The sequence below is a fragment of the Phaethon aethereus genome (assembly GCF_964289735.1).
Source record: "Phaethon aethereus genome assembly, chromosome: 1".
Taxonomy (NCBI): Eukaryota; Metazoa; Chordata; class Aves; order Phaethontiformes; family Phaethontidae; genus Phaethon; species Phaethon aethereus.
Window position 1 is genome coordinate 136,931,773 of NC_138575.1, and position 72,089 is coordinate 137,003,861.

Sequence of the window (72,089 nt, forward strand, 5' to 3'; positions counted from 1 at the left end):
CACCTATGTGTGGCAACCGAATCCAGTGCTGAGAGGTAACGTTGAACACTTTGCATGGGATCTGGCTTACAGTGTAGAGTTTCTAAATATAAGCTGGGCGTCCAAGCTCCTGTTTTGATCCATGGAGGCAAATCAAGGCAAGGGGAGCCTCAAGAGTAGTTCAACTCACCTTAGAGCAGACACCTATATCTGGATAGCTGAGTATCTCCCAGACTCCACAGACTGTATTGACCATATATATAAATTGATAGTGTGAAAAAAAGAGACTGCTTGCAAGACTTTTAAACTCTCTACTGCACCATTTTTTGTTACTTGATGTTATTGTCAAGTTTGTTTGGGAAAGGAAGATGTGGGGAACTGTGTCTTTAGAAAGCCTTGACCTAGCCCAGCTGGAAACACGTGCAGTATCCAGAGGCTCATTAGCTCTCACCTGAACAACACATCATGCTACAAAAGGACATAAACGTCCAGCTGAATCACACCCCAAAGCTTTCTCTGGAGAAATGCGATTGATGCTAGTGTGGAGCCAAGACAACTGATTCAAAGCCCACGAAAGTACATCTATGTTAGTAATCCAAAAGAGGAGAAAGAGGAATAAATCCCTAAATACTATACTTAAAATACCAGGCAAAGTTATGGCTCCCCATAAATATTAAATAAAAGGCATCAATAATAAATGCATCTTCACTTCTACTCACATCTGAATCTGTTAGGTTTTATTTTAGAAAATTAATTCTATGTACTCCGTGAAGGTGGATTGCTCCCTGGTGACCAGCGAATGAACCGGGCAGGCAGTGGTCACTGAGGCACACCGGGGCTGGGAATGCTCTTTGATGTGTGAATCCTCTTAATCCTACAGGAAAGAGGATCCTAAAATGTCAGAAGGCATACTAAATAGCAACTCCAAGTCTTTCCTGCGGAAAAAGCATGAAATTCCCACTGAAGTCAGAGTTGTGTGTATATTTGACTATCCAGGGGCTGAATGTGGCCCAAGACTCTTCCTAAGGTTTAACCAATGGTTGTAAAAGACCTTATGCTGCAGAGTATAAAATCTAGGATAAAAGCTCCTTGGACTTCTTCAAACTAGAGGCAGCTGCTGCATTTAACCTGAAGGCTGGTCGTCACAAATGCAGCCATTTGTTTCCATACAGCATGTCCTCCCCAGATGCAATTTTGAAACTCCATCTCACTTGTCTACCACTTTCAGTGATATCCTGGACATGCAAGTGTTTCAACATCTTTCTCAGGCTCCAAGGTGCAGGTTTAGGCAATTCTAGGATATGAATTCTGAATATGTGAGGCTAATGTGAAGCTCTTTATCCAGAAACATTCTCTGGTTTCAAAATGGCTCAGATTGCATCAAGCAGTTGCATTTCAGACTCCCAATTTTAAATACAAATAAGTATTTAGACTACAATGTTGCCTATTATTTGTATTAGCAATTAATATTTATTTAGGGAAGCCATAGAAAACAAAACAAGGTAAAAGACCTTTAATTCCAACACAAGGCATTCATCTTTTCATTCTTCAAAATGGATTTTTGTTTCCTTTTGTTTTGCTATTTAAGGAATAGTGGAAAACTAATTTCTCAGTCTATGCCAACAGGAAATTATCACATTATATATTCCATTTTATGACGTAAGCTTGTTTCTTGTGTATGATAGTGACAGGCACTGTGAGAAGTCTATGAAAACTCTGGAAACGATAATGAGAGCTCTGTGACTGCCTTTGTGCTGGAAGATCATTACCTGCTCCCTTCCCCAAGAACACTTGTGTAACAACCTGTAATGAACCATTCTCTACTTCTTCCTTTCAACATGTAGTTACTTTAAGATCTCTCTGACATGTAACATCATTAAAGATATTTTCCGAAAGCATGACCCTCATTAATCACCAATAGTTCTGATATGCCCAAAGAAAAAATATACATCCAAAGACCTTTTTCACAGCTAGACAGAAGAACTGCCGCCTTCTCTGATGGGCCCAAGTATCCTTAACCTACCTAGGGAAACAGCAAAAAACTAGTAATTGCTTCTGAATCATTCCTTTTCACATGAGCAACTAATTTGGTTTTAACATACAGATGGTAAAAGACAAAGTTTGTATTCAATGGTATGAAAAAGAAACTGTTCATATTTCAGCCTGCTGCAATATTGATCTTGCAGGTATTGGGCATGAAGATGCTAACATGAGTTACTGAACATACATTTTCTGTTCCTTCATATCAGCATGTGTTGTGCTGCAGAGCTGCAGAATCCTTTCATTTGTCATTTCAGTTAGATATATCATCTCTTAGATGTGCTCATTCATTTTCCATTCTTACCAGTAACTTATGCTTTTAGTGTCTGCAAAAGGTCCAGAGTGGTAGAACTGGACAGTCTACCCATAATATGAACATACATTAAATAAGATGTCCCATGCACTGTGAATACAGCCCATCATGACTCTACTGTGGATATGTAAAGACTGATGCATATTTTAACCTTAAATGTATGTTTCAGTCACTGCAGAATCAGGGCAAAGCCTGATTCTGATATAGGGCTAGAGTTAGGTGGTGTAGATAAGCACCCATTTCAGAATAAATTGAAGCTGCCAACTTCATTACAATCCAAGCAAAATGATAAGATGGAAAACAGTTCATGATGTCATTAAATGTAAGGTTGCTTACATCAACCAAAGCACCTCAACCTTTGCTAGAGAGATTACTGGAAACTCTTCACAGTCTGGATCCGGAAAATAGTAGAAGACATTCCCAGGCAAACTGACTCTCAGGAACCAGGTTTGGCACAGCTGCCATGGCAAAACAAACAGTAAAGCAAAACACATCTGACTGGTTTTCGGTTTTGTCTCAAGCTGTGCCTTCAAACACCTGGTAGGATTTCTGGATCTGCCACCCCCAGTAAAAAACTGTTAAAACAAGGGCAGCAGAGACTGGTAGGTTCCAGCACTGTTTCTCCTTGTTTCCACACTAGTTGCTGCAGCAGATTGGGACACTGTCTCACAGTCTCACCACCTCCTCCTGGTCTCACAAAATGGTCCATGCCCACCAGAGACCCAGCTTTCCCAGTTCTTCCTGAGAGCCGGGATACAGGCAGTGCCCCAATACTTGGTCATTCGTATACAGGCAGGCATCATTGAACCCTTGCTGTCTTCAGGTTTAGGTGCATGCACATGAAGTTGGTTTTCAACATTTGTTTCAGAGATTCATCATCAGTTCATCAGCTAAGTGAATAGCACTTGCAGTCTCAGACTGTAATAAAAGCAAGTGGTTTTATATACAGACAGCCTGAGCCTATAGACCTTTAGAGTCCTGGCACCACCGGCACTGGTGATTTTCTTAATAGGAGAGCAGAGCCTAGAGGGATAAAAATAAGTAGTGTTTGATTCTGAGAGCTTTAATAGAAACAGACATGTCTGCTGTGAAAAATTCAAAGGGCGAAAATCTGTTTTGAAATCCCAGCCCCACATTTTCCATTACCTTGAATAAAGTCTCAATTTTGTTGCTGGAACTCAGCTCAGCTGTTTCTCTCCTTGGCTCACCCAGAGATACTTCCTCATCAGAGATGGCCACGCTTCCTACGACACAACTAGCAGTTTTACCCCTGGGGCAAGCCCAGGATCCCTCTTTACCCTTGTCCTACGTAACCACTGCTGGTTGCTGTGAAAGACAGAGTACAGGACTAGACAGCCCTTTTGTCTGAACGAAATGTTCCTATGTTCTTGAAAGAAGAAAATGCTGCATGTTCTTTAACACACCATTAACTCACAGGAATAGTTATTTTGCATCAGCACAGATGGATTACCCTTGTCCAACTGATTTTAATCACACTACAAAGTCACAATCAGTTTAATGGGGCTTCACTGGTACTCTGCTTATTCATGTTTTCTTTTTAGATCTGGGGACATCTCCTGTGGTTCCTGATGCTACATTATGCTGAGCTAATCTGATCTCTTCACTGAGGACAGTTTGGGAACTTGTTTGTCTCTCTGGACTCACAGAGGGAATTGTAGGACAGCATTAGTGAACCATGAGCTCTTGAGAGACGACATAACCAATGTAACTGGAAGTGGGCAGATTAATCTAAATATAAAACATCAGTACAATTAGGTGAGAGCTAAGGATGGGAGGAGGTTAACATCTGTGGTAGGCTGACACTGGCTGGATGCCAGGTGCCCACAAAAGCTGCTCTATCACTCCCCTCCTCAGCTGGACAGGGGAGAGAAAATATAACAAAAGGCTTGTGGGTCAAGATAAGGACAGGGAGAGATCACTCACCAATTACCATCATGGGCAAAATAGACTCAACTTGGGTAAATTAGTTTAATTTATTGCCAGTCAAATCAGAGTAGGATAATGAGAAATAAAAACTAAATTTTAAAACACCTTCCCCCCACCCCTCCCTTCTTCCCAGGCTCAGCTTTGCCCCCAATTTCTTCTACCTCCTCCCTCCCAGTGACGCAGGGTGACAGGGAATGGGGTTGTGGTCAGTTCATCACACATGATCTCTGCTGCTCCTTCCTCCTCACGGGGAGGACTCCTCACCCTCTGCCCTGCTCCAGCATGGGGTCCCTCCCACAGGAGACAGTCTTCCATGAATTTCTCCAACACGAGTCCTTCCCACAGGCTGCAGTTCTTTACAAACTGCTCCAGCCTGGGTCCCCCACAGGGTGCCATCCTGCAGGAACAGGCTTCTCCAGCCTGGGTCCTCCACGGGGTCACAAGTCCTGCCAGCAAACCTGCTCCAGCCTGGGCTCCTCTCTCCACAGGGCCACAGCTCCTGCCAGAAGCCTGTTCCAGCATGGGCTTCCCACGGGTCATCCCCCTGCTCCAGCCTGGGGTCCTCCTCGGGCTGCAGGTGGAGATCTGCTCCAGCGTGGAGCTCCATGGGCTGCAGGGGCACAGCCGGCCTCACCATGGGCTTCCCCAGGGGCTGCCGGGGAACCTCTGCTCCGGCGCCTGGAGCCCCTCCTGCCCCTCCTTCTTCTGCACTGACCTGGGGGTCTGCAGGGCTGTTGCTCTCATATGTTCTCACTCCTCTCTCCGGCTGCAGTTGCTCAGGTTATTTTTTTCCCCTTCTTAAGTGTGTTACCCCAGAGGTGCTGCCATTGTCACTAACGGGCTCAGCCTTGGCCAGCAGCGCAGCCGTCTTAGAGCCGGCTGGTGTTGGCTCTGTTGGACATGGGGGAATCTTCTAGCAGCTTCCCACAGAAGCCACCCCTGCAGCCCCCCACCACTACCAAAACCTTGCCACGCAAACCCAATACGGCATCCGACAACTTAAACTTGCACCGAGCACTCGCATGGCACTGATAGTTTGAAACCATGGGAAGAGAAGGGAATCTGTTTTCTCTTAACAGAAAACACGGCACTGGAGGGAAACACATGGGTCACAGTGACGAAACCCTCAGCCACCACAGGCACCCACACCATCCAATCCACTTCCTGCTCCGCTCCACCTAAAAAGTAATTAGCTTGCTCCCACCATTCTTACAGGAAGACTGTTACAGGCCCTCGTTGCTTCTGATTTCCAGCCTTCGTTTATTCATAGTCCCTGAATACAGGGGAATGAAAATGTCACCGCTGAGAGTTGTGACTGCTAGCAACTTGGAAACAAAAGGTCTTTTGCTTGTATCTGGGGAGCCACTGGCAGATCCACATCATTGTCTGCAGGCAAAGTATCTGACACACGGCATGGATGATAAAGTCAGTGACATACCTTGTGCCTGATCTCCAGAGACCTACGTGGAAACATATGCTGAAAAGTGCATGAGTTGAGGAGTCTTGCTAGAAGCATTTAACTGCAGCTGAAACCCAGAGCATGTTTTATCAGAGAATTAATAAACCACTTGCTCAGGGGCCGTCTCTCTTCCAGCTGTTTTGCAGGAACAGAAACTCATCAGCCGGGACAACAGGTCTCACTTCAGCCAGGTCTGACACGCCAGGGCTGCAGGAGGGGAAAAAGGCAGGAGGCTGCACGGCTGAGTTCACCACGAACAGTTAAGAAGCAGCGATGCCAGCCCTGGTGCATCATTTCTCAGATTGCTGCTTTGGTCTTTGGTAAACACCAAGGGAGTTGGTGGATCAGCTGCACTCCACCAAGTGGAGCCTTCCCAAAGGCTTGCTGCAGTCTAAAAAAAGGTAAGACCTCTGGGCAAAAAGGAAGGAGCAGAGGGATTGCAGGAATATTCCAGTTTTCTCTCTCAGCTAGGACTGGAAGTTTAGTTGTTACTCATTTGGTCTGAATATCATTTCTCAGGAGGAGGCAGCTGTGCAGACAGGAATGCAAAAGTCAGGGAGAACAAAGTATTCAGGCAAGAGGGAGCCTGACGTTTGAAGGGGCAGAAGTGGAGTCACGAATTTACTTTCCACTCTGTGCCTGTAATAGTCGTTACGTCATCTCTGGACACAATCAGGGATAATACCCTGATATCAGGGAGCATAAGCCCAAGTTCACCCCTTTGCAGTTCCCTAACCAGGATCTGGGTGGGAAGGTGGCTGCCTGTCTCCTTGTGCCCCAGGCTTCTGAGCAAGCCCAAGCCCCCAGACGTGAGTGCCAAAAACCACTGAACCGATCCAAATGAATTGTAGTGCCCAGCAGTGGGGCAGAAAAAGGGACTGTGTTGAGTTTTCAGCCTCCAAAGCTCAAAATACAACTTGGTTTTTCTTCTCCAAACCAAGAGGGCTCTCCAGGAAAGGAAACCAGGCTTGAGCCTGGAGAGCACCAGTGACACTCGTACTGGGACAAGGCCAAGGGTTCCACGGGGACACGGTGAGAGCGCTGGGCTGTGGCAAGGATTCCCTGGGGGTCATCCAGCCCTCAAAGGCTGTTGAGTTTTCTACCCTTTCAGTAGGCAGGTGTTTTGTTCTTTTCTTACTCTCTTCGCTTCATTCACCTGAATGGCCCTAACTGTTCAATTTACTGAAAAAAGCAAAAAGCTCAAACCAAGCATTTGCTTTATGCTGCCACATGATGTGATATAACATGACATATGGCGCCAGTCGCAGTCACAGCCTATATCCTAAAATAACTTAATAGAATGTCATGACATGAAATAATAGGAAATGATGCATGACAAATTACTACCCAAAAAAGCAGTAGCAACTGGGTGTACAATCCCTTCAATAGTTCTTATGGCAAGCTTGGAAGAGTTTCCCGTGTTCAACATTAAAAGACACTGCACACTGACTCCCTTTGTAGCACACCAGACCATGGCAAGTCCCTTAGATTTGCACCACAAATCCGTGGCTTCTTTTACTTTTTAATTGGTAGGATACAGTGTGAGCCTCTTACTGAGCACTTTCACAGTGACCACATGTGGTAGACAGAACCAACATGCCACCTTTGATTTTGGTTCAGACATTTCAAAGGCTTCAGGTTCAGAGGTTGTTCTTGATTTCAGGGAGTTAATGTGAAGAGTTGCCCCTGCATTTCTTAGTCCAAGGCATGTTTCAGGGGCACTTGAAGTGTCTGCACAATAAGGCTGAGTTTTGCTTTTTTTTTTTTCAGTCTGTGTAGACTTGGTGTACAAAGGCTACTTTTTAGACGTTTAATGCTTTAAAGAGTGTATAATACAAGTAAAGGATCTTTCATGACACTGACATTTTCCCATTTCACCTGAGTCAGCTGGACAGGACAGAAAGGTGCAAGGAGCATAGAATTATGCTTATCCCACAATGAAATGAGCTGCTATAAGATTTTGGAGGGAAAATGCTTTATGTGTGCACCAAAGCCAATAACCAATTCCATAACCAATTGCTTTTTCAGGCAAAAAAAGTCTTTGAACAGTTGCAGAAGTGAATCCACTGTTTCAAACTTTAATGGATCAACTGCACTCAATCAGCAGTTACTGCAGCAATGATACGACATATGCTGCAGCAAGCAGTCTGCGGTCTTAGGTCATTTACTTTGGTTTAGATCAGATGACGTACATGTATTTTTTCTAGCTGTACCGCCCTATGTTGGTTGTTTAAACTTAAGAGGACAAAACTGCGTTATTCATTCCGAGCTCTTTTAATAAGGAAGCATCTTTAGATTAGTTTCTTTATATAAATATGTATAAAGATACACATATTTCATTGAATAAATATGAAAAATAAATATTTCTACAGATGCAAATAGCATCATTGTGGAAATTTATTCTTCAGTCGCACACTCTTTTTTTCCATTGTGAGTTTCGGATGATCTGGAGTGCAGTCATACACCTCTGTCATCAGAGGGCTTTGAAACTTTGCTATCAATAATCACATTGGTTGCCAAGAAGGAATGCATCCAGGATTTAGAGCCATGTTTATTTCCCACAAGGCCTTTAACCTCCTTAATATGAATTTGAATCCCTCTGATATTTAGAGAAGTCAGTTAACTTGGATTGCATTCACTTTTATAGGCTACCTTAGTTTTTTCATATACTGATATATGATGGCATATTTGTATGAGGACCTTACATCCAGAAGTGCCATCTGTTCAAATTATGTTGAGCACTCGGCCTCTGGAGTTCAGACCAACATAGATTCCCATGTGCTCTGAAACACCAGTCTCCAAGTCAGTCCTGCTAAGACACACTGTGACTGACTTTAAACCACATATGCAAACACATACACATATATACTTAGCAAGTTAGCCTTGAAGGGGAAGGAAGCAAAGGAACTGTTATTTCACTCCACAGAACGTACAAGGTTTATGGCAAACAGATCACTCATCGTAAACCTTCACACTCCAAGCATTTTTCTATATAAAAGCCTTGCTGAAAAGAGGAAAACTATGGAACCTGCCTAATCCTTTTATGGAATTTTGCTTTCAATTTCAGGAACAGGTCCACAGATTCTGGCCCTTTTCCTACAGTACTTGAGAGCTACTGTGTCTGTAAGAGTGAGAACAAAACAAAACAAAATTTACTGACAATCAAACATCATAAAGGAGTTGCATAATACAGGTTTTCTATGAAAATGCTCTATCCACTGTTCATTACCTGACACTTGGAACAGGCTTCATCCACCAAAGGTCAGGCCAAAGTACCAAGAAATAAAATGCTATCTAAGTCAGCTGCAGAATTATAAAGACAAATGGGGAATTGGTGGCTTTTCTAGTACTCCAGAAAAATGCTATCAGCTGACGTATTGAACTTCCTACTTCATACCTTCAGGGATAACAAATAGCCTGTCACATTAGCTCCTGCAATGTAATTAGCATTAATAGCTACATAAAATAAGCAATTACTTTCAAAGTGTGATGGATGCAAGTATAGTTTCTTAACAACAACAACCAAGAGTTCCTATCTAAAACCATGGCAATTCATCTTGAATGACTCAATGTAATACTACTTCTACTCTTCAACCAGTATAGGATGCTGATTCAACCCCAACAATGCCTTTGCTTTCAGAAAAATAAAGTCCTCAGAGGCAATTTTCCAAAACAAATATTCTTAATCCTCCTCACAACGTGAAACAGAATGTCAATACAATCACACAAAAAGTTTGAAATGTATAGATTTAATTCTTACTCTGTGGAAAACTTTGGTCTTTGCACATTTCCCTTCATAAATAAAAATGTTTGTGACAACCTTGGGAAATCAACTTTCCTTTGGGAATTACATTTGAATTCTAGTATACATGTCTTGGCAGAGATGCTAAGTAAAGGTTTAAGATCATACAACAATTTAGCAAAAGTATAACCTTTTTTTTTGTTACAAATTTAGAAATATTTGCATTGCATTTTCCAGTGGTTTCAAGCTTAGCTCTTAAAGCAAAAAAAATTAACTATACTTTATGCAAAAGTAATCAGTTTTTAACAGCATGAAAGAGATTCTGATAATAAAACTTAAAGACATAAAAGAATTTTTTTTTTCAATATTCAGAAATGCTTTCTTTTCTGAAGTAACAAGATCTGTAATGTACATGGGTATACCTGGCCTAAAGCATCCAAACCCATTGGAACAAATAATTTCATGCTAAGAAAATAGCAAAAACTCTATCCGTAGTATGTACACACAGGGTGGGAATGTCCTGCTTGCAGTTTCATTTCAGAAGGATCACTTAGAAGAAAAGAACTACCCATGGAAAAGAATAGTGAAATACCAATAGCATCAAACATTAATCTGTTGTGAAGTTAAAGCAAGCAGTAGATGGAAACTATGCTGGAAGATAGGAGTGATTAACTAGAACAAGAAATTTATCCTTCTAATAGGGTAGAGAATCTCCATGGGCATTCAGTCACTTAATATGTTCTATAGATATGTATTCTGTGGATTCCTTGAGTTCAAATACTCAGAACCTCAGAAAACCTCAAGTTGTACGGTTTTCTCATTGAATTACAAACTGAAGAAAGCATTAAAACTCTTGCAAAGAATCTGCAATACAAATAAAATGCAGGAATGTCTATTTTTCCATGAGGTGAATACCTCGTGTCTTAACGACACTGGAAGAGCAGCGATACCTTAAGGCAGTGCCCTTATTCTGTTTACTTTGCTGTTTTCTCTACCTGATTGATAAAGAACCTGTATGGACCAGCGGTTGCTGAGAGGTTAACAGTTTAATGTTTTCCGTGCTTTTTGCTTAGTGGTTTACATGTCTTTCCTCTTCTTTTCAATTATTTTTTGTAATATTTTAAGTAATTTATTTATATAACTAGTATATAATTAATCTAAAAATTCCATACATTCTTATAAAGATAAGTTCAAAGTGCTTTGGAATAAATTTATGAAATGTGCTTATAAAAGTATGTCTAACATTCAGGAAAAAAAAAAGAAGGTAAGCATGGTGTAATATTTCTGATAATAATCCTCTTATTCCCCAGATTCCTTGTGTTTGAGTAACCAAAGACAAGATTTTGAACAGCCTGTCACACATAAAATATTACAACATACTAGAGAATCAAAAGAGAGAGAATATAATATTTTTATTACCATGGAAAAACCAGCTGATGCTCCCAAAGAGGCTCTGCAAGGAAAGAGTAAACAAGTGGCAGAGGGTCCCTTCCCCAGTGAAGTACCCTGTGTACGCCCACCCTTTCCTCTGTGCCAGAACACACCAGACTGAACCTTGAAGCCAATAGGGTAACATCAAGAATAAATTGTGCTCCTTGAATTCAAATATTTGCTGTTGTTGCATGCACGTAGTTTGAGTTTCTCTCAAAGCATGCTGTCCAACTTGCTCCAAGTACCGCAACCTCCGAAGCCTCAGTGTCACATTTTGATAAAGCTGTACAGCATCTGGGCAGGTCACATTTGCTGTCATCTGCTACATCTGCCATTGGTACAAACACACCTGGTGTTTGCTGTAATGTTCGTTGTGCTGAGTTAGTCCTATGCACAAAGTGAGGTTTGATTCTCTCGCATGGGCACTTGACTGCAAGACTAAAAGCTATGCAGCTATAAAGTCACTACAGTTCTCCATCCTGCAAAAGCTTACGTCCATGGGTGACTACACTGGCATGACAGGTTTCATGGTAACTCCTGAATGTGCTGAGCTAATGTGATCTGAAAATGAGATGGTTTTTATTATGTTGGAAGCTGTATAAAAACTTTATAAAAATTTCAATTTCTAATTCCTAAATATCCTGAACTCTGTGATTTCTGTAATTCTGAGTGTCTCAGACCATTTTTGGTCTTTTTTGTTATGTATCTCGCTATAATGTGCATCTTATTCACAATTGCAGAGCATTTGCTGACACACGTTCAGTACATAAGCCACTAGTCATCTTCTACATCATTTTTCCCTATCTTGCCTTTATTCAGTTCAACATCTTGCTCCACCTTGCATTTAATCAAATGAATATTCCTACCAAAATATCAAACAATTTCTTTAAGTTTTAGAAGTATTGCAATTTTTATATTCAGTGTCATCATATATTTTCTGGGACTTTTCCCTAGTTTGTCAAGGTAGTTTGGATTTCTAATCCTATCTTTCAGAGTGATTTCTGTACCTGCAAAGTATACTCTTATGCTTTCATTCAAGTCATTAATGAAAATACTGAACAGTATCAAACCACTGAAGAACTTTACTCTGCACAGTCCCCTGGTATAACAATGAATGACAGATAAGCTTTCTCTTGATATGGCACGCTCTGCAGTTCTGCTTTCACTTTACAGTACTTTCAGCTAATTCAGATTTCCTTAGTTTCTTTATGATACTATTAAAAGAATATGATATGACAGTGTCAGAGATCTTCCTAAAGTCATGATAACGTTCTGTTTACTGCTTATTGCCAACAACAAAGTTAAACTGGCTGACCTGCTCTTACATTTTTTGAAGATAGACATCATGTTTGTTCATCTGTCAGAGCTTCCTCAACCTCCAGGAGTTCTCAGAAATAGTTACTACGGATCTCAGGTTGCCTCAGCCAAATTTGCTGCTGCTGCAGTTCTCTCACCATGAGGTGTCGAGTGCTCTCAGTGAAACAAAAGATGTTTCACATTTCCTGGCTCTAGACAAGCTGTCCATAGTCAGACAAGAAGCAGTCAGCAGAGCTACAGACTGCATTGGGCAACCCATCCTCAAACCCAGAGTGTTAAATGAGTTCAGAGGACCTGTTTAGGTGTGAGGGTGTGCAAAATCCATAAGCTGAGAGCACATACAGTAGGAGTATTTCACAGATGCCTCTACTGGCATAACAAAAACATCTGCCATTCAGCAGAGGTCTCTTCTGTAACTTTCTACATTAATGAACTACACAGTTCACCACCTCGCCTGCCCGTTGATAGATGCCTTGCAACTTGGAACAGCCTAAAGGAAGCAACAGAAAGTGCCGGAGACTTTAGGTGTGGCAACATTATAACTCAGTTCCCAGCAACAGCCAAATTCTCAAGTTATTTACTAGAACAAAACTTGGAAATTTTGAAATTTCTGGCTGAATGGCAATCTTGGGGAAAAAAAATTTTAAAAATCAATTTTTTTTTCCTCTTTCAAATGAGACAAATCATTCATCCAAGAAGCTGTTCCTGTGGAGATACAGGCAGTCCAGGAACCTTCCACCATTGACTGGGGAGCCTGGAAGTCCAAAGACCTCTACAAATTTCCAAAGATGCTGAACTCAGAAACTCTGAACCTAGAGCTTCCATGGTACTACAAGGGTGGAAGTTTTTCAAATGGAATCTGTAAGTACTGAAACATCCACTTAAAATCCAAATCATTAATGCTTCTTCACCTGCTGGATAACCTACCATAGAGCCTCTAACAGTACTTAGTGAGCAGCTGGGAAACCAAGTAGAAATGGCAAGCACTACCCATTCTTCAGTGGGATTTTACTGAAACCACTCCAGCTCTGCAAAAGAAGTCACTTTCTACAACTTACTGCCAGTAGCACTCCCATAATAAGTAAAAGATATATGCAGTCCATCTGCCCATCACCAAAGCAGCCAGCAATCCAGACAAAGAATGGCTCCAGAGCAGTACTTCCTCCAGTGCACTCTGCTGCAATCCCAGAACTAAAATGAAGAGGCAAGATGAGATCTATTGTCTCAATGACAGCCAAGCTGTAAATTACAATGAATTTAATATTTGTGAATTTTTGGTTCCCAAATTTCCAAAACTAAATTTCAGTTTGATATAGCCATTCATGCCAGGAATTAATTTGGATCCAAAGCTCTGACAAACAACATGACAAATCCCTGCCTTGTAGCCTTTTAATCTCCACTTCCCAATTTCTACAGATGACATCTAAGGGTAGGGTAGGGTAGGGTAGAGTAGGGTAGGGTAGGGTAGGGAACAAAAAGGCTACAACACCTTGAAGCAGCTTTGGCAGCTGAAAAGGTCTCATCATGGCTCTTCTAGCAAACTTTATGTTTAGCAGGTAATGATGCTTTAAAACTTTCTCTTTTGGCAATCTTTAGGTATATCCTTTTGAATTTTGGACTTCTACAGCATTCCTTCTACCCATGAACCTGCCAAGCTCTATGAAATCTTTAGCTACTTGCTTTTTTTATATTATTTCTGGCTAAAAACATTTAGAGAGTGATCCAAATGCATAATAATGTACATGGATATTTTCTGACAATGTATGATGGCACCTTTATACCACTGTATTTTAGCAGACAGTGAAGGTATTAACTCAAAATAATGGTGTGAGCACAGAATCTCAACACTGAAAAAAAATGACAGCACTATCAGATTTTTCTCAGTTGCTCGCTTATGTTACTATTATTATATTATAATTGTATTATGTATTATATAATACAATTATTTATTATATAATATGAGCTCAGTAAGCTCGCTTACCACAGACTTTATCTGTTACTGTCTTGATTTGGTACTGAACTCTTCCAATAACAAATTTCTGTGAGACTTTAGTGCCTTTCATGGTAAGCCATTCTAATGCCAATTTCCTCAGACACTTAGTGGCAGCAGATTTGGGTAATATCCTACATTACTCACTGGTTGAGAGAGTCCCTTGGGAGACAGCCATGAAGGACAAAGGAGTCCAGGAAGGCTGGACAGTCTTCAAGAAGGAAATCTTACAGGCGCAGGAGCAGGCGGTCCCCATGTACCCTAAGAAGAGCTGGCGGGAAAGGCGACCGGCCTGGCTGAACAGGGAGATTTTGCTGGGACTCAGGGAAAAAAGGAGAGTTTATCACCTCTGGAAGAAGGGGCAGGCAACTCGCGAAGAGTACAAGGATCTCGTTAGGTCAAGCAGGGACAAAATTAGAAAGGCAAAAGCCCAGCTAGATCTCAGTCTGGCTACAGTCGTAAAGGATAACAAAAAATGCTTCTACAAACATATTAACAACAAAAAGAGAGGCAGGGAGAATCTCCATCCCTTACTGGATATGGCGGGGAACATTGTCTCCAAGGACAAGGACAAGGTTGAGGTACTTAATGCCTTCTTTACCTCAGTCTTTAATAGCCAGTCCAGGTATCCGCAGGGTATTCAGCCCCCTGAGCTGCAAGATGGGGATGGAGAGCACAATGTACTCCTCATAATCCAGGAGGAAGCAGTCAAGGACATGCTAAACCACCTGGACACCCACAAGTCTATGGGGCCTGATGAGATCCACCCGAGAGTACTGAGAGAGCTGGCGGAGGAGCTTGCCAAGCCACTGTCCATCATTTATCAGCAGTCCTGGTTAACAGGGGAGGTCCCAGAAGACTGGAGGCTTGCCAATGTGACGCCCGTCTACAAGAAAGGCCGGAAGGAAGATCCTGGGAACTACAGGCCTGTCAGCCTGACCTCTGTACCGGGGAAGATTATGGAGCGGTTGGTCTTGAGAGTGCTCACAGGGCATCTGCAGGACAACCAAGGGCTCAGGCCCAGCCAGCCTGGGTTCATGAAAGGCAGGTCCTGCTTGACCAACCTGATCTCCTTCTATGACCAGGTGACCCGCCTAGTGGATGAGGGAAAGGCTGTGGACGTTGTCTACCTGGACTTTAGTAAAGCCTTTGACAGCGTCTCCCACAGCATTCTCCTGGAGAAACTGGCAGCTCGTGACTTAGACAGGTTTACTCTTCGCTGGGTGAGGAACTGGCTGGATGGCCGAGCCCAGAGAGTTGTGGTGAACGATGTTAAATCCGGCTGGTGGCCGGTCACAAGCGGTGTTCCCCAGGGCTCGGTTCTGGGACCGGTCTTGTTCAATATCTTTATTGATGATCTGGATGAGGGAATTGAGTGCTCCCTCAGTAAGTTTGCAGATGACACCAAGTTGGGTGGGAGTGTTGATCTGCTGGAGGGTAGGAGGGCTCTGCAGAGGGATCTGGACAGGCTGGATCGATGAGCAGAGGCCAACTGTATGAGGTTTAATAAGGCCAAATGCCAGGTCCTGCACTTGGGTCACAACAACCCCATGCAACGCTACAGGCTTGGGGAGGAGTGGCTGGAGAGCTGCCCGACGGAAAGGGACCTGGGGGTGCTGGTTGACAGCCAGCTGAACATGAGCCAGCAGTGTGCCCAGGTGGCCAAGAAGGCCAACAGCGTCCTGGCCTGTATCAGAAATTGTGTGGCCAGCAGGAGTAGGGAAGTGATTGTGCCCCTGTACTCGGCACTGGTGAGGCCGCACCTTGAATCCTGTGTTCAGTTTTGGGCCCCTCACTACAAGAAGGATGTTGAGGTGCTGGAGCGTGTCCAGAGAAGGGCAACGAAGATGGGGAGGGGTCTGGAGCACAAGTCTTATGAGGATCGGCTGAGGGAACTGGGGTTATTTAGTCTGGAGAAGAGGAGGCTGAGAGGAGACCTTATCGCTCTCTACAACTACCTGAAAGGGGGTTGTGGCGATGAGGGTGTTGGTCTCTTCTCCCAAGTAACTAGTGATAGGACAAGAGGAAATGGCCTCAAGTTGCGCCAGGAGAGGTTTAGATTGGATATTAGGAAAAATTTCTAAAGAGTGGTCAAGCATTGGAACAGGCTGCCCAGGGAGGTGGTGGAGTTGCCATCTCTGGAAGTGTTCAAAAAACATGTGGATGTGGCGCTTCAAGACATGGTTTAGGGGACATGGTGGCGCTGGATTAATAGTTGGACTTGATGATCTTGAAGGTCCTTTCCAACCTAGTGATTCTGTGAGGAGAGGAGAGGAGAGGAGAGGAGAGGAGAGGAGAGGAGAGGAGAGGAGAGGAGAGGAGAGGAGAGGAGAGGAGAGGAGAGGAGAGGAGAGGAGAGGAGAGGAGAGGAGAGGAGAGGAGAGGAGAGGAGAGGAGAGGAGAGGAGAGGAGAGGAGAGGAGAGGAGAGGAGAGGAGAGGAGAGGAGAGGAGAGGAGAGGAGAGGAGAGGAGAGGAGAGGAGAGGAGAGGAGAGGAGAGGAGAGGAGAAGAGAGGAAGGAGGAGAGGAGAGGAGAGGAGAGGAGAGGAGAGGAGAGGAGAGGAGAGGAGAGGAGAGGAAGGAGGAGAGGAGAGGAAGGAGGAGAAGAGAGGAGAGGAGAGGAGAGGAGAGGAAGGAGGAGAGGAGAGGAGAGGAGAGGAGAGGAGAGGAGAGGAGAGGAGAGGAGAGGAGAGGAGAGGAGAGGAGAGGAGAGGAGAGGAAGGAGGAGAGGAGAGGAGAGGAGAGGAGAGGAGAGGAGAGGAGAGGAGAGGAGAGGAGAGGAGAGGAGAGGAGAGGAGAGGAGAGGAGAGGAGAGGAGAGGAGAGGAGAGGAGAGGAGAGGAGAGGAGAGGAGAGGAGAGGAGAGGAGAGGAGAGGAGAGGAGAGGAGAGGAGAGGAGAGGAGAGGAGAGGAGAGGAGAGGAGAGGAGAGGAGAGGAGAGGAGAGGAGAGGAGAGGAGAGGAGAGGAGAGGAGAGGAGAGGAAGGAGGAGAGGAGAGGAGAGGAGAGGAGAGGAGAGGAGAGGAGAGGAGAGGAGAGGAGAGGAGAGGAGAGGAGAGGAGAGGAGAGGAGAGGAGAGGAGAGGAAGGAGGAGAGGAGAGGAGAGGAGAGGAGAGGAGAGGAGAGGAGAGGAAGGAGGAGAGGAGAGGAGAGGAGAGGAGAGGAGAGGAGAGGAGAGGAGAGGAGAGGAGAGGAGAGGAGAGGAGGAGAGGAGAGGAGAGGAGAGGAGAGGAGAGGAGAGGAGAGGAGAGGAGAGGAGAGGAGAGGAGAGGAGAGGAGAGGAGAGGAGAGGAGAGGAGAGGAGAGGAGAGGAGAGGAGAGGAGAGGAGAGGAGAGGAGAGGAGAGGAGAGGAGAGGAGAGGAGAGGAGAGGAGAGGAGAGGAGAGGAGAGGAGAGGAGAGGAGAGGAGAGGAGAGGAGAGGAGAGGAGAGGAGAGGAGAGGAGAGGAGAGGAGAGGAGAGGAGAGGAGAGGAGAGGAGAGGAGAGGAGAGGAGAGGAGAGGAGAGGAGAGGAGAGGAGAGGAGAGGAGAGGAGAGGAGAGGAAGGAGGAGAAGAGAGGAAGGAGGAGAGGAGAGGAAGGAGGAGAGGAGAGGAAGGAGGAGAGGAGAGGAAGGAGGAGAGGAGAGGAAGGAGGAGAGGAGAGGAAGGAGGAGAGGAGAGGAAGGAGGAGAGGAGAGGAGAGGAAGGAGGAGAGGAGAGGAAGGAGGAGAGGAGAGGAGAGGAAGGAGAGGAGAGGAGAGGAAGGAGAGGAGAGACTAGTTCTTCAACTATATTCTGACAAGTAACTGTGAAACTCTGGGCACAGAGTAAGTATGAATTATGGTATTTCCATCCATCTGAAATGCTTATTCATGCAACACAGGTGAGCCAAAACTATGACTGAAATATCACTTCTATTCTTGTTTACATTCTTTCAATAACTATTTAAGTGGCCGGAGAGTAGCTGCTTACATGTGTATACACATTTTCTATTTATCTTTGTTTCTGTAATTGTTTGTAAGGTTTGAAAATCCTTTATTATAAATCCCTTTCTACAAGCTTTGTTCCTCATTTCATGCAAGTATATGACATTTGCAAACCTACAGAAGCTTCCAAGTAAAAGCAACTGACTTGGTTTTAGACTTCTTTTATCCTTAGGCATTCTGAGCCTCTCTCTCCTATCAAAAAAAAACAGCAGCATAGATCTGTGGAGAGACTAACAACATCATTCTGTTAATTTTAGAAGACTCTGAGGATCTTAACTTCCATGGCTTATGCAAAATACTAGCTGGGATAAACTCAGTGTTGTTCTTACATGGAGAATTAGACTGAAAACCATTAAATAATCAACTTGGCTTTAATAATATTTCAATTTTTCAAAATAAACACAATCACCACACTAGAATAAAATATATCATGCTAATACATAATTACAAGCACTGTTAGTCAATACTGATATTCATTCCTTGGCTGTAGAAGATTAGGGCCTTCTCCAGTTCTATTTAATATCTTTATCAACAATCCGGATGAGGGGGTAGTGTGCACCCTCAGGAAGTCTGCAGATGACACCAAGTTGGGTGGGAGTGTTGATCTGCTGGAGGGTAGGAGGGCTCTACAGAGGAATCTGGACAGGCTGGATTGATGGGCTGAGGCCAGTTGTATGAGGTTCAACAAGGTCAAATGCCAGGTCCTGCACTTGGGTCACAACAACCCCATGCAACGCTACAGGCTTGGGAAGGAGTGGCTGGAGAGCTGCCTGGCGGAAAAGGACCTGGGGGTGCTGGTTGACAGCCAGCTGAACATGAGCCAGCAGTGTACCCAGGTGGCCAAGAAGGCCAACAGCATCCGGGCCTGTATCAGAAATAGTGTGGCCAGCAGGAGTAGGGAAGTGATTGTGCCCCTGTACTGGGCACTGGTGAGGCCACACCTTGAATACTGTGTTCAGTTTTGGGCCCGTCACTACAAGAAGGACACTGAGGTGCTGGAGCGTGTCCAGAGAAGGGCAACAAAGCTGGTGAGGGGTCTGGAGCACAAGTCTTCTGAGGAGCGGATGAGGGAACTAGGGTTGTTTAGTCTGGAGAAAAGGACTCTCTCTGTCTCTACAGCTACCTGAAAGGACGTAGTAGCAAGGTGGATGTCGGTCTCTTTTCCAGAGTAGCAAGCAATAGGACAAGAAGAAACATCCTCAATTTGCACGAGGGGAGGTTTAGATTGGATGTTAGGAAAACTTTCTTCACCAAAAGGGTTGTTGAGCAATGGAACAGACTGGCCAGGGAAGTGGTAGAGTCACCATCCCTGGAGGTATTTAAAAGATGTGTAAATGTGGTGCCTAGGGACATTGTTTTGTAGTGGACTTGACAGTGCTAAGTTAACAGTTGGCCTTGGTGATCATAAAGGTCGAATCTAAATGATTCTATGATTCTCAAAAGCCACTGTGAGGGTAATTTCCTTTGTACAGACACAGAAAAGGCCTTCTCTTGCAAAATAATCTTAAGAGGAGAAGAAGGAAGGGATATATTTGAGTATCATCCCAAAGTGAAGCCAGGATATCACCCACATATGTATCCATACATAAATGGAGAAGCGCTCTCAGTTCTCACCATTTCAATGCAGCCTCAATGCTCAAAAGATACATAAATAAATATAATCTCTAAGCTACCATGGGAAGTCAGTTGCTCAGATGTGCTAAAAATAGCGTCCTGACTTCTCTCTTGTCAAAGCAGATTTGTTTATAAGGACATGAGACACAAGTATGCAATGAAACACAGTCTAGGCAATCCATTTATTTGCTTAGGCAATTATTTAAACAGCCTAAATGAATGATCCTAATATAAGGAATTTCCTAAAAGGACTGTTTCCAAGTGATCAGTGGGTAAAAGGACACCTACCGTTACAGCACCCTTTAAAGAAGGTTAGAAAGACTTTAACCCTGGCAGGAAAATCAGGTACCAGTGGCACCCCTGAAAGTAAAGGTGACCCATGTAAAAAGAAATGATACTTTATTAATTCTTTCCTTACCTCTTCTTCATGAAACAAGGTGCACCATGTGATATGACATCTCTAAATGACAGGAGCAGAGAATAAAAGCTCATAATAAAATTAACATACATGAATTCTGGCTCCCCTTTCATATATACCACTTAACTTACCAATTAATTAGTGATGAAAATTAGCTACATGCCCAGTTTCCATGAGATGATAGGCAATGTGTTTGCTGGCTGTCTCTGTACAGTTAGAGGCATTAGAGGACCATGTGACTGAGTGTCAGTGAACTTGAGTCTAAAATTCTCTATATAAAATTTTTAATAAGGATTTCTATTCAGCTGAGATCTCAACAGTAAAACCATCAGCTGAATACTTTAAAGTCTGATTTCAAACTGAAATGCACAGCAGCACTGTCAGTATATTCATTCAGCATTAATAACAGCTTTGCTGATTTATGGTTGTGCTAATAAAGTAGACCAAATACACAGTACCTTTCTCCTCCTGGTAAGAATACAGAAATATCAAGATGTGATTTTGTAAACAGATTATTTTTAAAAATAGTTTGTACCTAAAGCTGGTAAACAACACCTGATACCAAAAGCACTAAAAAGAAATATAAAGAAACACTTTTAAAAAGGAGAAGTCAGAAGAGTTTAGACACTTAAGTGACATCAGTCCTCTATAAACTTGTGATGAGCATGAGCTAAAACAGAAAGTCACATGTCTAATTAGTTACTGTCACACTCCTTCAGCGAAATATTGGTTTTGGGCAAATATCTGAAGTTTTTTTACTGGAATCTGCATCCTAATGCAAGAGTACCTGTGTTCTGGATAATATACACTATTGTTCCCAATGTTAAATGCCATCCAGTAGTTTTTAGAAATAAGTATGCTTAATTTATGAGTGTGAAGGTATTGAAAAGATAAACATCTGTGCCCTCAGTCCTCCTATGCAATATAGGTATTTCATTCTCACAAAAGTAAAGGCAGCCTTCTCTTCCGTCTTCCCACCCAGGATATTCTGAACCCCTGCATTCAAAAAACATTTCAGCATATGTTTCAATGCACCCTTATCTGAGGACAAAACCTTAAGAACAGTAGCTCAGGCTAAATCTGCAGCTGTGCTCCAGTTAAAGCTTCTTAAGACAAGAACCCACCACACACACATAACTGAGGTTCCAGCTGCCAACTGCTTCTTTGTAAATACCTAATTAACAGAACAGTTGCTGTCAGCAACTGTATCTACAGCAATTGATTCTATTGCAGACCTCAAGAAGGACTCATGCCCCAGAGACCTTGTTCAGCTCTGACAGCTAATCTGGTACAGCGTGCTATCTCTACCTACAATCTTTGTCCTGCCTGTATCCCTAGACCACCACAGCTACAGCTAAATACCACAAACATTTGCTAGGAAATCAAGAATATGCCCTTTGCAAGGCACATGCAACAAATCCAAAGCTTTGGGAATGTGTCTGCACTACCATATAGATGGTCTGTGCGTGCAGTGAGCCTATGCTTTCAGGACATGGGGCTTTAAGCTCCAACAGCTCACACATAATGCCCAGTGATTGACGTTTTCTCCAAGTGTTAGCTTTGCTGCCCTTGCAGCACACAGTCATCCAGCACGTGTGCTAAGGATGTGTCTGGATCTACCAAATATATGCCAGTCTGGACAAATATACAAATTCCTCCAAACTTCTGCCTGAAAAAAGGAGGATAGTCCTTCAGTGTTCAAAAGTTAAGTGTCAACCCTGAGGCTTCCCGTTAGAAATGAGTTTTCCATGGGTGTTTGAGAAACAAAGACAAGTATCTCCGGTTCACCCAGCTTGCCCTAGAGAGCCAAGGGGATGACCACCTCATCCAGGATGGACAGGATCATACTCAAGGAAGACACAAGGACAGGGTAAAATAAAACAGATCTCAGCATTTGGCAGTCCATATCTGGGTTCATACTACAGTGAGCAGGATCTGAAATGTGACTTCCCAGTCTCATCCCTCTAAACTACAGTAACCCTTCTAGAAAACAGAGATGTCCTACTATGTTTACGGCCACTTACAGACAGAGCCAGCAGTAATGCAGACCCTTGCAGACCCTGAGGAGCCTGTTACCTCTGGTCAGCTTTCGGTTAAAATAACTGCCCTGGCTCCTCTAGAGAAGAAGATTGCCGTACTGGGCCAGTAAAGTAATGCACACCATGGGCTACTGGCAGGAGGTGAGTTCTGCTGTCCAAAAGGCATAGAAGTTTTAAACTTTTCTAGTCACAACACTCAAGGCAGAAAAAACATCCGGAGGCAAGAGGCTATTCAGCCAGTCCCTGAGCAGAGAGAAGATGCCCACTCACAGGGCAGTGGCAGGCTGAAAGCAGGAGGCAGCTATCTAAGCCACAAGGCATGCAGCAACCTACAATTAGCATTTACACAGCTCTCAAATGCCTCACAAATGTATTTTATCCCTACTTAACCCCTCTTCAGCTCCATTTCCCCCTGGGTACTCAAAAAGTCAGTGGCTGAGCTGGTAAATTTATTTCTTGCTGGCTGCAGTCTTTTCCAGGAACATAGGTGCTACTTTAGTATCTCTCTGTAGACGCTCTTCATACTAGAGCAACAACAAACTGAATTTTTCTCACAGCAGATTAATTACAGGGGACTCCAAGTAACAGAAAAGGCAAGAGCAAAGTGCCCTGCTTCAAATTTTAAGGCAAAAGTATAATCCATGTTTATCTGCATTTTCTTTCCCCTGCCATCAGTACCAGTTTATTCCTACTGTCTTTTCAGCTAAAGAAGGAGAGTTCAACCTGATTTTACTCAGCCAACCTGGGGAACGTGTTCCTGCCAGCAGCATTCAGCTAAACCCTGTTAAAAACATATAATACCAGTGGGGTTTCTTGATATTCCACCAGGAAAGAATTTGGTTCAGCTTCTTCCTTTCCACTAGTGACTGATGCCCATTTTCAGCAAGCAGCATTACGCAGGAGAAGAACTTGTCTGAAAGGCTCAGATATAAGATGGGCATTTAGGCACTGTCCTGCAGGCAAGAGGTCCATACTGGTTTCACAATTTCCATAAGAATTTCGAAGGGTTACATTTTGAGTGAACTTTGCCTCAAAATACTATTGTTGTAGGAACCGTGGATGGTGAATCCAAAGCAGACGGCACTCTGATTTGGTCTGCACAAAATTCAGAGTGAGGGCGAAGGAAATGAACTTTATGGGCAGTGAGGAAAAGCAACAACATCTTCTGGGTGGTAGCATTACAGCGCAGTGCTAGCATGTGCTGGAGCCACACAGCGAGATTTACTGCAGGCAAAATGAAACTGCTTGTCTAGCCTGAGAGAAATCCAAACAATGAGCAAAAGGGTAAACAGTGAGAATGAATTTATACCTGGTGAAGCGCTGCTGTAGTTACTATTTAAAATGCTTTGCTCTAAAATACAAGCTCTCTATAAGAGTTAAAGACAGATGAGGTGACATTATCTCACCTAACTCCAGACATCAACACTAGCTATACTAGGGGCCCTTCATCACCTGTTGTAGGTATTTCCTTTAGAATTAGGAGAATTGACCACTTTTCTCCCTTGAACACAGAGGGACATCAGAAAACAAGCACCAGTGTAGAGGACTGTGGTCAGCTGAATACCCCTCAGGCTGTTGAGGGTTGATTTTTAACCAGCCATTACCTTTTCAAACAAAAGAAACACTGTTTTCACCGCTGTAAGAAAGAGGAATCAAACTCCAACCAACTAGGCTAATTGATTCTCTTTCCCCTTCTTGCTACGTATGAAGCAAAAGGTAACAGGTTTCTAAGTCAGGAGTAGAGATGATCTGTGAAACAATGCAAGGAAGGAAAGGGAAGAGCAGAAAGCATCTGAACTAGGGCAGAGAGGGATTTTTCCCAGTGTTGATGCTGCAGGTACCACACTGGTTCAGCTCCAGTAGATGAGAGAGATGTGTATTGTGTAAATACACACCTGGGGAAAATGATAACTAAAATGGAGTGATCCCAGGAAAGGTGAAGCATGGAAATTGTAAACAGATTTATTAATTGTATTAACTTTTTGTATCTAAAAGATATGATCGAGCTAAATATTTGGGTGACTTTGATGGTCAATGGAGGAAACGGGCAAAACTAGATCAGATTAAAAGTGTACGCTGCAAATGTCCAAGACCTGTTGGATGAATCCCACATGCTGTAACGTTCACCTGTAGAGAGTCCACCTTTGGTCAGAAAATAAAGAGCCCATCCTAAGCTGTCCCCACTTTGGAAACTTGAATCTGATGTGATAACAAACAGCAACAAAAATGGACAGGTTAATTTGGAACTGTGTCTCAGCAGCTTGGCAGGGGCAGGGCAGCTGTTTTCTGTGTGATGCTGGAAAACAGCCCTGTGGCCCATGGATTTCAGTGGTACCCATTTCATTACCCATAAAAGTTCAGGAAACCAGAGGGAATTCAGAGAAACAGAACAGAAAGGGCTAGAGCTCTGGAGGAAAGGAACAGTAATGAAAGTACAGAAGCATCAACTATATGTTATACATGGAGATATGATTTTGAGGGTATCTTGAAGAGTGTCAGAAAAAAATTTTAAGATGGGTGTTTACTGAGATGAGATCAAACTAGATTTTTTACATTAAAGGGTGAGAAAGACCAGGAGGACTATGAAAAAGACAGAATTGTTTAAAGAGGAGGTATAGAGAAAGTAGCTAAAAATCCAAAATAAATATGAGAAGAAATTCGCCTGAAGCTGACATCCAGTAGGCTAAGTCTCCCAAAATGGAAAGAAGTCCTTTCACTTGATTTTATTAAATACCAGTAAAACGCCAGATAATTTCTCAAAACAAAAAATCCCATGGTGGGAAAAGTATTCATATTTTGATACTATGGTTCTGATTTCTGCATGGTTTTTATATGTAGCTTTGTCTTTTGCAAATAGTCTTTTCAAAAAAAGTCAACTAGAACATTTTCATTGAATACAAAGGGCTTTAAAGTAAGTCAGAATGTAAAGGCATATCATCCAGCCTGTGTGTCTATAGGCTAAAATAAAGTTGCCTGGTTTTAAAATGTGCAGAATGCCTGCAGTTTCCACCAGTTTCAGTGAGGGCAATACAAAATACTGAAGAAAGATGAAATGAAAAATCATCCTATGGGTTTGTCTCCCATGACATTTAAGGCAGTTGTTGGTGGTTTCTCCTCATCTGCTGAATTTTGGCAGCTATATCAATGGTGTCCACAGTGAGACAACCTCGAATGGAGGTGCCTGAGAAATCACTCCTGTGATGACTGCCAGGCCTGGGTCCAGCAGTGGGTACTGCAGAAGGGTGAGACATACAGAACCAGGATCCCACAGTTACCCTATGCAAGCTACCTGTGCCGGGGAGCCAGCAGCTCACAGGGAGGTATCCAACCTATTGCAAGGTTTGGGTAGGCGCAGGGTGGTGTAGGCAGGTGCCTGCCTGAACTTCAATGGAAACCTAGCTTTGGTGGGTTGATCTAATGTCAGCTTGCATGTTGCTTGAGGATTCTTATTGAACACATGTTTTTAAACCACAGAAGAACTGAACAGAACAGAGAAGCTGAGACGATTTCCATCTGTTCAGCACCACCGTGATCATTCTGTACCAGGGAAAGGAAACAGTGAACCTGGGAATGAGAAGGACAGGGAAGCAAAGTGGGGGTGAGAAATGGCAGAAGGTGAAGTGTTGAGAAACTAAGAAAAGTTGCAGCCTGATTTAAGTTTGACAAACTGGTGAAAAGAGGGCTGAAGTGGTTCTGTCTCCTGTACATGTACCAGTAACAACCTTGTTACTGTGTACCAGACTCTTGGTTTTGACACCTCACTGCACCTTGCATTAGGTTTGGCTACTAATCCTGAGCCACAGCTCTCCTGACCCCAAGTTTAACAACCCCCTGGGGTCAAGTGGGGTTGGCACAGTTTGGTGAGGCTGAGCTGTGCTGCTTGTTCAGTTCATGTCAGCTTTCTGGTCTAACGGTATTTTTCATCAGAGCATCTCATTTTCCATAACCTCTTCTTTTAAATGCTTGAGTAATCACTCAAAGTTGGTCAGATGACTGTTCATGAAAAACAGCTACACCAAAAGTCTAGGGAACAGAACATTCATTCTCTGGCATCTTTACAGAGATAAAGGGACATGGGCTATTTCACAGCTAGGCTGGGCTTTTTATCTTCAAATCAAAGGTGAACTTTCTACTGCTGACAGTTACAGAAAGTAGGATTCATCCAGCAGGTCTTGGATATTTTGCGCTTTTAATCTGATGTAGTTTTGCCTGTTCCCTCCATCGATCAACAAAGGCACCTAAACATTTAGCTCAAGTATACATTTTAGACACCAAAGGTTAATACAGTCTCAAAAGGTCACCGCCCAAAATTTCACAACTGATCAGGCTGCATAAACAGCATTACCAGATAACTGCCGTCAATGGCCACAGCCCTGCTTCCTGCTTTCCAAACCCATTTTTTTACGTTCTGGAAACCCAAAGGAGACTGTCCCACATCAGCTCTGCCCCCATGGCAGCGATTCTCAGTAAATTACCAAAAACAGCATTTACTCTTCAACAGCCACTCAGTGCAAACTAGGCTCAAGGTGCACTGTTTGGTTGCTGAGACACAGGATTAAAAGTTAAATTGTGGGAATAAATTAGTTTGTTCCCTAATTTGGAGGATTAGAGCCTTGGGGTCTGATTACAGAATTTGTGCATCAGGAAACAGATACCCTGATGAGGTGAGGAAGGACTTCTAGGTTGCTTATGGCTGTTCTCTCCTCTTGCAGCAGAAACTCAGGCAGATCTCTTCAGCCTCCTACTGTTTTTTTGATGATCATAAATACTTTCTAGCAGTAACATTATCATTTTCTTCTCCCTGAGACTTCATCTGGCAAGTGGAAGTGCAGCCTGTTTTTTCTTATTCATTTGGAGACTGCTTTACTGATTTTTCTGGAGTATTTTGAGCACCAGTGGAGCCTATATGGATTTGGCTGGGTATATTTTTGCAGTTCTTCCTTCTGAGAAATTCCTTTGTCTGGCACTTGATGCAAACCTGGGTTCTTCACTGGGTGCACACCCTGAGTGAGAAGGATGAGTACCTACTAGAGGAAGTTCTCAAGGAATTAAAATACACATACACACACGTTACCAAGACAACTGAAAATTAACATTCCCCAAGATACGGTATTGGGAAGACTGTCGGAGTGAATACAGCTCTGAGGAGCAGCAAAGATGCTCCCCAAGGAAGAATCAGATAAAACAGTTCAGCATGAAAAGTATTCACAAAGGCATCCCTGATCACGACAGCCATTGCACAGGAGAGGGATCAAATCCATGTTATAACTGAAGTAAAACCTGCAGTGGGAGCTCAGACATTTCTCAGCATCAGGGGATCTTACCCAAGGAGAAACATTGCATAAACAGCCATTGTAGAGGAGCTGGAGATGCTGCCCAAGACAGCATGAACAAATTCACCTGAGAGATGCTGTATAAATATTTAAAATGTAAGAAGAGCTTAACATAAGAGCTGTCTCAGCCGTAAAGGAATACATGAGCTCCCCTGTCCAGGCAGCGTGAGAGGCCGCAGCTCTGTGGTGAAATCAAAGTGAGAGTCCATGCAGGAGAAACACCAATGGATGACCTGCAAGAGACAAAAGCCATCCAAAACCCATCCTTGTTAAATTGCATTCCCACCAGATGAACACCTCAGAAGTGTGCTGAGAGGGAGGAGGGCCTTTCTGCTGGGACCTGTTTTTTTGGAAGGGAAGGACCCACATGGGAGAGAGACTTAGGAAACCAGACAGGTGGGAACAGCTTTCATCCCATCGCCTGGGGGAGTTCTTGCAGAAGAGAGGCCAGGTTGAACCCAGAGACAATCCCTCCTTTGCTCCTACACCAGGGATGAAGTCCTTGGGTTGACATGTAGGCACCTGGGGAGGCTTCCTGAGCGCTTTGCAGTCGGAGGGACAGCAACCAGTGAGGTGAGAGTAGCACGAGGAGAGAGATGGGCACTGAAAGGAGCAATTGTGGCACTGGGTAAAAACAGGGATGTGCTGCAAATCTATCAAATCTGGCTCATCCTGGGTGACTGTTGGAATAAGGAGCCCAAGACAAAGTAGGCAGCTGCCAGTTACCTGGAGGCATTCTGAAGAGAGCATCCCATCCAGCCAGTGCTAGGACCAGGAAAAGGGAGGGGTGAGCTGGGGAGTGCAGGGGGAAGGCTGTTTTACAGAGATGGGGGGACAGTGCCTTACACATGCAAGGAGTTTAAAATGCCACATTCCCATTTGGCTTCAACTCTTCTTCTCATCTATCGCGCTCCTGGGAATTTCTGAAAATCGCTTCTTTGGAAACTGCATGTCTTGTATGCTTGTATGCAGTATGTTTTCATTTTCTCAGGACACATTTAAATACTCTTTGCCCTATGCTAGTGTAAGGGGTTAATATCACTCAAGCCCTTATGAAGCTTCATCCCTGTTCCTATTGCAATGAATTAAATTTAATTAAAGAAGTTTAATTAATTAACAAGTAATTGGACCTGCAGTCCACCCCTGGATAGGCATTTTATATTGAGATTCAAGGCATCACAACTACTTTCAGCACCCAGTTTTTAAAACCTGATAAACCTTTTCCTGACTGGAGCAGTCCACAGAAGGGGGGTGACTCCCAGAAGAGGGGTGTATGGCTCCACAAGGCACTTGCCACAGCATGCCCCACGCTGAGCGACGAGTGCTGCCCCAAGCAGTGCAGCAAGCCTGATCACAGCTGCTGCCTCTATTTTAGAAATACAAGAAATCAAAGCCAGATCCCAGATAGGCAGGAGCCAGAAAGTCTTCCTGAGCCTCAAGCCCAGTCCCAGAGCCTCAGACAGCAGTGTCTGCCAGAATTATGGCCAAGCCACGGAGGTAGGTCTTTCTGGAAACACCAGTGAATGAGGAACAGATAGACAGTAACTCATGGAAAGTATTGGGCTGATGACATTGAAGGTCAAAGGGAGGAAGGAGATGGCTAGAGTAAATGAAAACTGATTTCAGTTTCCTTTAGTTCCAAATTCTCCCCATATGCAGCTCAAGTCTGCATGTGTGTGTACGTATGTATATGTATACATATACGCATACGTATATGTATATGTATATAATTTGTGTCTAAGGTGAAACTATATACTCAGAAAGGTACAGTCATGCATTTCATGGGTAGGTTTAGTTCTGTTATGTGGGGAGACATTTGTCTGTCTCCTCAGTAGAAAAGAGCATCCCTATGCTTCAAAAACAATGACATCTGGGTTTCGATAAAAAAATCCAAAGCTCTTTATCTTCTCCTTTCATAGAAGACTTCCACTCATATTCCCAGACATTGCTGATGGTACACACCTTATCTTCAGAGGTAATGTCATGTCAGTCATGTTTTGTGTCTGATATAAAGTAAACCATATGTTGTTTCCAGCAGGGCATTCTCTCTGTTTAACAGTAACAGATACACTCGTTTAAAAACACCACCCAAAAAAAAAAAAAAAAAAAATCAAACTCCCACAACCAAAAAATGGTATAAAATTCAATGACTGCACTTCCCATCAAAGGCTCCAAAAATCCTGCAGAATAACTCCCCACTCCTCAGCATCCCTGTGTGTTCCATGTGTGAAAGATGCAAAAGCCACCATACAGATGGTTTGTCTACCTGTCAGTCTGTCGGCTACAGCAGCCTGAAGGAAAAAGCATTTTCTTTCAGGTTCCTAAGAATTTAAACCTACAAGTAGTCATGCAGGCAGATGCCAAGGTTATACACTGCAACAGACTGGGGGTTTTCTGTTTCCTATTTTGGCCTTACTTGTAGACTGAAGGATTTCTTTGTCATCATCTTAAAACTCTTTAGTAGAAAGAAATCAGGACTGGCCTTCAGAATGGTGATCTCTTGCAGACTGCACGGGGGCAGCTCCCCCTCCAAGGTGAACATCCTGCCCCTGTTCTTCCCAAGTCATTTACAAATTCTGCTTTTGCCCACTCCAGGCAAAGACCTTACCTAATACCGATACTTAGGTACATTTACAAAATGGGAGGAATATCCTTTAAAAATTCAAACCCATACTGTAGCATGTTTGCTAGATTTCATAGATTAAAAAATTCCAAGTTTATGAAACACAGACTCCACTTTTATGCACATTGATCCTCGATGATTCGTGTCATCCCCTTACCTATGCCACACTAATCTTTTGTCCATAAAAATCTTCAAGGTTGATAACTATACTTTGCTTTTACTTTCTGGACACTTTTTCCAGCTTTATGGTCACTGGACAAGTGTAATTAGGAGTATGCATCTCTGCTTCCATTTAGAACTCCAAAAATGTAGCTTTTTGATTCTAGATTTTGTTTAGTTTTAGTTTTAAGTGGATATAAAACATAAATGACTTTCTACATCAAAGGACAGTTCAATACACATTTCTGTCTAGATTTGCGATTTTTGTCCACACAAAAGTAGCATTTATTGCTAAATTTTTATATGAATATTTGATCCTGATAATGATGCTAAAATGATGTAAGCCTCTTTTTGGAACAGCAGTATCACTTGCAATTTCATAGACAGCTAATGTAGCCTCCATATGTCACAGACGAGCAAAGCCAGCATTTGAAGGTACAACTTCAAATACACCATTGACTATGCTTCAAAATAATTTCTTTCTCCAAATGATCTGCTCATTTCAGAATTCTGCAATAATGACAACATCACAGAATTGAAACAGGTCTGGAGATGTTTAGGAGTGTCACACATTTTCAAACATTTCCAGGATCCTGAAGCGTTGAACAAAGGCACCCCAACTCTAACCCATAGATATTTTTCCATTCCTATTGCCTCGGGGAGGAATGTTTTTTTTTCAGTCAAGCCAGTCCAGTTTCTTGCACATCTCTCTTCCTTTCTGTGCCTGTGGCTGCCAGCAGACAAGAGGGACACATGTGACAGGCTACAACATTTTCTTGAAGGTATATGGTATCTGTGCAGTACAGACCTACCAAATACCTCCTTTTTATACGTAGAGGCATATAGCAGGGTACAGTATTTACTGGTTTGCACCTACCATTTTCTCTCATACTTCCTAGTGAGTAAAACTGTGGAAACTGTGGTCCTTCACCACAGTAACTACTGCATTTTTTCTACACATGCAGCAGGTAGATACTGCAAAGACCTGCTACCACAATTTAAAGTAGGCAACAAGGGCCTCTCTCAGGACAGGATCCAAGGCTATTGTATTCAAAACATTTAATTTCAGTGGCTCCATTAGCATTTCTTTTTTTCTACAAACATTTCTTAGCCTTTCTCACTTTCACACCAACACTCCATATTTTACCTTTGTGCCCTTCCCTTGTTAAGTCCCTCAAACACCCTTCCTAGAGTGTTTTGTTCCCTTGTCCCACTCTCCCCACAGCCATGACTGCCATACTGTGCCACACTGTCCAGCCCACTTCTTCTCTGAACAGCTATGGTAAACAAAGCCAGGAACTTCTTAAAGCGAGTATGTTTTCCCCTAGAACCACAGCTATTTTTTTCTCTCATAATCCCTTGCAGTATCACAATATCCTCAGTGAAGCCATCTCTTATTGGGACCCATAGTCAGCAGCTCTGTTTTCCAGAGCTTTCAATATCCAAAGCCCACTACTGCAAACAACTCCAGAGGCTCCCAGGAATTTTATTTTTCCCATAGGCCAGAGGAAGGGTTTTCGGGTTTTTTTTCCCTGGTTTTCCACCACTGTTATTTAAACCTGTTCTTAACAAAAACTTATAATATCAAGAAAAAAATCAACAACACAAGTTAGGCAATTATATCACCAACACGACTGCTGTCTTAAGTGTAGCATTACTCATTACAAAATCCTATTCAGAATGCCTTTATGCACTCCAAGTGAATCACAGAAAGCTTCTGCTGTTCAGCAATTAGAAAAATAAGCCTGTAGGCAGAGCATGAACCCCAAGGACTGGGGCAGCATACTAAAACAGAGACATTTAGGAACATAAAGTTATAAAAGATATAAAAAATAGGTCGCCTTGTTTCAGGGTCTGTAGAAGCAGCCATCTTTCTGTCAGGTGATTGTGTTTTAAGATACAGAGAAATCCATCCACTTAAAGCTGCAGTTTTTACAGTTTGTAACAGCATACTGAACTCCAAGTCCTACCTGTACCTCAAGAAACAATATTACATTATCAGAAGTAAGATGAGCCAAACCTTTTGTGTCCCTAGGGCACAGAGGAGAGCACTTGTTCCAGCAGTGGGTTATTTATCACACATAGTAAGAAAAGGACAGCCTTTTGGACAGGCTGGATCAATGGTCAGAGGCCAACTGTATGAGGTTTAATAAGGCCAAGTACCGGGTCCTGCACTTGGGTCACAACAACCCCATGCAACGCTACAGGCTTGGGGAGGAGTGGCTGGAGAGCTGCCCTGTGGAAAAGGACCTGGGGGTGCTGGTTGACAGCCGGCTGAACATGAGCCGGCAGTGTGCCCAGGTGGCTAAGAAGGCCAACAGCATCCGGGCCTGTATCAGAGATAGTGTGGCCAGCAGGAGTAGGGAAGTGATCGTGCCCCTGTACTCAGCACTGGTGAGGCCGCATCTTGAATCCTGTGTTCAATTTTGGGCCCGTCACTACAAGAAGGACATTGAGGTGCTGGAGTGTGTCCAGAGAAGGGCAACGAAGATGGTGAGGGGTCTGGAGCACAAGTCTTATGAGGAGAGGCTGAGGGAACTGGGGTTGTTTAGTCTGGAGAAGAGGAGGCTGAGGGGAGACCTCATCACTCTCTACAACTACCTGAAAGGGGGTTGTGGTGAGGTGGGTGTTGGTCTTCCAAGTAGCAAGCAATAGAACGAGAGGAAACAGCCTCAAGTTGTGCCAGGGAAGGTTTAGACTAGATATTAGGAAAAATTTCTTTACTGAAAGAGTGGTCAAACATTGGAACAGGCTGCCCAGGGAGGTGGTGGAGTCACCGTCACTGGAATTGTTCAAAAAACATGTAGACGTGGCAATTCGGGACATGGTTTAGTGGGCACGGTGGTGTTGGGTTGATGTTTGGACTTGATGATCTTGAAGGTCTTTTCCAACCTTAATAATTCTGTGAAAAATGTTTTTCTTTCTAAAAGTAAAACCATCAATTTTGCCTACTAATAGCAAATGAATGACTAAAGCCCCATGATCCTCAAGGCTCTCTTCTGAGTCTTGTGAGGCTATACTGACTGCAGGCTGATCTGCTACCACGAGGACTAAAATCTTTATGCTTTATAATGAGAAATTAAAATGGCATATGAAGCAAGAGGGAAAAAAGGGTCAGAAATAGTGACAAATTACACTCTCCCTGAAGAAATTTATCTCAGTCATCTCTGGAGATTCTCCATGTGTTCCACAGCAATAGACAATGCAATACTTATTTCCTCTTCCTGGTATTAATTTGAATTTAAATCTTTGAAGTTTTTCCCTTCCAGTTGCTGCTTTTTAAACTCAACATATCTAGGCATTGGTGAAACTCTGCTCTACTTGCCACAGACAAAAATGCCCCGGACTCCTAACTTTGAAAAAATGCACATAGAAAAAAGATCTGAAAGCCAGCATTTACTGTATGTATTACTGTTTAAAGGACACTTGTTTTTTTAAATACAGGTTTTCGTCCTCTACTGAAAGAAATCTGTACTTACGGTTAGCTGAAGAAACACATAACATTATACTATGGCAGTATAAAGTATAAAGGAGGTACGTGCCATATATTAGTGAAAAATAGGCAGTTTCTAGACAATAAAATTGTCTTATTTTCTTGTTGCTGTATGTTTATTTTTAAAATCAATTTTATAAAACATTTTATCCTTTATATTATAATTTACTTTCATTTTAGATTTTAAATAATTTTGCTTCCTTGTGAGAACATGATAACGCGAGGTCTAGATCATCCTGATTCTTATGGACCTTTTCTAAAGTATATAGACATTTGCAGAATGCACTTTACTCTTTCTCAGAAATTGTATACCTGTTATCTTGACACAACATTCACTTTTACTGCAGTAATAGATTAACATAGTGCTTCTGCACAGGGAGAAGATGGTTAATCTCACTGAATCTACATCAAGAAAGAAAATGGGTATTCTTATGCTAAAGCATCAGAAGTTGTTTCTTTACCTTGCCAGAAACCTGTGTGGATAAAAGTCAAATCAATACCAACAGTTGTTTTAACTAAATCTAATTCTTAGGAGCACAGTCCTATGGAATTCTTTTTTGTCTTTGCTACCATTTTTAAATCTCAGAGGCCAGGAAGAATTGAAAAAACAATGCCATTGTTCTGCTTTTGTTAATGAAAGAAAAATTGGGAAATGCGACTCAATTACATCAATGTACACAAAAAAGTTACCAGTAACCAAAGTGCAATTAGCAATACCGTAGACTTCTTCCAAATTATATATTTTTACTGAAAGCAAGATTTTTAACATTATAGAGCAGGTTTATTTCTTCATCAACTCCTAACTGCAGTTTTACAGGCAGATCATTTTAAGGAGGGCTTTATAATTGCCATTATATAGCATTCATCCCACCTAAGGTAACAGTAAACCAGTACTTATGGTGGGGTTTGGCATTGCTTACTGTTGTCAATAATTTACAAACAGGTCTCTATTTAAAGTGTTTTATACTCTTTGTTAGTAACCATTTACTTTACATACTGTATCAAGTGTACATTTGTCTTTTTGGTCACATTAAAACGTTGTGTTGATATTTAAATTCTTACATTGCAATTTACAAGGACAATTCCTACATCATATGCTGTAGCATAAGCACAAAGAGCTTGTCACATGTTTCAGTACTACAATAATGTTATTCTTATTGTTACTATCAGTGTTGCTAACAATAATATCACTATCAATTTATTCTTTATACTGGCATCATTCCAAATCAACCAACCATGGACATGCCTGGACCATCTACACTAAAATTCCCAGTTTCAGAAGCTCCTCTTTCAAATGATGATTCAGAATGCTAGGCAGTGAAGCTCTTATTATACCTCTCAGCGACTTTTTCCATTTAACCTTCCAGGGACCTCAGTTTCTATATCTACCAGTCACTTGAAGACTGCTACACCTCCTTATCATCCTGACATCTTCCTCGCCTGTCATTTCTGCACAAAAAATATGTGGGCTCCTTTTCCAAACGTCTGGGAACAACAGGCAGCAGAGTCACTCCATAAACACTTCATCCAAAGATGAAGCGATCACAAACAAAAGAAATAGCATCTGTCACTGAATGCCACCAACTTCACCTGCCTGAAACTATCGTCATGTTGGCAGCTGTTTACCTGTGCTTCACTCAGTCGCCACGGACACACCACATATATTGATATACACACACATCTATACGTGTAGATATATATATGCATATATACATATAGATGTATATGTACATATGTATGCATATGTACATACATATACATCTAGATGTATATATGCATATGCATATACAAATATGTATGTGTATGTGCATGTGTGTATTTATGTATTTAAGAGGTCACATGTTCCTTTAGCTGTTCCTTAGCTGCAGAATGTACTAACTAGCCACATCCCACCCATGAAAGGGTTTTGTGGGTACGTAGCTCATGTAGCAGCAAGCTAAGGCCAGAGAGAAACAAGACATATCTGAATTCCAATGTAGTTTGGGGAATCCCAGAATTCCTATATATCCCATCTACCAAGGAGCAGACCAGAGCTGTGATTAGGTTGCTTTGTTAGACCTATCTATCTTTTTAAATTGGTTTTATTAATTGTAATGGGGATGTAGGCTTTTATATGGGTCTGAGTGATGCTATATGCCATTTCCCTACACATCCTCTATATTTTTACTTCATCCAGTTTGAGAAGAGGCACCTGGACATCTCTGCTCTCTGCTGTGCCCTCTGGCAGTCCTGTTCCCAGGGCAATCATGCAACAGACATTAAGCACAGAGGAGATCCAAGGTGTTCCTGAGCAGCCAGGAAAGATATGAGAGAAAGGCTGTTCAACAAACACATGTTGAGTATATAAAACTTCACCATATAATAGGATTTTTGTGTGGAAACACCCCACTCCTATCTCTCAGACTCTCAGTAGCTGCAAAAATGACAATAGCAAGTGCAACATTGGAGTTGCAGCCAGACTGAAAGAATAATGAATAAACGTGGTGTTAAACTTAAATCTGTCTCCCAGCTGGAGTTTTGCTGTAGCCTGCCAAGCACAACGGAAAAAGGCAACAAGGAGGCTAGTCTGGAGATCAGAGAGGAGTTCTCTGTAAAGAACAAAGGATATCCAAACAGTATTGTTGGCTGCAGACACTGCACTGATAAGTCAGGCAGCATTTGGAAAGTGGAAATTCACAGGAGGAGGAGGAGGGAGAGAAAGAAAATTAAGGTGGCAGAGGAACAGAAGAGAACAAAATGGGACAAAACAAAGGTAATGAGAAAAAGGCAGAGCTGTAATGTCCTTCACCATTTAATGATGAGAAATCTTTGATTGAGATTATAACTATTGATCAACAGGCAAAAAGGATTACATGAAAGAGGGGAGACAGTGATGTTGAGAAGACCCAGACATCCCAAGACAGGGGATTAAGGGAACTGAAACCTACTCTAGTTTTGCAGACCCTTGGGAAAAATACCAATGTAATGAAATGCTACACTCTCCGGCATGCAAACTCCCATCTGTGTCCAGCCAAGGGGTCATGGACCACTGTATGAACTGGGTCAGAGAGCTGGTGGGAAAAGCAGGAAGAAAGGGGGAAACTTCTTCACTTATGGTATTTCTTCACTCATAGTGCTTCTTAGAGGGAAGTATAAGAGGATGTTGCCTCTTGCACCATCACATCTTGACCTGGACTGACTTGCTGAGAGAAGAAGACATGTTCCGAATTAAATGACACAAGTAGTAATCAGTGAGTATGTAATAAGGACAGGGATACTAAGCCCCACAGAGCACTGTGAGAAGTAAAAAATATAGTTTATATTTTTTCTTTTGACTTGGCATAAAGGAGGCCAGAGCTTTAAAGCCATACTTTTTCCCCCAGAATAGTTTTCTTGGACTGCTAGGCTGTTTAGCTCAACTTCCATTGGGAAAGTCCTCACATTTTTTCACAAGCCTTTCACAATTACTTGTCATTCTCTGCTCCTGCCTCCCTTCTAGACTTCTAACATTTAATCAGATTTAATTTATTAGCAAAGTGAGTTTCAATTGCTTCAAAGTAATGAGCAAAGATACACTCTCTTTATTTAGCTCGTCCCTAGCTAAATTACTGCTGCAGACACCAGCTACTAAAGGATGGAGAGAACATCTGCGTGTCATGTCCTTTCATATACCTTATCTGGTTCAGTTTAGTAGGGAAGACTTCATGCTCTGTACCCACTGGAGAATACTTTTACCATGTGGATAGAATGCTACCAGAAGAATAGAACCAGTTGGGAAAAACTAGACTTCTTGCTGTCTCTTTGGGGAGCAGTAAGCAAAGTTAACTCTATGTGAAGAACATGGTCAACACAGAGATTTCCTCAGAAGAATTTTTCCAGTGTAAGTTCCCAACAAAGCTTTTCAAAGACTCCAGCCTTGGGAGCAGTCAGTCACACGTGTCTTTGCTATTGACTTCACAGGTCAGCATGCCTTCAGCCTGATTTAGATGGAGCTGGCACATCCTAAATAAGGAGACAAATCCACGAACTGCTGGCTCTTTTAGAGCTTTTCCCAAGCCTTTCCCTACAACGAAGCACTCCAAAAAGTGTCTTGCTCTGATGCAGAATGACACAGGGCTTCAGAAGTTCAACCAAACTGGAATTCTCCAGTGAGGTACTGGGTAAGCATATTTTTCGAAGCACTCTGGGTAGTGCTCCTTAGTCCTTATTGGTAAATTATTGGTGCCTCTCTGTTTCTTCTGAAGCCCCCTTCAGTGGAGGCATAGATCTGCGGTGTCAAGTAACGCACAGCTGACTGTCCCTGACTTATACAGACATAAAAACTTCCCTGTTTACTCTTCAAAAGCATCATGCAAACCAAAGGCACTGAGAAGAGATTTGGCTCTCTTTTACACTTCCCAAAAATATCAGTAAGCTATTTCTTTTATGGTCTCTGATCATAACTGGAAAAAGAAAAGAGAAGCATGCAAGTTGGAATTGAAAGCATGCAATCTGCCTGTTGTTCAATTTCTCCTCTTTCTGGAAATCACTGGATAACATACAGTTCCATAACTACTACATTGAGAAAAGTTGTGTTAAACAAAAATATTGCAGCTGCCCACTATAATTTAAAAAGAAAATTCAATCTGCTCTGTCAGCTTGGTCTACTTCTTATGAGATAGTCTCGTTTTCTTTTCAGTCACTGACTTCAGGAATGGCTATCATAGATGTTGTGTTTTCACGTTCTGTGAAGTCCTCTTCACCCGTATTAGTCTCCAGGGAAGTATGTTCAAAACAGAAATGCAGTACATATAGCAAGCAGCTTTCTGCATCATTTGATGGGAATTAAATCATTGTGAAGATTCATTAGTTCAGTAAATTGCTGCTGCAGCATCTGTGCTTTCTAGTCACATTAAAAAAACGATGCTTTTAATGTAAGCCAGGCCAATAAACCATGTGAATTACACCTCACTGTTTTGTATCTAGACCTAGAACTGCTCTACCATCAGGCAGACAGAACAGATGAAGTGACCACAGAAGACAAGCTCAGAAACCAGAATATAATTAGGCTAGTTGGTAAATCCTAGTGTCTGCCAATTCATGAACAGCTTGGCCTGGCTTTTACAACCTGTTTCCAAGACAATACTGACAACCAACCAAATCTTGTCTTTTGAGATCAAAGAGTCCACTTTGTATTGTTTCAGTGTGTGCTGCAACATTAGTAAGTCACCATGTTATGTGACGTCAGACATGTCAGACATGCCACCAAGACAAACTCAAATTCTTTCTTTGTTCTGTCACTGGTATACCTCTGGTTGTGACCTTGTTGACTGCTGGCAGAATACGACCTACATTTGTGAGGTACTTTGTTAAGAGAAACAAAGACACTATAGCTATTTGGAGAATGATAGCTTCCCTTTCCTGTTTGAAATGTTCATCTGGAAAATGCTTGGTCACTCTTCCTGTGTAGATTAGATCTTTTACAAGCGTAGTGTGGGAAAACACTAGCATTTTATCTGCTTGCATCCCAACACTTTCATTAGCACATCTCATTCTGAAGGATGTCAGTATCACAACTTTATCGTGATTCTTGCAATATCTGACACTAGAGCCCGTTTCTTACATCAGGCTACAGCTTTTATTCAGAACAAACTCAAGCTCTTTGGGTGATTGAGAAACTCAAAAAGTGTTAACTGTGTTCCTGAATGGTTTCAGATGATAAAAAAATCAACAAGTAGGACTAAGATATCATTATCTGCAAGCCAGTCTCATAGGCTTGGGTAATTTATTCAGGATTTTTAATCTTGGGAGATGTCAATACTATAGCTATGCTAATAAAAATCACAATGTACACTTGAAAAACACTAGGATCATATCTATTTCCTTTAGTTACGCCCAAGCAGTTGCAAGTTTAATTAAAGATAACACTCTAAATTTGCCACTAATCCCATATAAACACATAATAATTTCTTTCCCTCTAGTCAAGAGAAACCATATTGCAAATCTGTTTATATTTATTCCAGACTTTATTTCTAGACTAACCCACTACTATTATAATCTGTTGTTATTTAGGGCATTTTATTCTTGATTCTTGGGTACTTCCCCAAAGGAGTCATGTTTGCCAGTTATTAGATGGTATTAGCTTTCCATTAGCATTGCAGCTGTTGTTCATTTATTCTCTAGCATAGTCCAAAAGGACCTAGGCACCATAATCGGCACACCAGATACATTCAGTCTGCAAGTACCCGAGACAAGCAGCACCAGCGAAGTGGCCCAGGCAGGGCAGATGATATAATTCTGAAGGGAGCAATATCAAAACCACATAAAGGAGGGAACCATCAGTCAACTGGTTTGATTGACTGTGATGTTGGTTTTGGCATTCTAACTTGGCGAAAGTAGCCTGGCTGTCATCTTTCTCTGAAAAATAGCCAAACTCTACTTTTCTGTCTCTGAATACATGACTAGATCTCTCTAATTCAAGCGTGTATTACCAGTGTAATATGTAATAAACATTAACTTTCAGGCATGTAGTTCATCCTACAAAACTGCAAATGATCACGAGTGCAGGCTATGTATTGTATTTTCTTACCTCAGTGTTTAGTTAGATCATATCTCCCACTATTTCACAAGTTGTACTATGGGTACTAATTGAGAGACAAAGGAAATCATCATTTTGAAGAACTTTCTGCCTCAAACAATAGAGGGGGCTTTAATCACGTTGTATACAGCGTCTACCACACTGTACTGTTAAATCATTAGTCCATCGAAAGCCAGATTCAATTAAAGACATAACCTCCTACCTACCCATTGCAAAAGTTGATTAGGAACTTAGGAGCTTGCATGGCTTATGAAAGGTACAGGTTGAATAAAAAGTTGCAGTGCAAATGAAAACTGAAGGGTACCATCATTCCATCCTCTTAGTGATGCAGTCTCCCAATTTAAAGGGATTATAATAAAACATAGAGATACTTGAAATGTTTGCAAATACTCTTCTGTCTATACATACTTGTTCTGGAGCTGTAGTTGTGAATTTTTTCATACCCATGTCATAAGATTTTCTAAGCACACAATCTCAGAGAAAACAAAGGTTCTTTTCTGTATACAGGTGTGCGAGCCCCACTTACCATGATGACCAATGGTATTTTATCCATTCCTTGTGCCACCCTGATAATTTATTTGTCTAGTGCCTCTCCTTTTATACTTGGATTGTAAGCTCTTTTGGTCAAGGACCATTTTCTATGCCTGTCTGTAAAGCATCAAGCACAATGGTATCTTAGTCCATAACAGTTTCTGATGCAAATAACAATGTCTCTTAGATCTTAGATGAAAGAGGGTTTGAGTCTTTCAAAGAACAAATTAAATACTGTTATTTCTATAAGCACAGAAGCAGAACCAAATGAGGAAAAAAAAAAGAGGCCAACAATGCTTTCTGCAGAAGCCTAGAAATATTAAAGGAGAAACAGCTGCCTCATATTACCATTAATTATGTATCTGACTACCTGGAGGTCTTTTGTCACAATAGAAATCAAAGTGGACTCTGGAGAAATGACCAAACTGTGATCTTTTGTGAAGCTGAAGTCATGAAAGCTGTTAAAGGCAATTGGAAATGGGCATATTACCTAAAGTTAGCAACAAAGATGAATAAAGAATTTCAAAAGAATCAAAACAACATTAAGGTGGGCAGATTTTGTGCACAGAATGATAATATTATTTTTGAGCCATCTGTCAAATCAAACTCAAAGACTTCCAAACCCATGTTTCAGGGGGTGGAAATACCATCAGAAGCTTTATATTGGCTTTGAGGCAAGGCTAACTGGATTAGTTCATTGTCTCCAAGAGTCATTGGCTCTGTTATCTTACAAATCTAAAAGGGAAGAAGTAAAAATTTACAGTAAGTGTAAAGCATTGAGAAAAGCAGTAAATTTTCTGTTCTCTGGTAATACCAACATGCTCTTTGATTTTACTCTGGACAATAAAGTAACTCTAAGTCTCCAAAGCACCCCAGTAAGTTATTTTTGTCAATCCACAAAGCATAATCACAACGTTTTCTGTTGCACATATTCTGTGTTCCTCTGAATCTTGGAACTATTTACATTATACTAAGAGCAAAATAAATTGCTCAACTACAAAATCAAACTACAGTCAAAGTCTTGCTGATAAAAAAAACCAAAACAAAACAAAACAAAACCCACTCATACCTTACAAAGGTGGCAGATCTTGCCACAGTCAATGATGACTTCCTTTGCCCTGGTGCCCTCAGCTTCTGACAAAGGCAAATTGGCAGCCACTGGCACAGAAATGACATCTCCGGGTGGTGCTCTGGGAGAGGTTAGGAGCAAGAGAAGGTGACCTTTTCCTGCAACAGGAAAAGCAGAAAGCCCTGGTTTCCTAGAGACTCCTCTAGGATCTCTGACCGGTCCCATGCTTTCCCTCCCCAGGAGACCAAGATGCACAGATGGGTAAGCAGTGTGGGATGCCTGCAAGGGGACTGGAGGGGGAGCAAGTCACCACATGAGGCAGAGGGGATACTCTGCTGTCTGATGTGTCTAAGGGGGAAGTGGAAATCCCATATCCCAGGGGGGAAATAGGAGAAGGAGGAAAGAAACCTCATGCTCCTGCCCCACTTGGCTCTCCAAAACTCCAATTCTTTCTCCTAGCCTCCCAAAACCTCCACTGCTCTCTCCCAGACTAAGTCATCCATACATCTGTTTCATGTACTCAGTTACCTGAAATCACCACATTCCCTCTTTCCTCTTCTCTTCCTTCTACCCACCTGGAGACCTCTTTGCAGATACTGAGCTTCCCCCACAGAGCTGAATGTCTTGAGCCAACTCTGGCTGTAACCACAACTTGGATGAGGGTTGTATAATCACTTTGTCATTTTCCCATCATGTGGTGGAGACTACCTCTGCTAATGGAGGTTTCAGAGCATCACTCTGGTCACACTTCACTCCACCTTGGTCCTTTGATTAGTTGTTTTAATGAAACCTGGGGGAGTGGAAGGGGAGAAATGGCCACTGTCCCACTGATTCTATAAAAAACATTGTATTTAATCCCTTCCATGGCCGCAAGGCCAAGACTCAACACTTGTCACTGCTCATGTTCCCTGTAATAAGCATGCTCACACTGGCTGTGTCTGAGCTGCACACATGCCACCCCAGCTAGGAGTCAGGAGGGGCCTTGGGGCAGGTACACACTCCTCGGACCTCAGGAGCGAGGGCCACATGGCCGCTGGGAGCTCAGTCCTGACCTTATACCCAGTGAGAAAATGGAGGACAGAGACCTTACCATTAAAACAGAGCTTGAAAACAACATTTTTTAGACCTTGACCACCACAGACAGACATTTGCCAACCCCTGGCCACAACACATCCACTGGAATGGATTAGCTTTGATGGTACTGAATTGGATTGGACAGGGAGCAACAAAGAGTGCCCAACTATGCAAAGCCAGCAAAATCTAATTATCTGCTTTTCTGCTTTTAATCTATCAGTCTAACTTTCTTTGTCTTTTAATCACTTCCAATAAACCTCAGTGATAATTTTCTTTAGTCTTTTCATTATGTTTTTCTTATAAGATAAATGGACGTCATGGATTTATATCTGCTACCAGACAGAGCTATGTTCTGATTTATAAAGGAACACAAAAATATGCAATAACAGGCATTTTAGATAAGATATAGAAAGTTTCCCTTTCCCACTGCTTAAAGATTGAATGTCGGTTTTTGGTTTGGGTTTTTTTTTTTGTGAACTATGATTTTCACTGAGCCCAAATGAAGTGGATTAGTTGCAGGAAAACTATGAAGGGTATAGAGAAATTGGGACCAATCCTTTGTTCACTCTGTTTTCATTTGTGAGAATAAGTGAGTATATTATACAGATTTCTAAAGTCTTTAAATCAGTGAAATCCCTCAGACCATCTTAACACTTGGAATTTACTCTATGATTTGACTTCACTGGTTTCTGATGAGCATGACTCTCTCCTAACCATTTGCTCTGCCTTCTGTCTCTGTTTTCTTTCTCTCTCTTCCCCTTTGTCAATAAAAGCATAATTTTTTTCCACAGCAAGCTCTTGATTCTGTGTGTTTTGTTTTGTTTTTTTCCCAAGCACTTCATTCTACACCTGGCTGCTTGTTCAAATACATCTTAAACTCTGCCTTGCCTCATTATATATTTTTCGCTCTCCAGTGCACTATCAAGGAGATTCATGTCTTTGCTTTTCTCTTGTAAATTGCCTGGAACCTGGTTCTCAAGCTCAACGTTGCTGCCAGAGGTCCTCATCTTTCCCTTCTTGTGACCCTCCACCACTGCCATTGCCAAGAGCGGAAGCACTACAAGATGAGATCCAAGTCCATAGCACTGAGTAGTTTCTGAAGGTTTCAAACATCAGTCTCATAATGAAAGTAAGATGTATGACATCATAGAAAATAACTAAAGATCAAAAGATAAAATTAGATATTTGATTCCGTCCTTGCAATGGAATAATTCATCCTGGCAAAAATGAGAAGGCTGTTGAAAACCCTTACTGTTACCTGCTGGTGAACTCAAAGAGCAAGAGTGTAGGTTTAAAAGCTTTTCCCTTCTCAAGTGAACCCAGGGAAAATCAAAGCAAATAGCAAAGTGGCCACTTCCATCCCAGTATTGTTATTCAGACCCATGTTTCTTCTGTGGAAATGTAGCAAACTGGAACTGAACTCAGGCTTATAATTTCATGATTTCATCAGGGGTTTTGATATGAAGCTTTTCCTCTGGGATAAGGCAGAAGCAGAGGTTTAGATAGATAGGAAAACCTAGGGCATGCTCTGCTGTGGCTTGAGAAGATGCAATCTCTCTCATTGTTGAATGTTTTCTAAATGTGAGCCTAAAATAAGGATGAAATTCCTGTAAAAATGTTTACAGCTCCAAAATGCATGTTTCTGTGACTCCAGCTGGGACTAAGAATACAAGCAGAGCTGTCTTCTCTTACTTTGTAGTCTCTGGATTGGAATACAGGAAGATATTAAGTTTATCCAAGAAACAGCAGGTGTTAAAGTCTTCAGTTTTCACAGCTAATACTACACTTTAAATAGTAACCAAAAAATCAAAGGGTTGATTCCACAGAGAATAAATCAAGTTTACTGTTTATAAAAAATGTCTGTATTGCAGAGAAATATTTAATCCACTGGAAAAAGAAATTAAGAGAGACAAAAAGAGCAGGAGGATATCCAAGAAAAACTTAGAGCTCTGAATATTTGTAAGGACATTAAGGTGTTTATTGGAATATCACGATCATAAGATGTTTTTCATCTTTAAAGGAAAGTAAGTTATCGACTGTTATGTGTTTATGCATATATATGTAATGTGGGTGTATGGATACATAATGTGTTTGGAACAGGTTTTCAAGGATCTGTTATTTATGGATTTTTCTACCAAGCTAGAAGAAAATGTTTAAACTCATTTTGCACCTTTAGCGCTTCCTTTTCCATCCTTAAAGAGGTCCCCTAAAACACTAAGAGCAAAATCTAATGCCACTGTGTGACTCTCAGAAACAGCATAATAATACAAGCAGCTGGAGAAAATAAACGTATTCAAACAAAGTGAAGAGGACAGATATTTCAGGAACAAACAGAAATGAGAAAGAAAAAAAAAACCCAACACCACAATTGTTTCTATGAGATGGATTTCTTTTTCAGGACTGGATTTTTAAGCTCATGCTGCTCTGATGGCCCGAAGGAGGTTTGGACCCAAAAGCTATGCCCACACTGCTGAATGAAGCATGCCTGAAGCTGCTCCCTGACACTAAGGCCAAGTGTTATGGAACAGCCTGTATCCATACTATTAAACTCTCTTACCCTGTAAAATAGGGTGGCTGCAGCTACACTGCACTTGGAAGCAGTCTCTGGCCTAAGCTAACTTCTGAACTGTGCCTGAGAATCGTTTGGGAGAGAACTGCTTGGCCAAAAGCAAGCCGGGGGGCTTTTCAATAATTTAACAATATAAATAATCAAGTCCAGTGATGTGCCCTGGCACTGCTTAATTTATTAGAGCAGACACAGCTGATACGGCCAGCTGCTGATCCCTTAATAGCACAGAGAAAGCACAGATGGCCTTGGACTGCTCCTCTCTCCAAGGAGGGGTGCAGCGCTTCACCAGGGGCCAGAGGAAACCCATTTGATGTGGAACAAGCCAGGGCTCATGCTGGTAGCAAAGCTGCTGCTTTCCAGCACCGCTGCCTCCCTGCCCTGCGGGGCCCTGCAGGAAAACAAGCCACCTTTTGCTTGGTCACAAGTCCATGGTGGGCTGGAAGTTGCTGCTGTAGCCTGCTGGGGCACTGGAGGAGGGACCAGGGTTGGCGGTGGTCCTCTATGCAGTGCAGCCAGTGTCCATGCCCAGGGGTCGGAAGCACAGCTGTCTGTATGTGGAGACAGAGCCTCCCCTGCCCTGCTGTGATGCTGGGGCTTACTCACTCCAGCATAAATCATAGAATTATAGAATCATAGAATCTTTGGGCTGGAAGGAACCCCTAAAGGTCATCTAGTCCAACCGCCCCCACAATGAGCAGGGACATCTGCAACTAGATCCAGTCGCTCAGAGCCCCATCCAACCTGACCTTGAATGCTGTCAGGGATGGGGCATCTACCACCTCTCTGGGCAACCTGGGCCAGTGTTTCATCACCCTCAGTGTGAAACATTTCTTCTTTATATCTAGTCTGAATCTACCCTCTTCTAATTGAAAACCATTACCCCTTGTCCTACCACTACAGGCCCTGCTAACAAGTCTTTCCCCATCTTTCTTATAAGGCCCCTTTAAGTACTGGAAGGCTGCAAGAAGGTCTCTCTGGAGCCTTCTCTTCTCCAGGCTGAACAACCCCAACTCTCTCAGCCTGTCCTCATAGGAGAGGTGTTCCTCTAATCCTCTGATCATTGTTGTGTCCCTCCTCTGGACCTGCTCCAACAGGTCCATGTCTTTCCTGTGCTGAGGGCTCCAGAGCTGGATGCAGGACTCCAGGTGGGGTCTCACCAGAGCACAGTAGTGGGGCGGAATCCCCTCCTTCGACCTACTGGCCACGCTTCTTTGGGTGTACCCCAGGATACAGTTGGCCTTCTGAGCTGCGAGTGCACATTGTCGGCTCACGTCTAGCTTTTTATCCACCAACACCCCCAAATCCTTCTCAGCAGGGCTGCTCTCATCCCCCAGATTGTACTGATACCGGGGCTTGCCCTGACCCAGGTGCAGGACCCTGCACTTGGCTTTGTTGAACCTCATGAGGTTCACTTGGGCACATTCCTCAAGCTTGTCCAGGTCCCTCTGGATGTCATCCTGTCCCTCAGGCATGTCAAGTGCACCACTCAGCTTGGTGTCATCTGCAAACAATGCACCATTAGCAAATTTGTTGATGATACCAAACTGGGAGGTGCTGTTGACTGTCTTTGAAGGACAAGAGGCCTTTCAGAGGGATCTAGATAGGTTGGAGCATTGGGCAATGATTAATGGGATTACAGAATCACAGAATCATTAAGGATGGAAGGGACCTTTGAGATCATCAAGTCCAACCGTTAACCCAACACCACTATGCCCCCTAAACCACGTCCCGAAGCACTACATCCACACATTTTTTGAATACTTCCAGTGATGGTGACTCCACCACCTCCCTGGGCAGCCTGTTCCAATGCTTGACCACTCTCTCGGTAAAGAAATTTTTCCTAATATCCAATCTAAACCTCCCCTGGCGCAAGTTGAGGACATTTCCTCTCGTCCTATCACTAGTTACTTGGGAGAAAAGACCAACACCCAGCTCACCACAACCCCCTTCAGGTAGTTGTAGAGACCAATAAGGTCTCCCCTCAGCCTCCTCTTCTCCAGACTGAACAACCCCAGTTCCCTCAGCCACTCCTCATAAGACTGGTGCTCCAGACCTCTCACCATCTTCGTTGCCCTTCTCTGGACACACTCCAGCAACTCAATGTCCTTCTTGTAGTGACGGGCCCAAAACTGAACACAGGATTTGAGGTGTGGTCTCACCAGTGCCGAGTACAGGGGTACAATCACTTCCCTACTCCTGCTGGCCACACTATTTCTGATACAGGCCAGGACGCTGTTGGCCTTCTTGGCCACCTGGGCATACTGCCGGCTCATGTTCAGCCAGCTGTTGATCAATACCCCCAGGTCCTTTTCCGCCTAGCAGCTCTCCAGCCACTCCTTCCCAAGCCTGTAGTGTTGCATGGGGTTGCTGTCACCCAAGTGCAGGACCCAGCACTTGGCCTTATTAAACCTCATACAGTTGATCTCAACCCATCGATCCAGCCTGTCCAGATCCCTCTGCAGAGCCCTCCTACCCTCCAGCAGATCAACACTCCCACCCAACTCGGTGTCATCTGCAAACTTACTGAGAGAGCACTCGATCCCCTCATCCAGGTCATCAATAAACATTGAACAAGACCGGCCTCAGAACTGAGCCCTGGGGAACACCGCTTGTGACCATCTGCCAGCCAGATTTAATTCCATTCACCACGACTCTCTGGGCTCAGCCATCCAGCCAGTTCTTTACCCAGTGAAAAGTACACCTGTCTAAGCTACAAGCCACCAGTTTCTCCAGGAGAATGCTGTGGGAGATGCTGTCAAGTCCAGGTAGACAACATCCACAGCCTTTCCCTCATCCACTAGCTGGGTCACCTGGTCATATGATGAAATCTAACAAGTCCAAATGCTGGATTCTGCACCTAGGATGGAGTAACACTGGGCACAGGTATAAACTGGGATAGGAGCAGCTGGTGAGCAGCCCTGCAGGAAGGGATCTGGGGTGCTGGCTGGCAGCAGGCTCAATACGAGTCAGCTCTGTGCCCTGGCAGCCAAGGGGGCAAACAGCATCCCGGGGTGCATCAAACACAGCATAACCAGCCGCTCAGGAGAGGGGATCATCCCGCTGTATTCAGCGTTGGTGCAACCTCGCTTCCCCCCCCGACCCCCGGCCGGCGGAGCGGGCTCCTAACGAGCGGCAGCTCTGACTCAGCGTGGGCGGGGCCCAGGGCGGCGGCGGCCAAAACCCCTCGCCTACAAGAGCAGCGCCCGGGAGCGCGGCGAACAGGGCGGGCAAACAGGGCGTGGCACGTCAGGAGGGCGTAGCGCGTCAGTTTGCGCGGCAGTTCGCGCGGGCTGGGCGTGCAGGGTAGGCGTGCGGGCGGGGTACAGTACAAGTGGCCATCGTCCTCCCAGAGGAGGCTCAGCCATGGTCGCCACTCGGCTGAAAACCGGGGCCAGAAAGACTGTGGCGACACAGACAGAGCTCCCGCTCAGGCACGCGGCTGTCCAAGTATCCGGCTGCAGAGAGTGCCTGAGCCTGTCGGTTGTCCCAGAGACCGATGGGGACGCTACCTGCGTGCGGTGCGACCAGGTCAGCGACCTGCTCAGCCTGGTAGCAGAGCTGAAAGAGGAAGTGGAGAGGCTGAGGAGCATTAGGGAGTGTGAGAGGGAGATAGATTGGTGGAACCACACCCTGGTGGCCCTGAGGCAGGGGCAGCTGGTGGAGGCTCCACAAGCAGCAGGAGATCCCCTGTCCTCTTGCTGCCGGGCAGACGGAGAGGACCTAAGAGATGAGGGGAAATGGAAGCAGGTCCCTCCTCGGAGAGGTCAGCGAATTCCCTCCCAGCCTCCCTCACCGTCCCAGCTGCCCTTACACAACAGGTATGGGGCTCTGGAACATGAGGGACAGGAACATGAGGACCCTGATGAAGGTCCATCCGAGGGGGTGCCTAGGGTGAGTCAACAAGCCCCACGCATCAAGACGTCCTTAGTTAAGAAAAAGAGGAGGGTGATTGTCGTAGGTGACTCCCTCCTAAGGGGTACAGAGGGCCCAATATGTCGACCAGACCCAACTCACAGGGAAGTCTGCTGCCTCCCTGGGGCCTGGGTGAGAGACATCACCAGGAAACTCCCTGGTCTGGTTCGGCCCACTGATTACTACCCACTGTTGGTCATGCAGGTTGGCAACGACGAGGTTGCGCTAAGAAGCCCAAAGGCAGTCAAAAAGGACTTGAGAGCACTGGGGCGACTGGTCAATGGAGCGGGAGCACAGGTAGTGTTTTCGTCAATCCCTTCAGTGATGGGGAAGAACGCTGACAGGAACAGGAAAGCACACCTGATCAACACGTGGCTCAGGGGCTGGTGCCGTCATCAGAATTTTGGATTTTTTGACCACGGGGCGGTTTACACGGCAGTGGGCCTCCTCGCAGCTGATGGAGTGCAACTGACGCTGAGGGGCAAAAGGATTCTTGCTCATGAGCTGGCAGGCCTCATTGAGAGGGCTTTAAACTAGATTTGGAGGGGAGAGGGGCTAAAACCGGGCTCACTAGAGTTGAACCTAGGGGTAGGTTCAACGTGTCAGAGTTGAAATCGATAGCCCGGCTCAGGTGCATCTACACCAATGCACGCAGCATGGGCACCAAACAGGAGGAGCTGGAAGCCATTGTGCAGCGCGACAGCTATGACGTAGTTGCCATCACAGAAACGTGGTGGGATGCTTCTCATGACTGGAGTGCTGCAATGGATGGCTATAAGCTCTTCCGAAGGGATAGGCAGGGAAGGAGAGGCGGTGGGGTGGCCCTGTATGTTAGGGAGTGTTTTGATTGCATAGAAATCGAAGATTGTGAAGACCAAGTAGAGTGCTTGCGGGTAAGGATGAGGGGGAAGGCCAATGAGGCAGACATCCTGCTGGGAGTCTGTTACAGGCCCCCCAACCAGGATGAAGAGACGGATGAGACATTCTATAAGCGACTGGCAGAGGTCTTGCATTCGCTGGCCCTTGTTCTTGTGGGGGACTTCAACCTACCGGACATCTGCTGGAAGTATAACACGGCAGAGAGGAAACAGTCGAGGAGGTTCCTGGAGTGTGTGGAGGATAACTTCCTGATGCAGCTGGTGAGTGAGCCCACCAGGGGAGGTGCCTTACTGGACCTGCTGTTTACAAACAGAGAAGGACTGGTGAGAGATGTGGTGGTCGGGGGCCGTCTTGGGCTTAGCGACCACGACATGATAGAATTCTCGGTTGTGAGGGAAGTAAGGAGAGGGGTCAGCAAAACTGCTATCATGGACTTCCGGAGGGCAGACTTTGGCCTGTTCAGGTCACTGGTTGAGAGAGTCCCTTGGGAGACAGTCCTGAAGGACAAAGGGGTCCAGGAAGGCTGGACAGTCTTCAAGAAGGAAATCTTAAAGGCACAGGAGCAGGCGGTCCCCATGTGCCCTAAGAAGAGCTGGCGGGGAAGGCGACCGGCCTGGCTGAACAGGGAGATTTTGCTGGGACTCAGGGAAAAGAGGAGAGTTTATCACCTCTGGAAGAAGGGGAAGGCAACTCATGAAGAGTACAAGGATCTCGTTAGGTCAAGCAGGGACAAAATTAGAAAGGCAAAAGCCCAGCTAGAGCTCAGTCTGGCCACAGTCGTAAAGGATAATAAAAAATGTTTTTACAAATATATTAACAACAAAAAGAGAGGCAAGGAGAATCTCCATCCCCTACTGGATATGGCGGGGAACATTGTCTCCAAGGACGAGGACAAGGCTGAGGTACTTAATGCCTTCTTCGCCTCAGTCTTTAATAGCCAGTCCAGGTATCCGCAGGGTATTCAGCCCCCTGAGCTGGAAGACGGGGATGGAGAGCACAATGTACTCCTCATAATCCAGGAGGAAGCAGTCAAGGACATGCTAAGCCACCTGGACACCCACAAGTCTATGGGGCCTGATGAGATCCACCCGAGAGTACTGAGAGAGCTGGCGGAGGAGCTTGCCAAGCCACTCTCCATCGTTTATCAGCAGTCCTGGTTAACAGGAGGTCCCAGAAGACTGGAGGCTTGCCAATGTGACGCCCGTCTACAAGAAAGGCCGGAAGGAGGATCCTGGGAACTACAGGCCTGTCAGCCTGACCTCTGTACCGGGGAAGATTATGGAGCGGTTGGTCTTGAGAGTGCTCACAGGGCATGTGCAGGACAACCAAAGGATCAGGCCCAGCCAGCATGGGTTCATGAAAGGCAGGTCCTGCTTGACCAACCTGATCTCCTTCTATGACCAGGTGACCCGCCTAGTGGATGAGGGAAAGGCTGTGGACGTTGTCTACCTGGACTTTAGTAAAGCCTTTGACAGCGTCTCCCACAGCATTCTCCTGGAGAAACTGGTGGCTCGTGGCTTAGACAGGTGCACTCTTCGCTGGGTGAGGAACGGGCTGGATGGCCGAGCCCAGAGAGTTGTGGTGAACGGCGCTAAATCCGGCTGGCGGCCGGTCACAAGCGGTGTTCCCCAGGGCTCGGTTCTGGGGCCAGTCTTGTTCAATATCTTTATAGATGATCTGGATGAGGGAATTGAGTGCTCCCTCAGTAAGTTTGCAGATGACACCAAGTTGAGTGGGAGTGTTGATCTGCTGGAGGGTAGGAGGGCTCTGCAGAGGGATCTGGACAGGCTGGATCGATGGGCAGAGGCCAATTGTATGAGGTTTAATAAGGCCAAGTGCAGGGTCCTGCACTTTGGCCACAACAACCCCATGCAATGCTACAGGCTTGGGGAGGAGTGGCTGGAGAGCAGCCCGGCGGAAAGGGACCTGGGGGTGCTGGTTGACAGCCGGCTGAATATGAGCCGGCAGTGTGCCCAGGTGGCCAAGAAGGCCAACAGCGTCCTGGCCTGTATCAGAAATAGTGTGGCCAGCAGGAGTAGGGAAGTGATTGTGCCCCTGTACTCGGCACTGGTGAGGCCGCACCTTGAATCCTGTGTTCAGTTTTGGGCCCCTCACTACAAGAAGGATGTTGAGGTGCTGGAGCGTGTCCAGAGAAGGGCAACGAAGCTGGTGAGGGGTCTGGAGCACAAGTCTTATGAGGAGCGGCTGAGGGAACTGGGGTTGTTTAGTATGGAGAAGAGGAGGCTGAGAGGAGACCTTATCGCTCTCTACAACTACCTGAAAGGGGGTTGTGGCGATGAGGGTGTTGGTCTCTTCTCCCTAGTAACTAGTGATAGGACGAGAGGAAATGGCCTCAACTTGCGCCAGGGGAGGTTTAGATTGGATATTAGGAAAAATTTCTTCACTGAGAGGGTGGTCAGGCATTGGAACAGGCTGCCCAGGGAGGTGGTGGAGTCGCCATCTCTGGAAGTGTTCAAAAAATGTGTGGATGTGGCGCTTCAGGACATGGTTTGGGGGACATGGTGGTTCTGGATTAATGGTTGGACTTGATGATCTTAAAGGTCCTTTCCAACCTAGTGATTCTGTGATTCTGTGAGTACAGTGTGCAGTTCTGGGCTGCGCTGTTTAAGAAGGGTGTGAAGGTCCTTGAATGCGTCCAGGGGAGGGCAACAAAGCTGGTGAAAGAGCTGGAAGGAATGTCCGATGCGGAGCAGGTAAGGACTTTGGGCTTCTCTAGTTTGGAGAAAAGGAGGCTGAGCGGTGACCTCGCTCTCTACAGCCTCCTGAAGAGAGGAAGTGGAGAGGGAGGTGATGATCTCTCCTCCCTGGTATCCAGTGATACGATGCGTGGGAATTGTTCAAAACTGAACCAGGGGAGGTTCAGACTGGACATCAGGAAGCATTTCTTTACCAAAAGGGTGATGAAACATTGGAATAGGCTTCCTAGAGAGGAGGCCAATGCCCCAAGCCTGTGAGTGTTTAAGAGGCATTTGGAAAATGACCTTAAATAATGTGCTTTAACTTGTGGAGCCCTGAATTGTTCAGGCAGTTGTATTAGATCATTGCTGTAGGTCCCTTCCAACTGAAGTATTCTGTTCTATTCTATTCTTTGGTATCTGTCTTTTGGGTTATAAAAAGTTATAAATCCCTCACTGCTGAGAAGGACAGTTCAGCCCGGGCTTGGGAGCTGTGCCTCTCAGCAGGGCGCAGCGTGCAGTGCGGGGAGGGAACAGCCCCTCCAGGCAGGCAGTGGGATCCAGGGGAGCTGGGTCACCTGGGGGCTGCAGCAGGAGGGACCCCAGGAACCATGGCACCCACTTTTCCAGGTGGCAGAGGCTTGCGGAGGAGCGGGGAGGACCCACTGGGACCTATTTGTACCACAACAAAAACCACAAGCAGGCTAAGAGGAGAGGGGCTGCAACTATGTACTGCAATTTACATTTCTTAGTACACTTCTCAAACTAAGTGGCTTGTTTTGCTCAGGAGTAGTAGTGTAAGTGTCTTTGGTGCATGTTTTAAAAAATATATATCCTTTTTAATAGAATAGTTTCACTGCTGGACTAGTCTGATCATTAATTTTTTAACAGAATGTCTGGAAAAGCAGCAATTACTTTTTGTAGGTCACTGGATAAAAAACTACTTTTTCTTTAAGAGTTTTTTTTTAAGAATTGTAATGAACTAAGCCACAAATATTTAAATGACATAAAAAATTAAAAGAAACCCATGCAATGCAGCCATGCATAGACTAGCTCCCAATGTGAGATTCAAAATTCAACTATTTTGTGTCTGTCCCTCTGTTTATGTCTGGAAGGAAAATAGGCATCCTTGAGGAATTCAACAGTCATTCCTCGCTTGCCTCACAGCACTCTGCTGTGAAGCCTACATGGATATGACACATGCCATGGGCCTCAATTCTTTCTCAACCATCCAATTAAGACTGGCATTCCAGGCTTCTGGTCACCACTGAGGGCTGACCCTCATCGATAGGGTCCAGTCTCACACCCATCACAGTCTGGATAGTTTGACTCAATCCCCCTGCCAGAAGACTCTGTCCTCCAGCAGCGTGCGTTCCCAGCCACCGGCTGAGACAGGCAGCACGGATGCCACATTAGGTATGTACATGTCTTCAGAAGCTTGTCTCAGAGATAGTCTTTATCTTACACCAGTGGATGGTGGGAGTAGGACTTGACTTTTATATGGACTTTTTTCTCATTATCATTCATTTGCATTCACATGTTACGGCTGTTTAGGTTATACCTTACCCTCCAGGGTTTGCCAAACTTCCACAGAAGGATTAAAAGGTTTGAGCTGGAAGGGGTTGGTGCAAACCTGATACTACAGCAGGTGGGATGGGGCCTGAGGAGCAACCTGGAGCCAAGATATGGGAAGTGCTTCTGAATTCTGTAATACAGGCATGACCTTAGACAACCTGTCTGCAAAGTGTGTGGCTGGTCTCAGGCTACTGACATCTCTGGACAAGTTGGCTTGTCTCAGATGAATTAACTAGAAAATTAAACAATGCCAGTGGTACTTAATGAATGAGTAAATATTACTCTAGGTGTGTTGGATCTATGCTGCATTCAAGCCTACAGAAGCTATAAAGGCACTGGGAACACAGGTGCCTCTGTCCTGAGCACTGTGTGCAGAGCCCCCACAGCCAGTCCTCTGCAAAAAAGAGTGGGATTGTTTCACCTCCCTGATGGCCTGGCCACTGGAACAGCATCATCGCTAGGTATGCAGCACTAGGGATCGCTCAGGTTATAGAATCGTAGAATCATAGTACAGTTTGGGTTGGAAGGGAACTTTAGAGGTCATCTAGTCCCGATACCCCAGGAAATGACATCTCATTTCCCTGCCTGGCTTCACAAATACTGAATAGTTCATCATCACATAAACACTTTAGAACCTTGCTTTATTGGCACGTTGCTGTTCAAATATCAACAAATCCGTCCTTCTGTCCATGCACTACAGTTTCTTCATCCCGTTACTGGGTTTTGTCCTTTCCTGTGCTTCCACTGCTGCACTAAAGCATCTTAAAGGCCAGGCTGGAGGCCAAATAACCCAGCCACAGCACACATCACTGTAGTTCTCTTTCAGTGTAAGACTGTACATGACCACACTGACAGCCCGCCTAACCCAGTATCCTGTCTCTAAGAGTGTCCACCACCGGGTGTGTAGGGAAGAGTAGAAAAACATAGCAAACATATAGCGATACCTCCTCCATATGTTCTCCAGTACTTCCATAATTTGCAGTTCAAGATTTCCAGAGCCAAAAGTTTACTTGTACTCAACAGGACTTGATGGGTTTTTTCTTCCCTCCAGTTCCTTTTGAATTTATGTAAACCCTTCTCAACAACAACATCCCGTGGAAGGGAGGTCCCTAGCTATCCTAATAACCACATGTGGTATGAAGAACTATCAGAATTTGTTCATTTTAAGATACCTATTCATTAGTGTTAGTTCATATTCTCTCAGTCCTTGTGTTGGAACATAGCAAACAGTCAATTAACTCCCACTCCCCTTCTCCATGACACTCAGATTTCTGTCCTCTCTCTCTCCACACCACAGTAGTTTTTTCCAGGCCGAATATCCTCCTCTAACTAGTCAAACAGAAGAGGTTTCACACATCTGATAACTCTAGTTATCTTCCTCTATACCTTTGTGAAGGGCCATCCAGCTGATATTCCTTGAAAAGAGATCCCGAATACACACTGTGCTTTCAGATGGCACTGCACTTCTCTGCTACATGAGCAGACCATGGCACACCATACAGCCTCCTTCTGCCTTTTCAGAGGCATCATAAGGCCAATGTCATGTCAGGACCCCAGGAGTCCTCCATACAATGGCCCCGAAATCACCTGTCTCAGGACAGATTAAACCTGCAGAAAGCTTGACTTTGTAGTGTATTGTGGATGCCAGCTTCCAAGTCTTAACAGTATTCTGGGTTTCTAGGGTTGTAGATTCTATATCTACATTATACTTCCTTGCCAGAAGTATAATGTAGATATAGATACAAAGTCACAGAATTGCAGAAGTGTTGACTCAAAGGCACCTGGATGTCATCTAGTGCACCTCCCACTTGAAGCAGGACTTTCATGAGCACTCATTCAGGTCACCTGTGGCTTTGTCTTCAAAACCTCCAAGGATGGACATTGCAAACTCTCTCTGGGCACTTGTTCCAGTGCTGTACTGCCCGCCTAGCGAGACAGCTTTTCCTAGTGTTCAACCTAAATGTCCACAGCCACGCTTTATGGCTGTTGACACTTTTTCTATCATTGTACACCACCAAAAAGAATTTGGCTCCATCATCTTTGTAAGTGCCCTTCAAGTTGCTGCAGGCTGCTGTTAGGTCCCCCGTCAGCCTCCCCTCATACACCATGTGGTCCAGATCCCATCCTGACTGTCTTTCATTGGACCTTCTTCAGTTTGTCCACATCCATCTTGAACTAGAGAGGCCTAAAACTAGATGCAGTGTCCTAGTGGCAATCTCACCAGTGCCAAGAAGAGGGGTAGAATGCCTTGCCTTGATCTGTTGACCACATTTCACCTAAAGTGGCTCAGCATGCAGTTTGCTGCCTTTGCCATTTTGGCTCATATCAGCCCCAGAGTAAATAATCCATCATAAAGCTCCAATCCTTTTCAGCTGCAGTCAACATGATTTTGGTCAAGTAGTTGGTTTTAGTAAAAGTTTTAGTAAAATATATCACATTATTTTTTCTGGCATGACAACAGGTTTGTAATCTCGTGATGCATGTTGCACAAATCACAGGTCTTCTCCTTTATGAACTCTGTTTTTCTAAGAGGAGCACAGCAACCGTCACACACAGTGAAACAAGGCAGTCCCTGCCTCAAAAGAAGAAACTTAGGTAACAGGAGGTATTGCATCGGGACCAAAAGCAGATAGGCAGCCATGAGTTGACAGTGAAATACTGATGTTTTGGTGCAAAAAGCCATAGTTTCAACATCTGCTCCCTAGCCATTATATTTTATTGCTCTCTTCTGTGTTTGATCAAAGTAACTGTGGCTATAAAGGTGTCATGAAGAAACTCCTTTGGGTTGCCAAGCTCATATATGATGCATATGATGTCATTTTTCATGGAGGCTAATACAAAACAGCATGGGTTTAGAACAGGAAAATAAATACCACAACAGAAAGTCTTACCAAGGTAAGTCAATTGGAAAGAAGGAAAAGCCCAAAGATCCGGGTGCTCAAGCCGTTCACTGGAGTTCCAGAGTGATTTCCTGGAACACCTCCTGGGGATTTGCTAGCTGGGACGCCTGCACTCACATGAGGCGAGAGGGCTGCTCTCACCTCAGCAGTTAGCTTTCAGTTTGGGACTGCATTCCTGAGAGGGCACCTAGAGACCTCCGGCAGTTACATGGGACCACGTTATCTTTTTAACCAAGCTCACTGATCATCCCAGCAGAAACACATTACTGCAATTCCTGAAAATCTCATACAATTAAACTTCCTGTTGACATGACCCCTAGCAGTAAGGATGACTGGGTGTGACAAGACAAAAAGCTCTAACAGTTTTTACATGAAATATCCATGAAAATTTATTGTGAAAATTTGAATCTGGATGCATAATGCCACTGAACAATCAAAAGTAGTGAATTTTTGACACAGCTAATTTTACAATATTTACGGTATAAAAAGAGGAGGCAATTATTCAGAGGATTAGTCCAATCCCTCTCAATGGCACCAGAGCACAATTTTGCATAAAAAAGGCTATATTCCTAGGAATCTGAATAAATTCAGGCCCATAAACATGTTACTACGTTTGCTGAAAAAGGAACAGAAGCAGCAGTCTAATCTGATCATATTTCCAACACATAGTAAGTAAGTGCCTAATAAACTTTGAAACGGGAAAAGGTAAACTCTATGAATTTCCTCTCTGCTAACCCAGTTTGCTTTTAGCAATGGTAGAAAAAAAAATTATCAAAGAATAACAATTTTTTTTGACACTGGTAACACAAACAGTCTCTTGCCCTAAATTAATCTGAAAAGCACAGCCACTGCATTTTCCTTTCTATGGATAGAAATCATTCTGCTCCTGCTCTAGTCGCAATTAAAAATCCCAGTAGCCCTAGCAAATGGGCTCCTGAATGTCCGAGGCAGGCCATATAAAAGTCTGAGAAATGTCCCAAAAGCCCAGAGCAAACAGCGTTTAAAAGGGAAGAATTCTTTTTCACTCCTTGACTACCATCTTCTTGTTGCTGAGGAAAGAGGTAAGTCTTCTAACTCCCAATATGATATCTCTGCACATTAACCAGTTAGAATAAAGGCTAAATTCAAAACTAAATCACTTGAGTAGAAATTCAGTACCTAATTTCCTGTAATATTAGGCCCCTGGCTCCTATTCTCTTCAGTTCATAAATGCAGATTGGCTAGAGGGACTGCAAAACACAAAGCAATAACATAAAATAAACTATTAAAGCAAAGGACACTATGTTCCTTTGATTCTCACACACACCCACACATGTACACCCACACATAATGCAAAACCGCCTCAGCAGTAAGAATTCTGAGCTGTGAAAAGTCCAGTATACAACAAGGCTGTAAAATAGACTTATTACTTTTTTATGTACATGTCCTGTGTCATTAAGCAGCTTTCCTAGAAAAAAGGCCACGACATCTACATGCCTTTTTCTGCTGCTGGAGAGGTAATTGCTTTTTCAATAAAAGTCATTTCAAGCTACTTGCTATACATTGAATGACACACTGGACAAGGAATTTTGTGTTCCTACAACAGCAAATTAGAAAGGCAGCAGAGCAATAGAGTAACCACAAGACAATCCTTCTCTCCCATTCAAATTATTGCACGCTAAAACCAATAAAATGCCCAGATACTGATTTCATGGTGGAACATATTTCACCCCAAATTCTTTTGCAACAGGGCAGATAACCCAAGCTACATCATTTGCACAAGAATAAAGACATGTATTTGTACACGTGAAGCAAAACAAAGCTTTTGGGACCTGGAAAGCTTGAACAGATCTGAATAGGAGAGACAGGAGTGCAGTGCTCCTACTGAAAGGCAGCAGGGAAAAAAAGGTAAGAAAGACTGGAGCTGTCACCTCCATACTGGATACTACAATGCAGAACTGGATTCAATATTGAGGTCAGATTGCACCATCCCCCACATTTCATAGTAGATGCTTTACAGGACTGAGAGAAAGAAGAGAGCTGAGGAAGGCCAACACCCGTTTATTCAAAAGCATGTGGACTCTCCCAGGGATTCTCTGACATCTGGCTAAAACTGATCCAGCCTGCTGAGGAAGCGAAAAGGAGTTAAAGTAGGTTTACTATTGTGTGTTTCAGTCTCCTTTTCCTCCTCGACCATGTCCTCTTTCTCAAAAGAGTCAAGCACATGGGGACAGAAAAAGGACAGAGGCTTTTGAAGAAGACGGTTTCTTTTCACAACGTGCATTGACAATCAGAAGAGAAGAGAACAGAAGACAAAAGGTTAATACCGAAAGCATGCAAAAAACACTTCCAAATGCACGATTTTACAGGACAGGCAAACAGAACTTAGAATCACAGAATCATAGAATCTTTGGGTTGAAAGGGACCCTTACAGGCCATCTAGTCCAACCCCCCCTGCAGTGAGCAGGGACATCTGCAACTAGATCAGGTTGCTCAGAGCCCCGTCCAACCTGATCTGGAATGTTTCCAGGGATGGGGCATCTACCACCTCTCTGGGCAACCTGGGTCAGTGCTTCACCACCCTCATTGTGAAACATTTCTTCCTTATACCTAGTCAAAATCTGCCCTCTTTTAGTTTAAAACCATGACCCCTTGTCCTACTGCTACAGGCCCTGCTAAAAAGTCTGTCCCCATCTTTCCTATAGTCCCCCTTTAAGTACCGGAAGGCTGCAAGAAGGTCTCCCCGGAGCCTTTTCTTCTCCAGGCTGAACTTCTTACAGAATAAATCAAAGCACTGGAAACAGAAAAAAGGAATATTCTGAAACCACTACTTTAGTACTTAGATAAAATAATACATACAAAATCTAAAACAAGCTTTGCAAACAATTCACTAACTGGTTGTTCAGATTCCATGATTTTTCATAAATAAAATGACAAATATGTAAGGTAAACATCCATACACAGCACATTGGTTTTCCCATCTGCAAATCCAAGTCCAAAACAAACTACTTGCCTTCTGTGCTTGGACTCAAAACTAGAAATAAGTAGAGCTGGTTCACTTTTGGCTCAAGGGATTGGCTTTGAATTCTCTTGCTGAGCTAGACAGCAGCAGTAAGCTTTCTGTTTGTAGAATATAATCTTAAATTTGGCACTTGTTCTCCCTGCAGCCCTCTGCCACAATGGCATCTATTCAGACTGCCTACTTCAGTTGCCTAACACAAGTGCTGAACATCTCAAAACCAGATGCCTGGCCACAGCAGGCATCAATAATAAAATAATTCAGAGTACCCAGCTTAGGGCTACTTAGCCTGTGGAAACAGCCAGGTCTGAAAGAAGGCCCCTGAAGAACAATTCAAAGCACTAGAGAAGATGCCAACTTCCCCCTGTTGCCTGGAAGCCCCTTAACAATGAAGAAATAATCCTGAAAGTTTCCTTGGGAGTGCTAGCACTTCGTTGAATAGACAATTGTCCAAAGGAGAGGAGAAGGTGGGCGACCAGCAGGCACTTCTCTGAAAGTTTTGCATTAAATGTTTGTGTCTGCCTGCGTTTGGAACAACGAGACCTCTCCTGTGGGCTCCACATCACCGAGATGCCCCTTTCTCATGCTGCTCCAGCAAGCAGAGCCCTGGCTCGGGATGAGGAAGACCTGCTGCCTTCCAGCCCCAAACCCACGGTCAGCGAGGAGCTGAGCCCACTGCCCTCTTTTCCCAGGGACCTGCTATTTGCTGCCTTCTTAGAGGTCGTCTAGCAGAGCTCATCTTCGCACAATCTCCCATAGCAAGGCAGCACAGCAGATACATTTCCCTCAGCAACTTGTTAGTTAAGTGAAGTAGCCTATATTCCAGCCTCCAGCTACAAACTGGGAGCTGATGCACTGCTGGCAAAGCAGTGAAACTTTGTTTTGATACATCCTATAACATATATGTCTGTATAATACACACATCGTAAAATATGAATATACATAAGCTATATATTTATATAATGTAGATTAACCACTGTCACGTGTTACAAACAACTGAATTTATTATAAATATTTATATATTCAATATAAGTAATATATAGAAACTGAGATCTTACTCATTCAGAGAAATTCTAATTTAAAGGTTTTTTCAGACTTTCTGGGCTGCATTCTTTAAAGTACCTGCCACTGCAAGAAAACCTTTATCCCCAGAATGGGGAATGCATTTAATAATGGGGTTCCACAAAATACAGTGCTGCAGTGAAAATCTCATCAAGAGCTGGCATGATGTAGGGTAATCAGCTAAACTGAACTTTTACTTCCTCTGCTTCCATTTTTAAGTAGCATAAATGTTCAACAAACATAATTGTTGCAGCATCTCCAATCCTGTCTCCCTGGTTTCTGATTGAACTGTTTAATTTTGTGACTTGTTATTCCCAGTATCACTATTCTAAATCAGGCATTGTACATTAAAAAATTGTAAAATATACAAATAAATTCCATTCATAGTTACAGTAAGTCATATTAAAGCTAAGCTGGTCTGCCAAATAATAGCCTGTAAAAATATCAGGGTGAATTTTACTCCTTTAATATAGGCAAATATAGAACAATTTAACCAGAATCAGTGGATACTCTGAGCTTATATCACCACAAGCAAGTACAGAACGTGGATTACCGTGTAAAACTATTAAGAAAGCTTTAGCAGTATTTTGGCCATTTGATGGAGTCACAAACATTTTTCAGGTTGTCATTGGTGCACCAGAAGGAGAAGACTATGAGACACACAGCCCTTTTCCTCAAAAGCAACAGTATGCAAAATGTGTCCTTATATTCTCTGACCTGTGTCAGTCCTCATATTGACCCCAGGAGTCTTTCCGCTGAATCTCTTCTAGAACTTGTCTTCTTCATGTTTCTGTTTTCCCATGAAATAGCACTTTCTTCCCTTGTGAAGATTTTTTTTTCAGCAAAAATATCAGAACATCTGGGGAAGTATCAGAAAGTGTTTTGTGGGATTTTATGGGTTTTGGCCACAGGTTATTTTTTCTCCCAGGATGCTACCTGCTTAGGCCCAGCCTTATCAGCAAGCAAAAAAAAAAAGCCCAAATGCCCAGATGTCATAAATGTCTGGTTGTCAAATACAGACATCTCACAGGTCTGGCCATAATAATTTGTGGACCAAATTTCTTCTAGGCACCATAAATAAAACTCACTCTGCCAAGGACAGTAACCAGAGGTCATGAAGAAAACTCTAGATGATCCAAAATTTGGCTGTGCACCTGCTTAGCAGAACAAGTTGCTTTACCCTCAAAAACTAGCAAGTGTACTGCAGAAAGAAGGCCACAACTTATAATTATAAAATCATGCAATTCAAATTACAGAGCTTACAAAAAGATAAAATTACCTTTGAACATTAAGTCACAAATGTAAGATGATTGGCATTTACTATTTATTCCTGCATCACTTACATGGCACTACTGGTATCCAAAGCAGTATGCAATAGCTGAGCTGAGGTAAGGTAAAGAACCGGTCATTACGCAGAGTCAGTTGAAATGCACGGCTCATGCTCCAAGCTATAAAATATTGTGAGCTGTATTCTGCCTGTAGATTTTGATCTCACTTATTTGCCTTTTCAGCCATGCCCAGATGAAGCAAGCATCACTCTATCGCTGGGGATAACCTCCTCATTGAAACGTATTTTGTGCCAAGACATACACACTTCGGTGTCAGTATCCTGAGTCTACGATCTCTGCTTGCTCACAAGTCACCACCAAGTGCTCTAATTCCTCCATCTCACGTCTGCCTTTTCTCATCAAAGCTTTTAATGGGTTTATCATACAAAAACATTGCCCAGACTAAAATTAGTCTTCAATACCACAGAGGCCTGAAATTTGATTGTTGTGGGAATTCCTCTGGCTTTGCAGCATTTAAATTCTCAGCCACAATCCTGTGTTAATGTAGAAGTTATTGTGTCCTGAATAGGTTTGTGCCTTCCCAGAACAATGTTAGATTACAGCTTAACACTTCTGTATCATCCAGCTTCTTGTCACATGCTTTTTTTTTTTTTTTTTTCAAAATTAAATCCAGCTTTACCTAGTACATACTAATGAGTCCAAGCTTCTGTTTACATGTTGGGAGTTTCCTAAGGCTTATGTTACAGGTTGGAAAGTCTACTGTGTATTCCGTTTAAAAGAAAGAATGAAAAAAGCAGAGTTGAAAATTAAGTCCTTAAGTAAAAAAACAAAACTAAGAAAATTCCCCAGCTCTCCAATTAAAAGCTTGCTCATTCAGGCCTCGTACGCTGCCAGCAGACTACACACTGATAAAACCAATTTTGGATTATTTAGACTTGAGCAAAAATTCTGTGAGTTTAGGGAGCCAGCATGAAAATCACTGGCATAATGACAAGCTCCAGCAATAAGAAAATTCAATTAAATCATTACACAGAAACATAAGCACTGATGGAATTTCCACAGCTTTAGTGAGGCCAGCATGGAGTTCACAACCCTCTATGAAAAGTGTGTTTAACGATGATGGGCTGGGCCATTGAGTGCCATTATTTATTTAAAGTCCTAAAAGGGAGCTTGTCTTGCACTCTGGATGAGTCTAATCAGCATTAAAAAATGATAGCCCAAATAAAACACATCTCTGCCTCTTTCAGCCTCCCCTTCACTAGCACCAGAGAAGAAAAAGAAAATATGAGTTTTTCAGCATTCTCATAAACTGAGACCTATGTGAATGAAAAGCAAAGTTCAGCTCTGTCCACAGGTCATGGCAATGCTTTAAGGGATGTAGAATAAGTATTATTTTCTTACTTCAACAATTGCTAATGAAGTTATGAAAGTAGAAGGAGAACAGGTGAACTGGGGTTAGAGCGTACAAGAGAAAGAGTCATGTATATGGGAAAAGAAACAGGGCAGGAAGCTCCTGAGTTTATAAGTAAAGCATGACCAAATAAATCCAACATATAACTGACGATGCATTTAATAGCGGAGAGCTGAAAATCAGAAAGGCTATACCTATGCTTGTAAATCAAACAGCACCAAAGCACTTTCAGACTTAACACTGCCAGGCTCCATTCTTTACACCATTACATCGTTAGTGATCCCTGGAATAGTTCAACAGCACCAGGCAGCACTCCCAGGCAGTTTCAATTAATTGATGTAGATATAGCTAGAAGGTCCATCTCTGTTGCTCCAGTCATAGGAGTTGTACCTGTACCTCTCCTGAAGGGAGAGAGCAGGAGGGGATGAATTTCTGCCCCAAGTCACTGTTTGAGAGTGCAGGATACTGGCATTGGTCGCGGTGCCCAAATTGCTGCATTCTGGGATTGTGGTGAGAGCTTTTACAAGAAATTAAATCAAAACCAGAACAAATCTCAGCTGAATGTGTCATGAGATTATTTGCATGGTCATTTTTATTTCATTTGGTTTACTTGGATTTCGGATCAGCTCTTGAGAACACAAAGTACTTTTGACTCCATATGAAGTCCTCAAGTCAAAATGTTATTAAGACAAATTTGAACTCCCACTTTAGGGAGTAGACAAAATCAAATCCAACACCAAGAAAGAGAAACACTTAATTCAGTACTCATGGGAGAAATTAAATGCTATTAAAATGAACGCACAGCAGGTAAACACAGTTCCTCACATTCTCTCTCAAATTGCATTTTTAGAGAACTGTTTTATTAAGGTTAATACTACTCTTAAAGTTGGTGTGGAGTGCTGGGGAGAAAATAAACCTTGACTTTCAAAAAATTGTGCTTTGCAGCCTTCAGAGGATCCTTTTTGATTTTTGGAGCATCTCCACCTACTGCTCTTCCACCTGCCAGGACCTTTGGTTGAATGTTTATTGAACAGGTATATATTACCCTGCCACACAAATACTGTTCTATTGACATTTCCCATGCTAAATAAGCCTTTCTTTTGGTGTTTAAAATTCACCATGTAATAGTCAGTGTTTGTAGAAAGGTGCTAAATAAAGAGAAGGATAAAAAAAGAAAGGGAGGAAAATGCTTCAGGCAAGGTTTCCCATCATCTTCTTACTGTAATTATCACCACAAAGCACAGCAAAAAAAGGTCCAGAGCAAAATGATTTATCTAATATGGTAAAATAATAAAGGTCTGATTCTGATTTTTGATATTCGTCAGTATTAGCAAGAAGAAAGTCAGCTCCTCAGTATTTTACACCCTTCTCATAGCATAAATGACAACACAAGATTCAAAAGAGTGGGGACTGACGCATTTGGGGACATCAACTTTATTCCCTCCCAGACCTTGATCTTGCCTGTTTTCAACATTCCCACTTCCAAGAAAGCACTCAGCCGTGCTGTTTTCATCGGCATCTCTGTTCTCAAGTGCCTCCATGCTGCAGGGGACAGTTTACAGTCAAGGCAGTTTGCTCAGGAGGATGCTGTATATTGTGCTGACCACGGCCTTGCCTCCCTCTTTAAAGAGCAGAAAGAAACATCTGTGAAATAAGCCTGATTTTCTGAGGAACTAGAAGTTATTACTAAGAGAAGCGAGGCAAGAATAGAGAAAAAAAGTAGGATAGGTCCAGGAGGGGACATTGGAGAAAAACAAGCCCTGAGTTCCTGTGCTTTTTATAGATGCAGAGGGATTGCCATTTAATGTTGATGTTTGCCAAAGTAAATCAAATATTTATTAAGGAAATCACCTGCTTGGGTGGAAAAGTGGAGCTTTTCAGAAATGATTATGTGCTTACCTGGAGAAAATGCAGTTGTTTTTTTAAATAATCACCCATTATAAACAAAAGTAAAAAACAGTCCTTGACACAGCATAGTTAGAGCAATCACTCTGCACTGCAACATTTGGAAATAACTCAGGCTTTCCAACATCTGATATCTGATGTAACTCAGCTTCCCACTTGCACTTCTGAATGAGCCGCAGCCACTGCTACAGGTAATGCCAGTAAAACTGAACATGTTGCACAATATTCTGGTAGGAGTGATTTCTGCTTAGTCTTACTGCTCTAGAGCAGATTATCTTGCAAGTGTTTGGTGCAGTGCGTGATTATACCTGACTGAAATTTTTTTTTAAAAAGTATGTCCTTGCCAGGAAACATGATCATCTAAGAAATGTTAATTTCTGTGTGTTATTTATCCACAAAAAGGAATCGTGCCATTTTAGTTTGAATGCCACCACTGAAAAAAAAACCAACTTGTGAGAGAAATTCCCAGTGTTTGTTTGCTTTGAAACAGCCAGACTTTATCAATTCTGCCCCAGTAATATCTCTGCTGCAGACAAACTGTTTAGAAACCAGAAGGCATAATACAAAGAAAATCAAATGACGATTGCATAAATGTCTTTTTCCCGTTACCAAGACTGGAAGCTGTTCACACAGATACTGTGTGAAACTTTTCCCCCAGCTAGTTAGGTGCAGACTCACCTTGGGTTTTTTGTCTATTTGTGAGAGTCCCCGAATTTAACATAGGAATGCACACTAATGCACTTCTTAGAAAAGTCTCAGGTCAAGGGTATTTAAATGTTAGCTATATATCACATGGTTTTCAAGCACTTGAGCTAAATGTAATTAGGCTTTGGAAAAGAAAAAATTTTCTACAGCTGTTCTTCCCTGATGTCATTTTTTCTTATCATTTCCAGTTCAGCTTATTTGTTATGTTATGGAGCATGACAATGAAAGCTCTGTTGTTCATGGTCAAGGAAACAGCTGTGAACAGCTGGCATATTTTATGACCATTCTTATTTCAGGGCCATACAATAATTTGTGTGAATTACCATCAGAGCTGAAAATTTTCTCTTGTCATTGTGAGTTGACAAATATTTTCTTTTTGACCTATAATAGCCTACATAAGGACTGGATGCTTTTGCCACAATTTGAAAAGTACAAAGAGACAGTGGTGAGAAATTAAACCACTGCAGAAGGTCAGTTGTTGTCAAAATGTGTAACAAGAAAAGATTTGATGAAAACTAGAATGCTATTATTTCTATAGTTACAGCAACAGCATTAAGTAGCTGGCAAATATATTTCCAAAGTTATCTAACATTTATATCGGGGACTCATTCCTCTTTTCTTGCATTAGCTTGTCTACCATCTTACTTCCACCTCCTTTATAAATCCGGCTACCTTTATTCAAGCCCTATGTTCCTGCCCCTCCAAATTGCAGGCTCTCTCCCAGCCCTCCTAAATGGAGCAACTATTACTTCTTTTTTTCCCAACAAAACTTTGCAGCCCAGGCCACAGCAGCCCTGTCCACCCCAGCTCTCTGCATCCCAGTCAGCACTGCAGTGTCCCAGAAGGGTTCCTGGCACCTTGCCTTGACAGACCTCAATATCTTCTTAGTCAGCTCCCTGCACATCCACCCAGATCATCCCAAAAATCACTCTTTTCCAGGTATCACTGGCTCTTATCCATTCCTGCTTCCATTCCTGATGCCTCCTGGCTACAGCAACATCCCCCAACAGAACCGTGTACCCCTGCCACCACCACCCTACACCTACACTATGCCTCACCACCGCTGCCTTGCCCTGGCACTGCTGGGGTTGTCCACTCTCTCCTGACTTGAATGTTTTAAGTAAAAGTGGTATTCACGATGATTTTCAAATGCTTTATGATTTAATACACTTTATAATATTATCTTCCAAGCTCTGTCATCAAAATTCCTGAAGCGGCAGAGAGAGAAAATTTTAAGAGAAAATCTTCCAGCTCCTTCTATTTTTCTTATTTAATGAAGGTTGATGGAATGTGGCGCAGTTGTATACACGTGAAAACTGTATCTCATTAGTTGATAACCCTCATAAATGTGTCAAAGACTATAACTTATATTAATGTGCTAAGGAAAGACTTCTATAATCATTACAAGATAATGAAGACATTGCAATCTCAGTTAAATCTATTTTAGGAAGATAAAATGAACCAAACTTAATCTAAACTAAAAAATCTGAAAGCTATGTATCTTGAGAGTTTGACAAATGTAATGTCCTATGAGCAATGACCAGACAATCTAATACAATGAAATTTGAATAGTATTTAGATGCCAAGAAAAGGCAGAGCTCTACTTCAAAATAAAAAATACCAAATGACAGATTTCTGTAAATTCTAGAGCAATGAGAATCGTAAGGAGATGAATGAGAGGAAAAGAATGAAAGAGGAAGAAATTAATTTCTTAGATCCTTATGATACAAAGCTTTGCATGCAGTTTTTCTGGTTTTACCAGCATTTGTCTGGGACTTGCATACTTTTTATTTTTTCTTTTGGCTCCTCTACCACAAGTATTTTGATTGTTTACTTTGTCTGAATTCCTGAATGACTTTGTCTGAGGTTTAAGGAATTCTGTGAAAATGTTAGTGTATGCTGTACAGCACATTTTCACCTAGAAAGGCATGCTGCAATAAAGACTCTGGGAAGAATGGGAAGAACTTGTCTACGAGGGAGTTGGGGCAGCACCCTAGAAGTCTTCTGCCTTTGAAACTCACCTTTGGGGACACCAGCTCCTGACCGCAGGACATGCTCCAGCAGAAGTGCTGTCTCGCTTGGAACAACTACCCACAACAAGACATGAGTTTCGCTTGGCCACTTTCACATCCGACTGTTTCCAGAAACAATGGTGAGGGCCACTTTGAAAGCAGCAAGTGCTTTGAGGGCAGTAACACTGCCCACCTCCAGGCTGGACTGGCGACCAGGGAGGCTGTCCCTGGGAGAGGCTGTAGCCCTACGCATTATCACTGCTCAGCACAGTTCGTGTTGTTCACTATACGGCCATCACTACCCAACAAGATGGGTGCAGCTGCACCTGACCTTGGCAATAGCGCTGAAGCGAATCAAACGGCAGTCTTTCTTCTAGCCAACAAGTGATCTGAGGTACCCTTAGGCTACACAACCCCTGAAACTCTTGGATACAAAGTTAACTAAAGTAGGTAGTGCAGACTATATTCTATTAACAACCCACTGGGCTGGCACTAGACTGATGCATCAAAAATTATTTATGTCCAAGCAAGCAACGGTGTGGTAAAACAAACTGTTGCAAGGATCACCCCGTACTCCGATAACTCAGACCTTGGCACATAGTGTAGACCTCGGCACCTCATGCATCAACGGTTGCCATCTCCTACTGCTGCCGTACAAATACGCTGTCAGGCTGCTGCCTTTTCCTCCTCTAATGCTCATGCTTGCAAGTTACAGTGCCTCTCCTCTTGCTGTCTTCTGCCCAATCCTCAGCATTGGCTCACCCATACACCTTCCTGAAGCCAGTGTTTCCACTGAGGTAAACAGCATAAGCTCAGAGGAACTGCGGCTGCAAAGGTGGCCATCTTAGCTGAAGACTTACACAGTACCACAAAGACTCTATGGAAACTGTCATGATCTTAGTGGAGGACAGCTTGGCCTTCTCATTGTTCACAGTAACGACAGATCATGGCTGTTCTGAAAAAGGATAAAAACTAGAAAGGTGGTTGCATTAGTTCACGAAAACATCTTCTGAAAAACTAACACCATTAAACCAGTAGAAATGTAATAAGCCTTGGTAATTCTGTACAAGCTAAGCCAGCCAGAAAGATTCGGAGAAGAATTTTCAGTGTTTGTATTCTCATAAACTAATTGTTACTTCCTAGGAATAGGATTCTAAATATAACAAAAAAAATCTCAACTAAGGAGTTTTACAGTGCCTTCATAAACCTGTAAAATAACAATGCAAATGCACAAGAAATTTTTTGGTTGTTGTTGTTGTTAAGTGTATCACAGAATGCTGATGTATAAGAGTAGAATTATGTTCTCAGGAATAAATCTCTGGAGCCACCTCTGGATCTATCCACTCATGTCATATTGTATCCATTACAGCAGCATTTGAACACCTTCCAACTACTTACAATACAAATAACAATCTTGCTCTCCTTTCCCACAATAGGATTGCATTCATATTAATTTCTATGCTAACAGATTAGTTGGTTTGCATATCTGGTGCCTGTATAGTGTATATCACAGCTTGTCCAGTGTCTCTGGGTACAACATTCAGTAAGTATAATAAGAAATAGCAGAAGTGAAGTAACAGCTGGTTTGTCTAGTAATATTGTGTGTATACACAAGCCTGGGAAATTCAACAACAATATGGCATTTGCTTTTGAAAGCGAGTATTATTTATCACACCAGCATTTCTCTCAGTCTGTAGAGGGAGATTATCATCTCTGCTCCTGAAGATTTCTTGTCACACTGGTTCAACCCCATGTGTGTGTCCTTGTAAGATAAACCTTGGTAGTAAGATTTTGATTTTAACAGTCATTTAATAAAAAGTACTTCGTTATTCATTCTATAGCAGTCTCTCTGGAAATGGCAAGCTCTCTTTTAACAGGGAGATGCTTCAGTTGTAAATCATAGGATACCAAACTGGGACATTAAAACCCACAAAGAACATTTACATTAACAGAGAATGGATGAACAATTCATAATTAATTATTGGGGAATGAATGCCACCTCAATTTATCATCAAATATTTGCAAAGGCAGTATATGCACTTGTATGCCTTTTACTGGTTTTATAGGGTCATTACAGAACGCTGGCCCAATCCATTCCAATATGACTGATACTATCAAGTCATTAGTCTTTCGTTGACTTCTCCAAAAAAACTGTATGAAGGATAATGATGCCAGTAATAAACTAAATGCTCATCTTCTTCTGGGATAAAAGAACCAGGGCTTTCAAAGCTTGTGCCTATTATTTCAATGTGACTGGCTGTAAATGGTTATGCAATAATTTGTAGAATCTCTGTATGTACAATTCAAAACCAGATTGATATTATGAATTCCCTGTGTTTAATTTGCAAGTTCACTTCAAACACAGAGTTTGTCTTCCCTCTCTATTGGTCGTTTTATCTCATCATTTTTATTTTGCACTGAAATTCCCAAGGATGGTGATTCAGGGCCAACAGCTGAGCAGTGATGCCATCTTTCTGCCAGCATGTGTCACATAACCCGTTACAGATACATACAGCAGCTATTCACTGCTAACTTTCTCACTCATATAATCACACATGCAGCATCTCAGGAGCATTAACAAGGTCTTTCCTCTACTGTGGTCACTACATGCACCATCACATACATCATTTCTAGCCATGTGGTGGAACTGTGCATGTGCATCAGGTCTAAGTGACTTCACATGCCCATCTCAGACCACAGTGAGAAGGCTCTGAGCATGTCAGCTGCAATTAATACATTTCATCCCGTCTCATGATGGAAAAGCCCACTCGGTCTTCAGGAGGGAGAATGGCAGGGAAGAGGCTGTGAGCTCCCAGAGCAATTCATCCAGCCCACTTCAGGCTGTCTCCCTGTATTGGATCTGGCTGAGATGGAGTTAATTTTCCCCACAGCAGCCCTCATAGTGCTGTGCTTTGTATTGGTAGCTAGAAAGGTGTTGATAACACACCAATGTTTTGGCTACTGCTGAGCAGTGCTCCCACAGCATCAGGGCTGTCTCTCCTACATTTCCCACATACACACACCACCACCAGCAGTAGGCTGGGGGTGGGCAAGATCTTGGGAGGGGACACAGCCAGGACAGCTGAC